General features: G+C 40.4%; 1 protein-coding gene across 1 annotated transcript; it reads right to left on the bottom strand.

The window, feature by feature from the left end:
* Positions 1-26,256: 26,256 nt before the first annotated feature.
* LOC127671048 (uncharacterized) lies at positions 26,257-52,959 on the bottom strand. The gene is made up of 12 exons (XM_052165752.1): positions 52,703-52,959; positions 50,474-50,588; positions 49,557-49,730; positions 48,595-48,687; positions 46,688-46,733; positions 45,982-46,018; positions 44,334-44,395; positions 41,344-41,374; positions 40,814-40,856; positions 39,290-39,418; positions 26,775-27,792; positions 26,257-26,309 (listed from the first exon to the last, which is right to left on the bottom strand). The coding sequence occupies exons 1-12, from the start codon at positions 52,957-52,959 to the stop codon at positions 26,257-26,259; spliced, it is 2,058 nt and encodes a 685-aa protein (XP_052021712.1).
* Between the last annotated feature and the right edge of the window lie 3,886 nt (positions 52,960-56,845).

Raw genomic sequence — 56,845 nt, 5'->3', positions numbered from 1 at the left:
ATTTGAGAGAGGGAGGGAGGGAGGAAGAAAGAGAGATTCACAGACACACAAAGATACACGCACAGGCACACAGGCTCGGGCACAGGCACAGGCATGGGCACGGGCACAGGCATGGGCATAGGCATGGACATGGACACGGACATGGACACGGACACAGACACAGACACACACACAGACACACACACACACACACAGACACAGACACAGAGGGAGAATGTGTGTGTAGCCCTGTCTGTTCTGAACCTAGCTCTGTAGACCGAGATGGCTCTGTAGATCAGGGAACCTGATATAGCTGTATGGTGAGAGGCTCTGTCAGAGCCTGACATAAACAGAGGCAAATGCTTCAGCCAACCATTGGACTGAGCATGGCGTCCCCAATGGAGGAGTTAGAAAAAGGACTGAAGGACCTTAAAGTTTTGCAACCCCCTAGGAAGAATAATAATATCAACCAACCAGACCAACCACAGAGCTCCTGGGACTAAACCACCAACCAAAGAGTATACATGCAGGGACCCACAACTCCAGCTGCATATGTAGAAGAGGATGGCAAAGGATGGGCATGAATAGTATGAGAGGCCCTTGGTCCTGTGAAGGCTCGATACCCCAGTGTAGGGGAATGCAAGGTAGGAGAGGTGGGAGTGGATGGATAGAAAAACACCTTCAAAGAAGTAGGCAGAGGGGGATGGAATAGGTGGTTCCTGGCCTGCTTCAGATTATTATATAATCTGCAATCTGCAATAGGTGAGCCCTTATTAAGCAAGGCTGGAAGGGACTCATTTTAGGAAAGATTCTTGCTATTAATATGCTTATCCTCTTGTTATTCTTAAACATATATAATAATCAATAAGTAATAGCACACTCCTTTGGAGCAGATCGCTGCAGATCCATGAAGATGCACTGTCTTATAGTGATGCTATATAGACAAAGAGATGACTTAACTTTTAAAGATGATCTATAAGAATTCCTAAAATTGGCTTCCGGGCAGCCAGCGGGGAGAAGTCGGTGTGCTCCGGTGTATCCAGCCGGCCCCAGCAGGAGCCTTCAGGTGTCTGCTTCGGGGTCTGAACAGCCTGGACAACAACACCCTGTGTCCAGGCAGTGCAGGAGGTAAGCTGTGCACCAGAGGCCACCTGGGAAGGGGCAGCTTGCACTGGTGAGTCCAGCATTAACAACACCAACTAACACCAGTGAGAACTAGATGGCAAAAGGCAGACTCAGGAACGTCACTAACAGAAATCAAGGCAATATGGCAACATCCGAACCCAATTCTCCGTTACCAGCATGTCCTGGATACCCCATCACACCAGTAAAACAAGATTTGGATTTAAAATCACTGGTCATGATGCTGGTACAGGAACACATGAAGGACATACTTAAAGAAATTCAGGAGAAAATGGATCAAAAGTTAGAAGCCCTTGCAAGGGAAACACAAAAATCATTGAAAGAAATCCAGGAGAATACAAAAGCCAATAACTTTATTTTTGACTTTTTTTGGGAATGCTCTTTTTCTTATTTATTTATTTATTTATTTATTTATTTATTTATTTATTTATTTATGTATGTATGTATGTATGTTTTTTTTTTTTCGAGACAGGGTTTCTCTGTATAGCCCTGGCTGTCCTGGAACTCACTCTGTAGACCAGTCTGGCCTCGAACTCAGAATTCCACCTGCCTCTTGCCTCCCAAGTGCTGGGATTAAAGTTGTTTGCCACCACCACCCTGCCTTTTCTCCATTTATTATAATATTGAGTATAATAAAGCTTGTTTCTCTTATTCCTATTTTATTTATGGCTTTGAAAGGATGTTGAAATTTGTTTAAAGATCTTTCTGCATGTAGTGAGTTCATGAAATGAATCTTGTCTGTGAGCTCATTTCATGTGTTGCATTATTTCATTGACTGTGTAAGCTGAACCATTATTGTTTTCCTGAGACAGACAGGAACCTAAGTGCATTTTATATATGATCCTTTGAGATGTGGAATAGGATTGAAGACCCAGAACACCTATGAACCCACACACCTATGGTCACTTGATCTTCGACAAAGGAGCTGAAAACATCCAGTGGAAAACAGATAGCCTTTTCAACAAATGGTGCTGGTTCAATTGGAGGCCAGCATGCAGCAGAATGCGAATTGATCCATTCTTATCTCCTTGTACTAAGCTCAACTCCAAATGGATCATGGACCTCCACATAAACCCTGACACACTGAAACTAATAGAAAAGAACTGGGGAAAACCCTTGAGGACATGGGCACAGGGGAAAACTTCCTGAACAGAACACCGATAGCTTATGCTCTTAGATCAAGAATTGACAAATGGGACCTCATAAAATTACAAAGTTTCTGTAAAGCAAAGGACACCGTCAAAGGACAAAAGGGTAACCAACAGATTGGGAAAGGATCTTCACCAACCCTAAATCCAACAGAGGGCTGATATCCAATGTATGCAAAAACTCAATAAGTTAGACCCAAGAGAACCAAATAACCCTATTAAAAATGGGGTTCAGAGCTAAACAAAGAATTTTCACCTGAAGAACTTTGGATGAATGAGAAGCAACTTAAGAAATGTTCAACATCATTAATCATTAGTGAAATGCAAATCAAAGCAAACCTGAGATTTCACCTCATACCAGTCAGAATGGCTAAGGTTAAAATCTCAGGAGACAGCAGGTGTTGGTGAGGATGTGGCAAAAGAGGAACACTCCTCCACTCCTGGTGGGATTGCAAGATGGTGCAACCACTTTGGAAATCAGTCTGGTGATTCCTCAGAATACTGGACATGACACTTCCGGAGAACCCTGCTATACCTCTCCAGGGCATATACCTAGAGGATTCCCCAGCATGCAATAAGGACACATGCTCCACAATGCTCATGGCAGCCTTATTTATAATAACCAGAAGCTGGAAAGAACCCAGATGTCCCTCAATGGAGGAATGGATACAGAAAATGTGGTGCAATTACACAATGGAATACCATTCAGTTATTAAAAACGATGGTTTCATGAAATTCTTAGGCAAATAGGTGGAACTAGAAAATATCATCCTGAGTGAGTTCAGTGAACCACTAAAGAACACACATGGTATGCACTCACTGAGAAGTGGATATTAGGGAAAGAGTGTGGAATACACACTGTACAACTCCTGGATCACCTGAAGCTCAAGAGGAAGGAAGACCAAAAAGTGGATGTTTCAGTCCTCCTTAGAAGGGGGAACAATTTAATCGTGGGAAGTAGAGCGTGGGATGTACTTGGAAGGAAGAAAAAGGAGAGGTGGGGAAAAGAGGGGCGGAAGCAGGTATGGGAGGAGATGGAGGAGATGAACAGAGGGTCAGGACATTGAACTGAGGGGGATTGAACAGTTGAACAGTGGGGGATCCCGGGGAACTGGGGTGGCAACCAGAAAGTTCCATATGACAGGAAAGCAAGAGCCTCCCAGGACCCTACAGGGATGATATTAGCTGAACTGTCCCACAAAAGGGGAGGGAGAACCTGAAGAGACCATATCAGAGGTTAGGCACGGCTCTCCGGTTTAGGGATGGGGCCACCCATCTCCAAAATTTTAACCTAGAATTGCTCTTGTCTAAAGGAAACACAGGGGCAAAGAGTGGAGCAGAGTTCGAAGGAAAGGCCATCCAGAGACTGCCCCACCTGGGGATCCATCCCACCTGCAGACACCAAAACCAGGCACTACTGCAGATGCCAAGAAGTGCTTCCTGACAGGAGCCTGGTCCAGCTGTGTCCTGGAGGCTCTGCCAGTTCCTGACCAATATAGATTTGGACGCTCACAGGGAACCATCGGACTGAGCACAGGGTCACCAATGGAGCAGATAGGGGAAGAACTGAAGGAGCTGAAGGGGCCTTATGTGACACCAATGGGAGGGGAGGCCCTTGCTCCTGTGAGGGCTTAATGCCCCACTGCAGAGGAATGCTAGGGCTGTGATCCTGGAGTGGGTGGGGGAGCACCCTCATAGAAACCCGTTAAGGGGGGATGGGACAGGGGCTTTGCAGAGGGGATATGAGGAAAGGGGATAACACTTGAAATATAAACAAATGAAACATCCAATTAAACATTTTTTATGGAATTCTCAAAGCAAAAATAAAACAGTATTTTGAAATGAGTTCCTACACCCTCAACATCATATTTTCCAATACAAATCTCAGATCCCTTAAGAATTTGCAATATACAGACTTGGAGAGGTGACTCAGTGGTTCCAGGCACTGGCTCTTCCAGAGGGTTTGATTCCAGCACATAAGTGGTTTACTCATAGGTACCTAAACTGTAGTTAGGGCATCTATCGCCCTCTCCTGGTCCCTGCAGGCATTGCAGGCACATGTTTTACATACAAATGTTCATGCAGAACAGGATCAATAATACTAAAAGTGATGGAAAATTAAATAATTCATACAATATGATTCTTTCCACTTAAAATAAAAAAATTAAAAGTAAAATCAAAACCTAAAAGTAAAGCCAAAATGAAATGTTCAAAATATTTACCCCTGGAGTAAAGAAAATGTGACTTGTTATTTGAAGTACCCGTTAAAATATTAAGAGTCATTTGCCTGTGGCAGAGGAACTCCTTGTCGGTCATCAGTGGGAGGAGTGGTCCTTGGTCATGTGAAGGCTCAATAGATACAACAATAAAGGGATATCAAGGAGGGTGAGGTGGGAATGGTCGGGTGGAGGGATATATACTTGGAGCAGGGCGTGGGAGGAGGGGTTGGAGTTTTCAGGGGGGGGACTGGGAAAGGTTTCACCATTTGAAATGTAAATGAATATTATAAAAAAGAGTTATTTGCCATGGAGATATACATTACATCATACATACATACATACATACATACATACATATACATATATAATTTCATGTTCTTTATAGCATGTGTTTATCAGGAATATTTAACACAAGAATTAGAGAAATACTTTATTATGATAGGAGGGAAATTCACATAAGGGTCTAGAAGAAACAAAGTATGTTACAGGCCCGTCTAATCCCTTTATGGTGGGCAAAAGCAAAATTGACCCTTTGGCATCATGTCCTCTATGGAGCATGGAGAAATTCAAAGCACACTGTATGGGCAGGAGGCACATGGACCTCCTAAGATTTTCCTACTTCAAATGTTACAGCTCAGAGGGGAACGTTGTCCTGGCATCCAGGAGCCAAGGAATAAAAAAAAAATCACATTGCACTATAAACCTCACACAAGAGACGTTTTGGGAAAGACCCAAGAGAGTATCTGCCTGTGCTTGCATGAGAAGCAGCAGACACCTGAGTGAGGGGGAGGCTTATATATGGTTTCTTGGAGGTCAGATCTGCAGGGTGGGGATTTGTGAGATTTTGAGTCAAGCCCAGGGATTGATGGGTAAGTTTTCAGGCTCAGGGTCTGGTGAGTTTTCAAGATCAGGGATTGAAGTGTTTAGAAAGTTTTCAAACCCAAAGTGGGCACCACACTCTTATAAGTAACGGTTTGCCTGTACTGTGTAAGAAAACCCAAATTGGACTTGGATGAAATTGTATTTTGGGATGTCATTGGTGCCTATCTAGGGAGGGGGTCAAGAATCAGTTGTTTTCATCTTCCAAGGAAACTTAAAACTGTAGGTTTGTTGAATGTAAGTTTGGGGAATGTGCGTGGAGAACCTCTTCACAAGGTCCTTAGGTTCTCTGAGTAGACACTTCCAGATTAGATGCTTCAGATTCAGAGATGTATCCACCTTCAATGCAAATAAGCCACTGGGGATGAGTCTCATGGGAGAGTGAGGGTGCATGCAGGTGGTCTTGGCTGTGTCTTACTCCTGGTGGAAGGGCCTACAGTGCTTCGAAGCCCAGCCATGTTCTGTGGAGAGGCCCTGCAGGGAGGTGTGTGGGTGCAAAGGCAGACTGCACCTCTTTCTTTCTGCTGGCAGCTCATGATACAGCCTATGGGTGACCATGAACTTACTGAGAGACCGTTCCGTTGTAGTAGACTGTGAGCCCACTTTGGGGACACTATTACAGAATACCCCAAGCCACCTCTCACGCTGGTGTGTAGCTCCAGGGAGCCCAGAAGTATTTTCTTCTAACTGTTTGTGAGGCCCCTTAAGTAATCACGACTAGTTACTGTTTATCCCTCCACCTGGTACCCGAGTGCTTTCTTTTCTGGAAGTGTCCTAGACTCCCCTTAGAGACAATGCCACTGCCTCTGCAGGTGACATAGTGTCAGCCACCTGGGGGCTTTACTCCGAGGTCCAGTTCCTGTTTCATTGGTGTCAGACTGCAGCTGTGCACTGTGAATGTAGCTCTGCTCCCTGTGTCCACAGCTGTGCAGGTCAACCTGTGAGCCTCCCTGGGGTTCAAAGTCCATAGTCAAAGGTACAGTGAAGATTCATAAACTCCCGCTTGTGAATATTGCTCAGATCCAGGCTTTGGCCTCTTAGCCTTAGACTGTAGCCAGCTCTCTGCGGAGCTGGTCCCCATAGGCTGCTGAGAGTTGGCTAGGCTGAGGGACAGTGTAGAGACGGGAGGACGGGACAAGGATGGTGGGGTTGAAGTTTGAGTTCCAGGCCAGCCTGGCTTCTAGAAGGGGTAGCAAGAAAAGTAGAGCAGTGTTGAAGGGGAGGGGGAGGGAGAGGGAGGGAAAAAGAGAGAGACTCTGTTATAATTCAGGAGGTAAATTATCTATCCAGAATACTGAAAATCAGACACATCCCTGTTGAGACCAAGCTGGGGAAGGAGGCTGCTCTTCCTTCACTAAGATGACAGATGCTGAAACTTATGAAAGGGTTTGCTTTCAGAATGACAGCCCTTCATGTAGTCCTGTTAGGATTGGACAGATGCATGCAAATTGCTCTAAGATAATCCATAACTCAGAGATCTCCCTGTCTCTGCCTCCAAAGTACTGGGATTATGGGCATGGGACACCTCTGCCCAGGTTCAATATCCTATCCATAGCATCAGATAGTTTTCTCTTTCTAAGCATTCTGTTCTATGTCTTTCCTTTGATGCTTGAGGTCTCTGGTTCTAGTTGTAAAAACAACCAAAATTAAATGTTAAAAGAGGCAAACCCATGTTTTTTTGTTTATTTTGTTTTGAGACAGTTTCACTATGTAACCCTCACTGGCTTGGAACTCACTATGTAGACCTGCCTGGCCTTGAACTTTGGATTCTCCAACTTCAACTTACTGAGGGCTGGAATTAGAGGTATGTGACATCATGTCCAGCTTCTGCTGATTAGGTTGTTCAAAAAAAAATTACTGTCACCCTTTATTTCCAGCACTCAGGAGGTAGAGCCTGACAGACCTCTGAATTTGAGGCTAGCTTGGTCAACAGATTGAATTCTAGGGCAGCCAGAGCTACACAAAGAAACTGTGTCATGAGAAATCAAAGATAAATAAGTAACATAGAATATATTGTTTACTAGCAAAATGTGGTAAGAGATGACTTCAATTCCAGCTCTGCAGAGGCAGAGGCAGAGGCAGAATCAGAGGCAGAGGCAGAGGCAGACATTGGTATCTGTGTGATTTAGAAGCCAGCTTGGTCCACATAGTGAGTTTCAGACCAGCCAAAGTTACATAGTGAGACTCTGCCTCACAAAACTGGAAATAAATTAGTTTCCCCTTATTTAGTATCTATGCTTGTGTGCGGATATGTGGGTGTGGGTGTGACATGGTGTACAGGTGGAGGTCAGAGGACACAGGTGGAAGTCAGTTCTGTCCAGCCACCTCAGTGGGTACTGGGATCAAACTGAACTTTGTTAGGCTTGGGAGTAGACCTGGCAACCGGCTCTTTGTTGACCTCTTGAACCAATCATGTTCCAGAAAGCAGAGTGTGTGGTGAGTGTCCTCCCTGACCATGGGATGTTTATACATGTTTCTTTTCTTTTCTTCTCTCTTTTTTAAAAGAATACATTTATGTATATGAGTATACTGTCTCTATCTTCAGACACACCAGAAGAGAACATCAGTACCTGTGGTTGTGAGCCACCATGTGGTTTCTGAGAGTTGAACTGAGGACCTCTGGAATTGCAGCCAGTGCTCTTAATCACTGAGCCATCACTCCAGCCCTTACACATTTGTCAACACTCTGTACTTGTTTGCATGCTGTCCCTTAGAACTGAAGGCACTAGAGTGACATGTGGGAATTGGAAGGGAGGAGCTCAATGCTTCATCTCTACAAGGTTCCACTGAAGCCTCTGTCCTGTGCCCTCAGTGTCTAGAGAATGTTCCCTCTGTCCTGAGAACGGAACAGGATCTGGGCTTCGCAGTCTGTTTGTAGAAATGGCTATCACACCCTGATCAGTCAGGGCTTGTGGTCTTGTGGGAAGGCCCTTAGTTCAGGGAAGTCTGGAAGAAATAACTCTACATTTAGGATTCCATAAGAATGGGGACTTCCTTGTTCAATAGTTAGGCAAGTGGATGGAACTAGAAAGTGTCATCCTGAGTAAGGTAAACAAATCACAAAATAACACACACAGTATGCACTCACTGATAAGTGGATATTAGCTCAAAAGCTCAGAAAGACTGTCTTACCTGGGGATTCATTCTATAAAGTCACCAAGCACTGACACTATTGTGGATGCCAAAAAGTGCTTGCCGAAAGGAGCCTGATATGGCTGTCTCCTGAGGGGCCCTGCCAGAGCCTTGACGATAGAGGGTGATGCTAGCAGCCGCCCATTGTGCTGAGTACAGAGTCCCAATGGAGGACATTGAGAGAGGACTGGAGGAGCTGAAGGGGTTTGCAGACTCATGGGAAGAATGACAATGACAGCCAACCAAACCCCCATGGGCTCCCAGGGACTAAGCCATCAGCCAAGGGGTACACATGGTTCCAAATACATTTGTGGTGGAGGAATGACTTGTTGGGCATCGATGGGAGGAGAGGTGCTTGGTCTATGAAGACTTAATAGATGCCCCAGTGTGTTGAAATCCCGATGGGGTAGGTAGGAGTGGGTGTGTGTAGGGGCATCTTCATGGAGGCAGTGGGAGGGAGGATGGATTGACGGTTTTCTGGGAGGGGAGAAACAACGAAAGCGTATAACATGTGAAATGTAAATGAAGAATATATTCAATAAAAAAAAAGAAAAGAAAATATCATCCTGACTGAGATAACCGAGATCTAAAAGGACATGCTAGTACTCACTGATAAGTGGATATTAAACAAAATGTAAATACAAACAAGATACAACCCCCAGTCCATAAGAAGTTGAACAATACTAAAGGCCCAAAGGAGCATGCTTCAACCCCACTTAGAAGGGGGAACACAATAATCCCAGGAGGCAGAGGAATGGAGGTACCTGGGTGGAGAGGGGAGGGGGAAGGAAGCAGGAGCAGGTATGAGGGAAGACAGGAGAGAAGGCCAGAGGGCCAGAAAGATGAACAGAAATATGCAGCTGCCGGGGTGGGGTGGGGTGGGGTGGGGTAAGCGGAACCTCTAAAAATTGCCAGAGACCTGGAATGAGAGAGGTTTGTAGGATTCATTGGGGGTGACCTTATTCAAAATGCCCAACAGTGGGGAGATGGAACCTGAAGAGACTACCACAAGTAGAGTGACAGGGCTCCCAGTGCAAGGATGGTGTAACTAACCTAACGTCAATTTTTTTTGATTCAGACTTGTTCCTGTGTAAAAGAAATGTAAGTACAAAAATGGAGCAGAGATGGAAGGAAAAGCCATGCAGTGACCAACCCACCTTGGGATGCATCCCTTGGGTGGGAACCAAACCTTTACCTATTACTGATGCCGTGTTGTATTTGCAGACAGGAGCCTAGCATGCCTGTCCTCTGAGAAGCTCTACCACCAGCTGACTAAGACAGATGCAGATACTTACAGACTGCCATTGGACTGAAGTCAGGGATCCCATGGAAGAGTTAGGGGAAGTAGTGAAGGAACTGAAGGGGATGGCAACCCTGTAGGAAGACTAACAGTATCAACTAACATGGACCCCTGGGAGCTCCCAGAGACTAAGCCACCAACTAAGGAGCATACATGGGCTGGTCAGTGGGCCCAGGCACATATGTAAGAGAGGACTGCCTTGTCTGGCCTCAGTGGGAGAGGATGCACCTAATTCTGTAAAGACTTGATGCCCCAACGAAAAGGGATGTGGAGGGATGGTGGAGAGGAGATGTGGGAGGCAAAGGCAAGGGGGTGGGGTGAAGAACTCTTAGAGGGGGAAAGCGAAGGAGGCAATACTTAGAATGGAAATAAATAAAACAATTTATAGATAATAAACAATCAAACAAACAAACAAATAAATAAATAATTAGGAAAGCTATCCTGGGATTCCCAATAATATCTGCATTATTTATATATATGTAATATGCATGACTCACAATACCTCTGTTCTGCCTTGTAGTCACTCAGAAATTGGGTACCCACATTACCTAGTGTGATCTTGGACCTGAATATTCCTTTCTTTTTCCATTTGTCTGAATTCAAGTACTTTTTGAGAATTAATCATAATGAAGACTGCTATCTTCCTTGTTGCAGTCCCTAAAGTCAGAGTAAAGTTTTGTTTAAATGTAATACGGGATCTCTTGCAAGTATCCTTTGCCCTTAATTTCCTGATACTTATTAGTAGTAGTTGAAAGGATAGTTGAAAGAAGAAAGACTGATGATCTGAGCTGCTTCTGCTCTCTTCATCTTGATCATACCACTCTGGAAATCCCTCAAATTAATCTTCTACAGAACAGTAATTTTGAAACATTTTAGATAATTAGAGAGTACTTTGTTAGACAGGCAACACCAGAGTGATCGGCACTTGGAAAGGGTCCCCACAGCATCAGCCATCTTCGCTCCTGGACTGACCAGACAGGCAACACCAGGTACACAGAGATATCCCGAGTTTAACATTGCTTGGGACACAGCCAGCCAGGCTTCTGCCTGTGCCCAAGGCCTGGACAGCTCTGCAGGTCATCTGTGTGCCAGCCCTGTCCTGGGTCATTTGCCCTGCAGAGTGATTAGCACTTGGAAAGGGTCCCTACAGCATCCACCATCTTCACTCCTGGAAGGACCAGATGGGCAACACCAGGTACACAGAGACAACCTGAATATAATATTGCTTGGGGCAAGGCATACCAGGGCTCCAATGGCACCCAAGAGTAGGGCAGCCCATCAGCAATCAGTGCCAGGAGAAACCCAGTCATCCTGAGGTACGGAAATAGCCTTACAGGCTCACAGGAGGTTCAAGCACCAGCAAGTGACAACAGGACCAACTAACACCAGAGACAACCAGATGGTAAAAGGCAAATGTAGGAATGTTACCAACAGAAATCAAGGCAATATGGCAGCATCTGAACCCAACATCAGCAAGTCCTGGATACCCCGACATACCAGAAAAACATGATTTGGATCTAAAGTCACATCTCATGATGCTATTAGAGGATTACAAGAAGAACATAAATAAATCTCTAAAGAAATACAGGAGAACATGAACAAGGTAGAAGCCCTGGTAGAGGAACCACAAAAATCACTTAAAGAAATTCATGAGAATATGGGTCAAAAGATAATAGCCAATAAAGAGGAAATGCGATAATCACTTAAAGAAATGCAGGAGAAATTGGGTCAACAGGCAGAAGTCATGAAAGAGGAAACACAAAAATCTCTTAAACTATTACAGGAAAACACAAACAAACAAGTGAAGGAACTGAACAAAACCATCCAGGATCTAACAAAAGAAGAAGAAGAAGAAGAAGAAGAAGAAGAAGAAGAAGAAGAAGAAGAAGAAGAAGAAGAAGAAGAAGAAGGAGGAGAAGAAGCAACTAAGAAATCACAAAGAGAGACAATTTTGGAGACAGAAAACCTTGGGAAGAAATCAGGGGTCATAGATGCAAATATAAACAACAGAACATAAGAGATAAAAGAAAGAATCTCAGATGCCGAAGTTACCATAGAAACCATTGACTCAACAGTCAAAGAAAATGCTAAATGCAAAAAGATTGTAATCCAAAACATCAAGGAAATCCAGGACACAATGAGAAGATCAAACCTAAGGATTATATGTGTATAGATGAGAGTGAAGATTTACAACTTCTTAAAGGGCCAGCAAATTTCTTCAACAAAATTATAGAAAAAAACTTCCGTAACCTAAAGAGAGAGATGCCCATGAACATACAAGAAGCCTACAACTCCAAACAGACTGGACCAGAACAGAAATACCTCCCGTCAAAAGCCCAAGTGTAATAAACAAAGAAAATATTAAAGGCAGTAAGAGAAATAGGCCAAGTAACATATAAAGGAAGGCCTATCAGAATTACACCAGACTTCTCACCAGAGACCATGAAAGCTAAAAGATCCTGGGCAAATCTTATACAAACTCTAAGAGAACACAAATGCCAGCCAAGACTACTATACCCAGCAAAACTCTCAATCACCATGGATGGAGAAACCAAGATATTCCATGATAAAACCAAATTTACACAATATTTTTCCACAAACCCAGCCCTACAAAGGATGATAGGTGGAAAACACCAATACAAGGAGGGAAACTACACCCTGGAAAAAGCAAGATAGTAACCTTCTTTCATCAAACCCAAAAGAAGATAATCACAAAAATATAAAAATAATGTCAAAAATAACAGGAAGCAATAATCACTATTCCTTAATATCTCTTAACATGAATGGACTCAGTGCCCCAATAAAAAGACATAGACTAACGGACTGGATAATGAAACAGGACCCTACATTTTGCTGCATACAAGAAACACACGTCAGTGTCAAAGACAAAAACTATCTCAGAGTAAAAGACTGGAAGTTAATTTTACAAGCAAATGGTCTCAGGAAACAAGCTGGAGTAGCCATTCTAATATCAGATAAAATTGACTTTCAACATAAAGTCATCAAAAGAGACACCGAGGGACACTTCTTACTGGTCAAAGGAAAAATCCAACAAGAAGAACTCTCAATTCTGAACATCTATGTGCCAAATGCAAGGGCACCCCTCATTCATAAAAGAAACTTTACTAAAGCTCAAAGCACACATTGCACCTAACACAATAATTGTGGATGACTTCAACACTCCATTCTCCTCAATGTACTGATCAGGAAAACAGAAACTAAACAGGGACACAGTGAAACTAATTGAAGCTTAGGAACAATTGGATTTAACACACACACACACACACACACACACACACACAGAGACACACACACACATATATATGTATGTATGTATATACATATATATACATATATATATATATATATATATATATATATATATATATATATATATAGAGAGAGAGAGAGAGAGAGAGAGAAAGAGTACATTTCATCCTAAAGCAAAAGAATATACCTTTTTCTCAGCACCTCATGGTACCTTCTCCAAAATTCATCATATAATTGGCCACAAGACAGACCTCAACAGATATAAGAAGATCAAACTAATCTCATGCCTCCTATCAGATCATTATGATAGGAGTGGTCTTCAATAGCAACAAAAACAACAGAAAGCCCACATACACATGAAGTCTGAACAATACTCTACTCAATGATACCTTGGAAAAGGAAGAAGTAAAGAAAGAAATCAAAGACTTTTTAGAATTTAATTAAAATGAAGGCACAACATAATCAAATCTATAGGACACAATGAAAGCAGTGCTAAGAGGAAAACTCATAGCCCTGAGTGCTTCCAAAAAGAAACTGGAGAGAGCATAAACTAGCAGCTTAACGGCACACCTGAAAGCCCTGGAACAAAAAGAAGCTATTTCACCCAGGAGGAGCAGAAGACAGGAAATCATCAAACTCAGGGCTGAAATCAATCAAGTAGAAACAAAGGAAACCATACAAAGAATCAACAAAACCAGGGGCTAGTTCCTTGAGAAAATCAACAAAATAGATAAACACTTAGCCAGACTAACTAGAGGGCTCAAAGACAGTATCTAAATTACCAAAATTAGAAATGAAAAGGGAAATATAACAACAGAATCTGAGGAAATTCAAAAAATCATCAGATCCTACTACAAAAGCCTATACTCAACACAACTGGAAAATCTGGAGCAAATAGACAATTTCCCAGACAGATACCAAATACCAAAATTAAATCAGGATCAAATAGATCATCTAAACTCCCATAACCGCTAAAGAAATAGAAGTGGTCATTGAAAGTCTTCCAACAACAAAATAAAAAAAAGCCCAGGACCAGATGATTTTAGTGCAGAATTCTATCAGATCTTCAAAGAAGACATAACACCAATACTCTTCAAATAATTCCACAAACTAGAAACAGAAAGAACACTACCCAACTCATTCTATGAACCCACAATTACGATGATACCAAAACTACAAAAAGATCCAACAAAGAAAGAGAACCTCAGACCAATTTCCCTTGTGAATATCGATGCAAAAATACTCAATAAAATTCTCTTTTTATTCAATATATTCTTTATTTACATTTCAAGTGATTTGCCCTTTCCTGGATCCCCCCTCCCTGAAAGTCCCATAAGCCCTCTTCCCTCCCCCTGTTCCCCAATCTACCCCTTCCCACTTCCCGGTCCTGGTATTCCCCGACACTGCTGCACTGAGCATTTCCAGGACCAAGGGTCACTCCTTCCTTCTTCTTGGAATATCTTCTTCCTTCTTCCTTCTTCTTATGAATATTGATGCAAAAATACTCAAAGAAATTCTTGCCAACCAAACCCAAGATCACATCAAAACAATCATTCACCATGATCAATTAGGCTTCATACAAGGGATACAAGGATGGTTCAATATCCATCAATCCATCAATGCAATCCACTACATAAACAAACTCAAAGAAAAAAACAACATGGACATTTCATTAGATGCTGAAAAAGCATTTGACAAAATTAAGCATCCTTTCATGCTAAAAGCCTTGGAAAGAACAGGAATTCAAGGCCCATACCTAAATATAGTAAAAGTAATATACAGCAAACTGGTAGCTAACATCAAACAAAACGGAGAGAAACTTGAAGCAATCCCACTAAAATCAGGGACTAGACAAGGCTGCCCCCTCTCTCCATATCTTTTCAATATAGTACTTGAAGTTCTAGCTGGAGCAATTAGACAACATAAGGGGGGGTCAAAAGGAAACAAATTGGAAAGGAAGAATTCAAACTATCACTATTTGCAGATGATATGATAGTATGCTTAAGTGACCCCCCCCCCCAAAAAAAAAACTGGCACAGAACTGCTACAGCTGATAAACAACTTCAGCAAAGTGGCTGGTTATAAACTCGACTCAAGCAAATTAGTAGCCTTCTTATACTGAAAGGATAAGCAGGCTGAGAAAAAATTAGGGAAATGATACCCTTCAGAATAACCACAAACAATATAAAGTATCTTGGTGTGACTCTAATGAAACACCTGAAAGATCTGTATGACACAAACTTCAGGTTTCTGCAGATGGTAATCAAAGAAGACCTAAGAAAATGGAAAAATCTTCCATGTTCATGGATTGGCAGGTTTAATATAGTAAAAATGGCCATCTTTCCAAAAGCAATATACAGATTCAATGCAATCCCCATAAAAATCCCAACTCAGTTCTTCATAGAGTTAGAAAGAACAATTCTCAAATTCAGCTGGAATAACAAAAAACCCAGGATAGCTAAAACTATTCTCAACAGTAAGAGAACTTCTGGGGGAATCAGTATCCCAGACATCAAACATTGCTACAGAGCAATAGTGTTAAAACTGCATGGTATTGGTACAGTGACAGGAAGGTATATCAGTGGAATAGAATTGAAGACCCAGAAATGAACCCACACACCTACAGTCACTTGATCTTTGACAAAGAAGCTATAACCATCCAGTGGAAAAGAGATAGCCTTTTCAACAAATGGTGCTGGTTCAACTGGAGGTCAGCATGCAGAAGACTGCAAATTGATCCATTCTTTTTTTTTTATTATTCGATATAATTTATTTACATTTCAAATGATTTCCCCTTTTCTAGCCCCCCCACTCCCCGAAAGTCCCGCAAGCCCCCTTCTCTTCCCCTGTCCTCCCACCCACCCCTTCCCACTTCCCCGTTCTGGTTTTGCTGAATACTGTTTCACTGAGTCTAAATTGATCCATTCTTATCTCCTTGTATTAAGCTCAACTCCAAGTGGATCAAGGACCTCCACATGAAACCAGACACACTGAAACTAATAGAAAAGAAACTGGGGAAAACCCTTGAGGACATGGGCACAGGGGGAAAGTTCCTGAACAGAACACCAATAGCTTATGCTCTAAGATTAAGAAGTGACAAATGGGACCTCATAAACTTACAATGTTTCTGTAAGGCAAAGGACACTATCAAAAGAACAAAATGACAACCATCAAATTGGGAAAAGATCTTCATCAACCCTACATCTGATAGAGGGCTAATATCCAATGTATACAAAGAACTCAAGAAGTTAGACCCCAGGGAACCAAATAACCCTATTTAAAAAATGGGGTACAGAGCTAAACAAAGAATTTTCACCTGAAGAAATTCAGATGGCTGAGAAGCACCTTAGGAAATGCTCAACATCAATAGTCATTAGGGAAATGCAAATCAAAACAACTCTGAGATTTCACCTCACACCAGTCAGAATGGCTAAGGTTAAAAACTCAGGAGACAGCAGGTGTTGGCAAGGATGTGGAGAAAGAGGAACACTCCTCCACTGCTGGTGGGGTTGCAAGCTGGTACAACCACTATGGAAATCAGTCTGGTGGTTCCTCAGAAAACTGGACATGAGACTTCCGGAGGACCCTGTTATACCTCTCCTGGGCATATACCCAAAGGATTCCCTGGAATGCAATAAGGACACATGCTCCATTATATTCATAGCAGCCTGATTTATAATAGCCAGAAGCTGGAAAGAACTCAGATGTCCCTTAGTGGAGGAATGGATACAGAAAATGTGGTACATATACACAATGGAATACTACTCAGCAATTAAAAACAATGAATTCATAAAATTTTTAGGCAAATGGTTGGAAATGGAAAATATCATCCTAAGTGAGGTAACCCAATCACAAAAGAATGCTCATGGAATGCAATCACTGATAACTGGCTATTAATTAGCCCAGAAGCTCTGAATACCCAAGACACAATTAACATAACAAATGACTCCCATGAAGAAGTAAGGAGAGGGTCCTGATCCTGGAAAGGATCGATCTAGCATTGTAGGGTAGTACCAGGACAGAGAAAAAGGAGGGAGGTAATTGGAGAATGGGTGGAGAAAAGAAGGTTTATGGGACATATGGGGAGGGGGGAACTGGGAAAGGGGAAATCATTTGGAATGTAAACAAAGAATATAGAAAAAAATATATAAATATATTATATATATACATATATACATATATATGTATATATATATATAAAATAAATGTTCAACATCATTAGTCATTAGGGAAATGCAAATTGAAACAATCCTGAGATTTCACCTCACACCAGTCAGAATAGCTAAGGTTAAAAACTCAGGAGACAGCGGGTGTTGGTGAGGATGTGGAGAAAGAGGAACACTCCTCCACTGCTGGTGGGATTGCAAGCTGGTACAACCACTCTGGAAATCAGTCTGGTGGTTCCTCAGAAAACTGGGCATGACATTTCCGGAGGACCCTGCTATACCACTCTTGGGCATACCCAGAGGAGTCCCCTGGCATGTAACAAAGACACATGCTCCACTATGTTCATAGCAGCCTTATTTATAATAGCCAGAAGCTGGAAAGAACCCAGATGTCCCTCAGTGGAGGAATGGATTCAGAAAATGTGGTATATTTACACAACGGAATACTGTTCAGCAATTAAAAACAATGATTTCATTAAATTTTTAGGCAAATGGTTGGAACTGGAAAATATCATCCTAAGTGAGGTAACCCAATCACAAAATAATACACATAGAATGTAGTCACTGATAAGTGGATGTTAATTAGCCCAGAAACTCTGAATACTCAAGACACAATTAACATATCAAATGATTCCCAAGAGGGAAGGAGAGTGCCCTCTTCCTGGAAAGGCTTTATGCAACAATGTAGGGGATTGCCAGGACAGAGAAGTGGGAGGGGGTGATTGGGGAATGGGCAGAGGAAAGAAGGCTTATGGTACTTATGGGGAGCAGGAAACCAAGAAAGGGAAAATCATTTGGAATTTAAACAAAGAATATAGAAAATTGAAAAAAAGGAAAAGAAAAAAAGAAAACAGAAAAAAAGATGCTACAATGAAAGAAAAAGTACTTTGTCCTTGCGACTTGTTTCAATGATAAAGACTGAAATATGCAGCATTCTGTCCATTGCTCCATAACAGACCTACCTCTTCCTGACCATTGCTTTCCCATGGCTACAGTTATCTCATGGTGAACCATGGTCAAAGCTGCTGTTATGAATTGGGCATTTAGAGATGTCAGCAGAGCTGTCCCTCAGGTTCTCACAACATTTCCGCCATGATCCTATTCCTTCCTGCTCAGTGTGACTTCCACAAATAGACTTCTCATGAGGCTTTCAGTAACTTTCACATACTCTCTATATGATCTCTTCCTGCAGGAGCTGTGAGGACAAAGCACAATGATCAGTGGCCTTTGAGAGTTTGATGTTTTCCCATATTACTCTGTTCATTAGGACATATGGACAGCCCAAATTGGGAATTTTATTGATGACAGTCATATGCTCGATATTCTAGAAAATAAATGAATAAAACTGGCAGTTAGGTTAATGCATTCATTAGAATATGTGTACTTCTTTGAGAGTATGAGATGATATTGACCACAACTATTTCTTAAATCCTCTGTCACGTGTTATCATAAAAGATTTTTCCTCTGTTAGCTGTGAATATTTAAGAGGCAGAAAGAAGAATTACACACTGGTTCAGTGCTGTCACCAATGTTGCCATTGTGGAAGATGTCTCTGTCTTTTCTTTTTATTAATTGACTGTTTATATCTTTTAAAACCTTTGACTCTTATTCTATACATATTCCATTATTCTTAAATTTATTAATGTATCTATACAAAATATACATCATAAATTCAGTTCTTTCAATTGGTGCCACTATTGATATGTGTATCAATTCTACTGAATTTGGTACGCATTTAAGTATTTCTTGCCTCTTTCTCTTGGTGTATGTAGAGAGAATTTTTATCAATAACAGTTTTATAGGTGACAATAAAAACAAATCCAAAGGGAAATCCACACAGGTAAAAGAACTCATATTGAGTTTCCTGTTTGGATGTTTGGGTAAGTTCTAAATATGCCATATGTACATATAATCCAAAGTGACAAATTGATTTTAGAGTTGGTGTCTGTCAGAAGACAAGAGCATTAGTAGAAACAATTTGAATACTGACCGAAGATTTTGATGAGAATGAGTTGAAGTGTTTTAATGGAAAACTGGTTTGTGTGATCAAAAATACTTTTGGGAATATGGGAAACTGAGGAAGTTTGGGATAGGAGAGTGATTAAATATCTAAAATGGCTATATTGATGTAGTGTGATTTACACTAAAACTTAGCCTGGATCTTAAAAGATGATTCCTACATGAGGAAAACTATGAGAGCCCTCAAAATTTGAACAAGAGAAAAATGCTTGTTTAAAGTACAGTTTCAGCATGCTCTACCAGGATCTGAGGCTTTGAGTTTCTGTTTAAATAAAAAGTGAAGTTGAATTCACCTGCAGGTCTATAATTCTATTTATCTTGGGTTCTCCATTCTCATCATCTCAAGGATTAAATGTTCCTCAGCAAATAGCTCTATTCAGATTTCTGTGCTGGAAGCTTCAGTATCTGAAGTGAACATGGTTGAAATTTATGAGCCTTTCATATCTGAGTAGTCATATGTTGACTCAAAAGTAAATATAGCGACTTCATTGTATGCTTTAATTCCCCTAAATTCAGGGGGATAAAATAAGTATTATGTCATGGAAAATATTTTTGTGGGCAAATTTCTATGTTCAGTGTTTTATGTATGCTTCTAGTACATTGGAAAAATAGAAAGGTTGTTATTAAATAGAAAGAAATATACTTTTATCTTTTTATAGGATATTTTCTTTATTTACATTTCAAATATTGTCCACTTTCCCAGTTCCACCCTCTAAACCCCTATCCCATCCCCCTGTTCCTGCTTCTATGAGTGTGTTCCTCCACTTATCCAAACACTCCCACTTCCCCGCCTTGCCATTCCCCTACACTGGGGCATCAAACCTTCACAAAACCAAAGGCCCCTCCTCCCATTGATGTCCAACAAGTCCATCCTCTGCTGCAAATAAGATGGAGCCATGGGTCACTCCATATATACTCTTTTGTTGGTGGTTTAGTCCCTGCAAGCTCTGGGGGGGGGTCTGGTTGGTTGATATTATTGTTCCTACTATGGGGTTGCAAACACCTTCAGCTCCTACAGACCTTTCTCTACCTCTTCCATTGGGGACCCTGTATTCAATCCAATGGTTGGCTGCAAGCCTCTGTATTTGTCAGATTCTGACAGAGGCTATCAAGAGACAGCTATGTCAGGCTCCTGTCTTAAAGTACTTCTTGGAATTCATAATAGTGGCTGGGCTTGGTAACTGTGTATGGTATAGATTCCCAGGTGGGGCAGTCTCTGGATGGCCTTTTCCTCAGTCTCTGCTCCACACTTTGTTTCTGCATCTCCTCCTGTGGGTATTTTGTTCCTCCTTCTAAGAAGGACAGAAGTATCCATACTTTGGTCTTCCTTCTTCTTGAGCTTCATGTGGTCTATGAATTGTATCTTGGGTATTCCAAGCTTTGGGGCTAATATCCACTTATCAGTGAGTGCATACCATGTGTGTTGTTTGTGACTGGTTTACCTCACTCAGGATGATATTTTCTAGTTCCGTCCATTTGCCTAAGAATTTCAGCAAATCATTGTTTTAATAGCTGAATAATACTTCATTGCCTCAATGTACCACATTTTCTGTAACATGGAGTGTGTTTTAAATATAATCAGGAGATATAATTATATCCATAACTTTTGTTCCACTACTGCACCAGAATAGCTTACAGGCCAGTCACTATTTTAGTTTGCAATGTTTGTAACTTTGGGATAGCCATGTTTACATTTCTGTTCTGGTAGCATGCAGAGTACCTTGCATATCTTGAATGCTACTTAGAAGAGTGAAGCTTAATAGATAATGTTTTACTTGTGTTTATATTTTAAATATACTTTTTTATAAGGTGTTAGTAAGATTTTATATTTTTGGATTTTATATATGTATATGAATATTTATGTATGTTTGTAGTACAGTGGAAAAATAGAAAGGTTGTTATTAAATAGAGAGAAAAATACCCATGATAGAGGCGTCCGTTTCTTTCAAATGATGGTGTTCTTTGATTTATATAAACTTTTGAATTTCATGATGTCTGATTTATGAATTTTTGTTTTTATTCTCTATACTTTTGGAGTACTGCTCAGGAAGTACTATTCTGTATAATGAAGTCAAGTGAATTTTGTACTTCCAGGTAAAAAGTGACCTTCAGAATTCATAAGACAAAACTCGGTTCAATATAAAAAATGGAATGTTCTGAGATCCCTCAGCATCTCCTAAACTTTCTGCAGCCATTTACTTCTGTTAATTGCTTTTAGAAAATGACTTAGTCCCCTTGATTTTCAGTTTTTATGGGAATAGCCCTCTACTTTTTAAAGAGTTTCCACTGTACAGTCAACTTCAACAAGCATGCTGGAATTTAGTTCTATTAGGGAATTTTAGGATGTGGACATCAGTGGGCCTGCTCAGATATCCATCAGAAAGGGATAAAAACATTAAGATTGTAAACAGTCTATTACAAATCCATTGCAATTAAATTTAATTACAGTCATGATAAGTATCCCAGGAAGTTTTATAAAGGAAAGCTGGCCAGGCAGCCTGAAGTCAGTGGCTTTTGGTGTGAGAGGAATAGATAGATCCAGGGAATGCATTTTTGAAGGAGTAACATTTCTAAGGAGAAATTAAAGGAAGCTTGTGTGAATCAGGGAAAAGAGACAGAAGAGTAAGTTACAGGCAAAGAACATCAAAACCTCAGGTAGGAAAATGAATGTAGCCCATTGAAGATAACTTGAAGAAGAAAGTCTGCCTGGCAACGCACCAGTGAAAAGCTGTAGGAGGGACACTGTCTCCTAATGTGATCCTGTTTGTCCCCTGAATGCACTTTGTGAAGCCACATTCAAGTTACACCCATTGTAGTAAAGAGACACTGTTGGACCTAGCTGAGTGTGCTCAGCCTTCTTTGAATTGTCTGTGACTCAAACAAAGCTATAGACAGGCAGAGCCACCCAAACCAAGGTCGGCGCTCATGTCCCACTCTGTGTGGGGTTATATTTATACTCTATCACAGGTCCTTTTGCATATCTGCTATATCAAAACATCCTTCATCTGTGTTTGCTTCAGGTAAACATTCTTTCTGGTGTCTCTTCAGACAAAACATCTTTTCATCTGTGTCTGCTTCAGGTAAATATTCTCTCACATGTTTGCTTTAGCAAGACATCCTTTAATCTGTGTGCAGCAGCAAAACATCATTTGACATAACTGGATGTCAAAGAACTAGAAGTTTCCACTTCGATGTATGTGGTCCACACATAGGTGGGTGTGGGCACATCCTCTGGATGATTGACAGATTGTGGTTGTTTAATATGGATGACTGACAGGCTTGATCCTTGTCCTGTGGACAAATCACAGGCTGTGGCCTTCTCCTCTGGAAGACAAACACAGCTGTAGCCATGCCCTTGAAATCTGATCATCTGTAGGTGTGTCCTATGGAGGACTGACAGACTGAGGGCATTTCCTATAGATGATTAATAGCCTGTGTTCTACTACCATGTATGAGTGACAGATTGTGGGTGGTTACTATGGGTGATTGACAGGGTGTGGGTGTTTCCTTCCTATAGGTAATAGAATGAGGTTGTTTTCTGAGCATGATACTTTGTAGATATTTCCTATAGATGACTGACTGAATGAATGAATTTTGTCTCCAAGATAGGCCTGCTCTTGGTGTTTACTTTGGATCATTGCCTGTCTGTGTGAGTTTTCTCTTGACAACTGACAGACTGAGGCAGATTCCTACACATTATTGATAGGCTGAGGTCATTTCCTATACATACATGACAAGTTCTTAGCTCTTCCTGGGAATGACTGACAAGCAATGTCTTTGTCCTGGGAATGACAGACTGTTTCCTGACTGAAAGGTTGTTGGTGTCCCTGTGGATGATTGACAAGCTATATTTTTTATTTGTTATTCTTTTCTTTGTAATTGCCCTTTTTTCTTTTTTATTTGATATTTTCTTATTTACACATCAGATGCTTTCACCTTTCCAGTTCTCCCCTAAGGAAACCTCCTATCCCATCCCCCTCCTGCTGATTCTATGACAGTGCTCCCCCATCCACCCACACACTCCCTTCTTCCTGCCCTGGTATTCCCCTACAGGGAGATAAGAAAGGAACAATTTGCATTCTTCTACATGTTGACTAACAGTTGAATGACCACAATTTGTTGAAAATGCTACCTTTCTACTGGTTGGTTTTAGCTCCTTTATGAAAAATCAAGTGACCATGGTTGTGTGGGTTCATTTCTGGATCTCCTGCCTGACACTATACCAATGCCATGCAGTTTTTATCACTATTGCTCTGCACTACAGCTTGAAATCAGGGATGGTGACTCCCCAGAAATTCTTTTATTGTTGAAAATTGTTTTCAGTATCCTGGATTTTTTTCTTAATTCAAATGATTTTGAGAATTGTTCATTCTAACACTATGAAAAATTGAGTGGAAATTTTGATGGGGATTCCGTTGAATCTGGAGACTGCTTTTGGCAGAATGGTCATTTTTACTATAATAATCATGCCAATACACAATCATGGGAGAACTTCCTTATTCTGAGGGCTTCTTCGATTTCTTTCTAGAAAAAATTAAAGTTTGTGTCATACTGATCTGATACTGAAAAGGAGAAATCATTTGAAATGTAAATAAAAAATATACTGAATAAAAAAAGAAAACTAGACTGGGCAGAAGAACATAAATGTGTAAGAACAGAAAGAGCTGGAGAGAAATAGAATATATATTCTACATAGTGGATATCTAAGTTATGTGTGGGGAATACATGGACTGACAGAAAAAATTACAGTTGGACAATTCACCGATTTTAAAGAAAACATTCAATAAACAAAAGAATATCTTGGAACTATCCTTTATAGTCTATTCTTCTATTATTTATATGAACCTACAACATAAAAAAAATGATTAGCTGTTTAGAACTACAAAATGTTCCAGAAGCATGTGGCAAACAGAAAATCTACTGTTGTGTCTTTGTTTCCCCTCTGTAACCTAGCAGAGAATAATAGCAAATAAGAATGAGGCACTGGGGTGGTTGAGTGCAGATATGTGGATAAGAGGATCCCCAAAGCTTACTTGCCTACAAGTCTGAGTGTCAGTGTACTCCAAGAGAGTAAATCAATCACATCTGGGACTTGGGTGAGTGAACATAAAAATTTCCATATTATATACAACATAGTATAAATAATATAAATATTATGGAGAGATGGGTTGGCAGTTAAAAGTTCTGGTTTTGTTTGTAGAGTACTAAGTTTTGATTGCTATCACCCACATGGCAGGTCACAACTGTCCGTATCTCCAGTTCAGGGGACTCAGCACTCAATTCTAGCACATGGTGCATAAAAATACACAGCAGCAAAATCCTCCTAGATATAATTAGATCTATAAAATTTAACCATATACAAAGAAGTAAAAGGCATGTAGTTTCTTTAAAAAATCACATTAACATATCCAATACAATGACTTAAAAGAGAAATGGGAAAGTATTTATAAACTAACTGAATTTTTTGTTTTGCTTTCCTTATAAAAGGCCTAAGAGCTGCTGTCTTAAAGTAGGTCCATCTCATATACCTAGGAGCCTAGAGCAGGTATATAATCCAGTGGGGGTCAGTGTGAAAGAGCCTAAAAATGACCTCTCCCCTCTCAGGATGCATCCCATGAAATATAGGATGCTCATGCTACACACCAGAGACCCAGGAAGGCTGGAAAAGAAGGGCACAAGAAAGGTTGTTTCATTCTATGGAATGGTCCTGGAAGGCAGATGGATTTAAGGAACTGGGTGGAAAAAGATGCAGTAAGGGAGAGGTGGGTTCAGGGTCCATGATAATGAATGGAAATCTGCAACTGACAGGGGTGGTAAGGAGGGGCAACTTCAGGAAGAGACAGAGACCTGGGCAAGGGGAGACACACAAGTATCAATGTGGGTGTGCTTAGTTGTGACTCACAGCACTGGGGATATGGAGCCTGGGGAGGCTGCCTCTTCTAGCTAGGCAGGAATCCCAATGGATCAATAGTGACATCAACCCACCCACAAAACTTTCAACCCAAAACCTTTCCTGTCTACAAGAGATGCAGGAAAAGGGGATGGAATAGAGACTGAGGGAATGGCCAACCAATAACTGGCCCAGCTTGAGACCCATCCCATGGACAAGAAACAATCCCTGACACTATTAATGATACTCTGTTATGCTTGCAGACAGGAGACTTGCACATAGCATTGTATGAAAGGATCCACTGAGCAGCTGACTTAGATAGATGTAGACAGCTACAGCTAAACATTTGTTGGAACATGCAGGCTGTTACTGAAGAAGAAGAAGAAGAAGAAGAAGAAGAAGAAGAAGAAGAAGAAGAAGAAGAAGAAGAAGAAGAAGAAGAAGAAGAAGAAGAAGAAGGAGGAGGAGGAGGAGGAGGAGGAGGAGGAGGAGGAGGAGGAGGAGGAGGAGGAGGGATGGCAGTCCATATGAAGATAGGAATTTCACAGGAAGAACAACAGAATCAGCTAACATGGACTCTTTGGGCTCTCAGAGCCTGAAACACCAACCAAAGAACATACACAGTCTGGCCCTAAGCCTCCATGCACATAGATAGCAGATGTGCATCTTGGTCTTCATGTGGGCTCCAAACAACTAGAGGGGGGTATGTCAAAGGCTGTTGCATGTATGTGAGATACGATCTTCTAGCTTGACTGCCTTGAATGGATTCAGGGGAAGTGAAAGCACATAGCCTCACAGAGACTCCATGTTCCAGGGTTGGGATATAACCAGGCAACCACCACCCTCTCAGGGGACGAGGGGAGAGTAAGAAAGGGCAAAGATTGCAGGATATGCAGACTGGGAGGGGGCAGTTATCAGGATGTAAAGTAAAAAAGTAAAAAATAAAAATAAAAGAAATTTTTTTCCAGAAAACATCACATGGCTCAAGTGAGACTCCAATAAAACAATAAATTTTGACTTCAGTCTACTTTAAGTTAAATCATTTTAATTCAATATTTCAATATATACATATATTATACAATTTTTCTTTACACACTGCATCTTGATGTTTTTAGTGTGTTGTATCCCCTGTTTCAAGGGTCAGATGATCAGCTGCAGCAGCAACTAGAAGGAAAGCAAGAAGCATCAATAGTATCATCAGGCACATCATTGGTGGTATTGTCACCATCAGCATCAGTAACATCAGTGTCAATATCATCAGAATCAACTTAATGAGAAACTGTGAGAAGGTGCAGGCTTATTTTGATAATTTTATTCTCAGATTTTGCTTCTTCTGGAATGCTTGTTCCCAGACTGATGCTATCCTCACAAGTCAGAGTTCAGAAAACAGAGATAAATAGATACTAATGTTTAAGAGGAAGATTTCTCTGCTTAGCCATTCAGAAAACACAAGGTTTTCCCTGGGAGTGAAAAAAATGTTCTCATTCCAGAATGGGAGACAACCAAGTACCAATCAACTTTCCATGGTCAGTTGTGTTGGTCTCAACTGGTTTTGTTACACTATGTGAAGAATGTTCAGTAAATTGGGAAAAGGAAATCTATTTTAGCAACTACTATGCTCTAACTTACCTGACCCTTCTTTTCTGTTAGTGGGAGGTCCTTGGCCATTTTCTTCATGCCACACTTGTTGAAAGAGATTACTTATCCCTGCAATTATTGATAAGAGGTATGCCAGGAGCCACAGGAAGGGCATTAACATCATCAGTAGGTTCTCTTGTTCCGGGAGATACCCAGGCTCCCTGACAGTGGTCTTGCTATGGCCAGTGTGGTCAACTGACAGTAAATTATCATAAAAAACGTTAGCATCCTGAGTAGGGGCCAGATGTTCATCTAGGTCAGAAACAGGAGTAGGTTCCTCATCTAAAGAAAAGCTATCATACTTGTCTTGTGCTTTGAGCAAGGTCAAATTGTTCAGGTCAGCTCTTTCAGTGGAGTCTATGGAATAACAAGTGTGGGGACCAGGAGTAGGCTCTGGGTCAGCCCAGGGCGTGTCCCTTGCATGCTCCATGTAAACGGCTAAATCACTTATGGAATCTAACTCAATGTCACTAGCTGTTTCTGAGTCATGTGTCTCATCTGACTCAGCAATGTCAGTAGGACCTGGGGCAAAAGTTGCTTCAACTTCAGCAATAGCCCCACTGTCAGCAGCACATTGGGAAGGAGTTATTTCAATGTCAGCAGGAGCTCTGCTGCTGGCAGCACTGGTAGGAGGAATTGGCTCAGTATCAGCAGGAACATCCCTGTCAGCATTACTTTGGGAAGAAGTTGCCTCAATTTCCATGTTCAACTGCATGATTCCTCTGTCTAGCCATTCAAGAAACTCAAGGTTTTCTCTGGGAGTGACAGAAAATCTCCTCCTGCCAGAAAACTCGCTGTCAGTAGCACTGGGGGAAGGAGTTGACTCAATGCCAACTGTTGCCCCAATGACAGCAGCACTGGTGGAAGGTGTTAGCTCAATATCCATAGTTGCCCCAATATCAGCAGCACTGGTGGAAGGCGTTGGTTCAACAGCAACAGGAGCCTCGGGCACAGAAATTCTATGCTCTTGATGTATTTGATGGCAATTTTCTGGTTTATATCCTTCAACCTATTAGGAAAATTGGCAATGTTACTTTTGATTTAAAATTTTTACTGATTTTATTTATTTGAGCATCAGTCTGCTAATGTCAGAATCATGACTTATAGTCCCCAAAATGTTTCTGTATTCACACCAACTTCATCACTAACTACACTCACTGATATTCAGCAACCTCTGCTTCCTTTATGCTTGGGTAAAAGGCCCAGAGTTTCTAGAAATCTTTGTAAGGGATCTGCTCAGATTTATGCTTTCCTTTCTCCTGCTTTTTGCTACATAACATCATTCTCTGTAAAATGGAAAGATATAAAAAGAAAGGGCAAAAGGTATCATCTCCTCTCTTTAGGTCCTGAATTTTGAATTCCTACCAGATTAAGAGAATGGGACAGTGAGGTGCTTTGGGAACAAAATGAACCTCTCTCTTCTGCACCATATTAACCCTTCCCCAATGTACAGCCTTTCTGTTGTCCATTAGGATCCTGGGATACCAGAACAAAGGAAATGAATTTTGAAATGCATGAACAAAGTATGTCACCACCTACACCAGAAGGCAATTGCTGAGTTCCAGGTGTGGATTCTATAACTTTTATTCACTAGGTGAAATTGTAATCTCTGAGGTTTACTGCCTCCAAGTCCTAACCTAGACCAAATCCTGGAAGGTTATAGCTTCTGTAAAATTTAGCATAGGCTAGAATATTTTTATTCTCTCATACTTACTGCTGAATTAATACGCCATTGTTTCTGGTTCTTCATCTCTTTCTAACAGATTCAACTCAGCTGTTCTAGCTCAAAGCTCCTCTCTATGGTAACTGATTCAGTTTGATTCTCTCTGGGCCTGTGATATTTTGCTCTGCTTGGCCTCAAACTAGCAATTTTTCTAATCTTCTGACTTTTTCATAATCCCGGGCTCATTGTGCCTTCACTTGGGCCTTGTTGTTTCTCTCTTCAAGATGTCTCTCTAAAAGGCTCCAGGTAAAAAATGCCTCCTCTCAGTGTCCCCTGGTTCTGGAAAGGCTCAGTGCAGCAGTATTGGGCAATACCAGAACAGGGAAATGGGAGGGGGGATGGGGGAGCAGGGGGAGAGAAGAGGGCTTATGGGATTTTCAGGGAGTGGGGAGCCAGGAAAGGGGAAATCATTTGAAATGTAAATAAAAGATATATAAAATAAAAAAATGCCTCTTCTCTCCCTCTCCTCCTCTCTCCTCTCCTCTCATTTGGGCTCCTCTCCCCTTCTCTCTCTCTCTCTCTCTCTCTCTCTCTCTCTCTGTCTCTCTCCCTCCTTCTCTTTATTCCCTCTCTATCTCTACACTACCCTTCAAGTAGCTTCCACTTCCTCTTTCTTCTTGAGAGACTTGGGAATGCCTTGTTCTGTCAAATCCTTCTCTGAGTCATCATTTTCTCTGCCATGCAATTACATATCTTTCTCAAACAAGGCACTTAATTCCACAAACTAATTTGACCTTGATTGTTCAGGATTAAGGTGTTTACTAAGGAAGTGTCTGTATTCTGGCTAGAGAGATTAAAGTTCTGTGCAAAAGCTGAGCCACACAATAACTAGAAATGGGTTTATTGAGTAAACAACACAATAACGCACAAGTACAGCATGATCAAATATCCTGCAACACCATGGACTTTAGTACACCAAGAGGATGTACATAATGACCTGATCCCCACCGCTGTGGCTGCTTGGATGTCAATAGTCCCATGGGATCATATAATGCTTGCTCTCTCCAGATGGCTGAACTCTTTTGGAAATGATTATGAGTTCTGGATTTTTATAGGATTTATGTCACTGGAATGGCATTTAAGATTTCAGTAGACTGGTGCCATTTCCACAAAGTTCTCTCTTTCCTGTGTAGGTCAAGATGTGATCTCTCATCTGCTCCTTCAGTACCATGCCTGTCTGCCTGAACTGTGATGGTGATGTGTGTATCCAACTGGAACCAGGAACCGTACTTGAAATGCACCCTTTCTTCTAGAAGTTGTCTTTCCCATGGTATTTTGTCGCAGCAATAGGTAGTAACTAACATAACCATCATGTAGTTGCAGTAGGAGTGACTTGAAAAGTCTGAAGGATTCATTCCAAGCTGTGAAGGGATTTTACCCAGTGGATTGGGGGACTGGGACACAATACAAGGGATTAAATTCCCTAACGCTAGCTTAGTTAGGATACTCAGAAAACCCATTGATTCAACCAGATAAATTTAGAAAATGTGAGTGTTGAAAATGGATTTGATTCTGCATGGCAAATGGGAAGCCTCATGGACTTTTATAAGATAACAAATAAGGTCTCCATACATTTGTTATTGCTTACATCTCCATGAAACTCAAAGCTTAGCAGTCTACTTTAGCCTTTCAGTACGAGGCTTGGTATATGCTACTTACATGAAAAACTCATACTCAAAAATATATTCTGAATTGTCAAGGAATATAACACAGAGAAGATTCAACAAAACAAGGTAAGAAACACTGTTGATCATGGTAAAACCACTCTGGAAATCAGTTTGGCAGTTCCTCAGAAAACTGGACATAGTACTGCCTGAAGATCTAGCTATACCACTCCTGGGCATATACCCAAAAGATGCTCCAACACGCAATAAGGACACGTGTTCCACTATGTTCAGATAAGCCTTATTTCTAATAACCGGAAGCAGGAAAGAACCCAGATGTTCTTCAATAGACGAATGGACACAGAAAATGTGGTACATTTACACAATGGAGGTCTACTCAGCTATTAAAAGCAATAAATGTATGAAATTTTTAGGCAAACGAATGGAACTAGAAAGTATCATCCTGAGTGAGGTAACCCAATCACAAAAGAACAAGGTATGCACTTGCTGATAAGTGGATTTTAGCCCAAAAGTTTGAATACCCAAGATACAACTCACAACCCACATGAAACTCAAGAAGAAATAAAGCCACAGTGTGCATACTTTGATCATTCTTAGAAGGTGGATCAAAATACCCATGGCTCACAGGCCACCAATAGACTGAACATAGAGTCCCCAGTGGAGGAGCTAGAATAAGGCTCCAAGGAACTGAAGAATTTTGCAGCCCCATAGGAGGAACAATAATATGAACCAACCAGTACTCCCAGAACTGACAGGTACAAAACCACCAACCAGAGAGTACACATGGAGGGACCCATGCCTCCAGCTTCATATGTAGCAGAGGCTGGCCTTTTCAGTCATCAATGAGAGGAGAGGCCATTGGTCCTGTGAAGGCTCGATCCCACAGTGTAGGGGAATGCCAGGTCAGGAAAGTGGAGGTAGGGTTTGGTAAGCAGGGGGAGGGGGATGGGATAGGGGCTTTTGGAAGGGTAACAAGGAAATGGGATACCATTTGAAATGTAAATAAAGCAAATATCTAATGAAATAAAAAAAGAAGCACTGTTGATCAAAGAAAGAGAATGAGGAAGCAGATATGTTACATGTGTGTTCACACTGTTCAAATGGATCATGTGAGAAATTCAGTTCACTGGAATCCCTGAGAACGATGGACATGAACACAGCAGAGCATGTGGTATTTTTTGGACAGAGGCACGTTTTCATATGACCTGTGTTACCTGACTCATTACTTCCTCCTCATTCTGTAAATATGCTTGAGCCAGTTTTGAATAAAAGAATGGTGTGTGTTTTTTTTCCTTTGCCTTTTTTCTGGGTAATGTAGCTCAGGCTCACATTCTTTTGTTTTGTTTTTTTATTTGTTTTTGGTTTTTTGAGACAGGGTTTCTCTGTGAATTCCTGGCTGTCCTGGAATTCACTTTATAGACCAGGCTGGCCACGAACCCAGAAAATTTATCATAAGATAAATCATCAACTTTAATGCAAAAAAATCAATACTCAATAGAATTCTTGCCAACTGAATCCAAGAACACATCAAAAAAACGATCATCTACCATGATCAAGTAGGCTTTATCCCAGGGATGCAGGGTTGGTTCAATATACGGAAATCCCTCAATGCAATCCACTACATAAGCAAACTAAAGGAAAAAAAAAACACATGGTCATTTCATTGGATGCTGAAAAAGCATTTGACAAAATTTAGCATCCTTTCCTGCTTAAAGTCTTGGAAAGAACAGGAATCCAAGGCCCATACCTAAACATAGTTAAAGCAATATACAGCAAACCGGTAGCCAGCATCAAACTAAATGGAGAGAAACTTGAAGCAATCCCACTAAAATCAGGGACTAGACAGGGCTGCTCCCTGTCTCTTTATCTTTTCAATATTGTATTTGAGGTACTAGCTCAGGCAATTAGACAACATAAGGAGGTCAAAGGGATACAAATTGGAAAGGAAGAAGTAAAACTATCATTATTTGCAGATGATATGATAGTCTACCTAAGTGACCCCAAAACTCCACTAGAGAAATCCTACAGCTGATAAACAGCTTCAGCAAAGTGGCAGGTTATAAAATCAACTCAAGCAAATCAGTAGCCTTCCTATACTCAAAGGATAAGCAGGCTGAGAAAGAAATTAGGGAAATGACACCCTTTATAATAGCAACAAACAGTATAAAGTACCTGGGGGTGACTCTTACTAAACATGTGAAATATCTGTATGACAAGAACTTCAACACTCTGAGGAATGAAATGGAAGACCTCAAAAAGTGGAAAAATCTCTCATGCTCATGAATCGGAAGGATTAATATAGTTAAAATGGCCATTTTGCCAAAAGCGATATACAGATTCAATGCAATCCCCATCAAAATCCCAAGTCAGTTCTTCACAGAGCTAGAAAGAGCAATTCTCAAATTCATCTGGAATAACAAAAAACCCAGGATAGCTAAAACTATACTCAACAACAAAAGAAATTCTGGGGGAATCAGTATCCCTGACCTCAAGCAATCCTACAGAGCAATAGCGTTAAAAACTGCATGGTATTGGTACAGTGACAGGCAGGTGGACCAGTGGAACAGGATTGAAGGTCCAGAAATGAACCCACACACCTATGGCCACTTAATCCTCGACAAAGGAGCTGAAAACATCCAATGGAAAAAAGATAGCCTTTTCAACAAATGGTGCTGGTTCAACTGGAGGTCAGCATGCAAAAGAATGCGAATTGATCCATCCTTATCTCCTTGTACTAAGCTCAACTCCAAATGGATCAAGGACCTCCACATAAAGCCAGACACTCTGAAGCTAGTAGAAAAGAAACTGGGGAAGACCCTTGAGGACATCGGTACAGTGGGAAAGTTCCTGAACAGAACACCAATGGCTTATGCTCTTAGATCAAGAATTGACAAATGGTACCTCATAAAATTACAAAGTTTCTGTAGGGAAAGGACACCATCAAAAGGACAAATTGGCAACCAACAAATTGGGAAAAGATCTTCACCAACCCTACATCAGAAAGAGGGCCAATATCCAATATATACAATGAACTCAAGAAGTTAGACCCCAGAAAACCAAATAACCCTATTAAAAATGGGGTACAGAGCTAAACAAAGAATTTTCACCTGAAGAACTTCGAATGATGGAGAAGCATCTTAAAAAATGCTCAACTTCATTAGTCATTAGGGAAATGCACATCAAAACAACCCTGAGATTTCACCTTACACCACTCAGTATGGTTAAGATTAAAAATTCAGGAGACAGCAGGTGTTGGTGAGGATATGGAGAAAGAGGAACACTCCTCCACTGCTGGTGGGGTTGCAAATTGATGCAATCACTCTGAAAAACAGTCTGGCGGTTCCTCAGAAAATTGGGCACGTCAATTCCGGAGGATGTTGCTACACCAACTCCTGGGCATATACCCAGAGGATTCCCCTGGGTATATGTAATAAGGATATGTGCTCCAGTATGTTCATAGCAGCCCTATTTATAATAGCCAGAAGCCAGAAAGAACCCAGGTATACCTCAACAGAAGAATGGATGCAAAAAAATGTGGTATATATACACAATGGAGTACTATTCAGCCATTAGAAACGATCAATTCATAAAATTCTTAGACAAATGGATGGAGCTGGAGAACATCATACTAAGTGAGGTAACCCAGTGTCAAAAGATCAATCATGGTATGCACTCACTAATAAGTGGATATTAGCCTTGAAAATTGGAATACCGAAAACCTAATCCACACATCCAATGAGGTACAAGAAGAACAGAGGAGTGGCCCCTTGTTCTGGAAAGGCTCAGTGTAGCAGTATAGGGCAAACCCAGAACAGGGAAGTGGGAATGGTTGGGTGGGAAAACAGGGTGAGGGAAGGGGACTTATGGGACTTTGGGGGAGTGGGGGGCCAGAAAAGGGGAAATCACTTGAAGTGTAAATCTTCATAGAGCTAGAAAGAGCAATTCTTAAATTCATCTGGAATAACAAAAAACCCAGGATAGCTAAAACTATTCTCAACAGTAAAAGAACTTCAGGGGGATTCAGTATCCCAGCCTTTAAACTTTACTACAGAGCAATAGTAATAAAAACTGCATGATATTGGTACAATATCAGGCAAGCGGATCAATGGAATAGGATTGAAGACCCAGAAATGAACCAACACACCTATGGTCACTTGATCTTCGACAAAGGAACTGAAAGCATCCAGTGGAAAAAAGATAGTCTTTTCAACAAATGGTGCTGGTTCAATTCGAGTTCAGCATGCAGAAGAATGTGAATCAAATCCACTCTTATCTCCTTGTACTAAGCTCAACTCCAAATGGATCAAGGACCTCCACATAAAACCTGACACACTGAAACTAATTGAAAAGAAGCTGGGGAAGACCCTGGAGGGCACAGGGGAAAAGTTCCTGAATAGAACACCAATAGCTTATGCTCTAAGATCAAGAATTGACAAATGGGACCTCATAAAACTACAAAGTTTCTGTAAGGCAAAGGACACTGTCAAAAGGGCAAAACGTCAACAAAGAGATTGGGAAAGGTTCTTCACCAACCCTAAATCCAACAGAGGGTTAATATCTAATATATACAAAGAACTCAAGAAAGTAGAACCTAGAGAACCAAATAACCCAAAACCAGAACGGGGAAGTGGGAAGGGGTGGGTGGGAGGACAGGGGGAGAGAAGGGGGCTTATGGGACTTTTGGGGAGTGGGGGACTAGAAAAGGGGAAATCATTTGAAATGTAAATAAAAAATATATCGAATAAAAAAATTTAAAAAAGTGGGGTACGGAGCTAAACAAAGAATTTTCACATGAAGAACTTTTGAGTTTGGTTTGTGACAATAGTAAATTTACAGTTTCTAATGATTTCATTAGGTGGAATAATTTTGTCTACTCTGCCACTTTTAAAATGGTGACTTCAGAGGGTTCAGATTAAGGTGCTGAGCTAGTTGTTAACAGTATGTAATGGAGTAAGTGGTGCAAGTAAGATCTGCAAACAGACCCTTCTTCTGCCTTTGTGCCTTCTGAATGGGGATTAAAACAGAATGGAGGGCTATTACTTTTTACTTGCTTCTGTAGTTGCTGTGACAAAATATCTGATGGAGAACATCAGTCAATTACTTCAAGGAAGGCAACAGGGTGCCCTGGTTTGTGGAAGTAATCTGTTGTTTCTCACATGCTGGTAGACCAGGAAGCAGATAACATAGAGCCGGTACCACAAGTAGTCATAACCATTGAAATCTACCACTGACAACCTTGTGCTACCTAGGCCATAACCTGAAAGGTAAACCTCCAAAGAGTGGCCACGTGTTCTAACACAGGAGAATCCATGTCTCTCTGTCTGATCCTTCCATGTACCAGGTAGGAAGCATGTTAATGTTAAATAACACACACACTTTTTATAATACAGGGTATGTGTGTGTGTGTGTGTGTGTGTGTGTGTGTGTATGTGTGTGTGTTAATACTAAAGCATTTTCAGTCAAAGTGTAAATCAGAGTGCCAGTGAGATGGCTAAGTAGATAAAGGTATTTGCCAGCATTACTGACAACTGGAATTTCATACCTGAGACTAAAATAGTGGGAGAAGACTGACTCCTATTAGTTTTCATTTGATACTCTAAATTCACCTTGCCTTCCCCTACTCCCCAAAGATATTAAGAACACATTGTCTTTAAAGTGAAAGAGAATATCCTGTCTGCTTTATGAGTTCATATATTAAAGTTGTGCACCCATGCACACAGTATCCTATTGTGTACACCCTGCCTATGAGTCCTTAGGACTTCAATGGGTAAAATATGAAGGCTGAAACCAGGGGTCCAGGAAATTAACAAATATTCTTTTTCTTTTAGCAAGAACAGTAGGCAATTTTTATTTCTAGACACCTGCCCAGGAGCCTAGTGACTCCAGTATTTCTCAAAATTGTTAAATGAAACTCAGACATGCATATGCTGGACATGATGTCAGGAACACGGTGACTTTAAACCACAGCATCCAGAATATGCTGCAAATAGCAATGGAGAAACTTAATGCTCCACATGCAATTATTATCAATACCATCAAATGGACATTATAAAACCATATTTATTTATATAACACTCCAAATTACAGACCTGAGGGTCATGAGCCAACCAGTTTGGGGGATGGTCACAGTACAGGGCCTCAATGTGAAATGAGCTGTGAGAGTCATGCCTTTTTATTTGACAAAACATTTTATAAATTATCAAAACTGTAGGTAAAAGATTTTTTCAATTTTCTTTGTTGTTTGGTAGAACTCCTCTACAGACCTAATAATCATAAGGTCGTTTACATTTTCTTACCAAACCCAAGCCCCTAAAGTCCTTAGCCTAGGTGAGGTTATGACTCAAACCTCAGAGGAGTAATTAATGCTGATCATTTCTAACAGCCTTACGAAGGGCAGTTAACAAGTCATGTACTACCTTAGCTACAGACTATAGAAGACAACTGAAATTCCTGTTCAACAAGTTTATACACACATGTATATGTAGACATGGAATAGAAGTGATAGCGTTCATCATGATGATAAGTTTCCCTTATACAAAGAACAAGTCAGATTCCAGAGTTGTTTACTTGATGCACTATCAGCAGAAAACAATCTCAACCTATATCTTCCTTTTCCATAGTTGGACCATCTAGGCAGATGAACTGATAATTATGAAAGACATATTTTTTTCTTTTTTTCTATATTCTTTGTTTACATTCCAAATGCTTTCCCCTTTCCCAGTTCCCCCCTCCCCATATGTCCCATAAGCCCTCTTCTTTCTGCCCATTCCCCAATCACCCCCTCCCATTTCTCTGTCCTGGTATTCCCCTAATATGCTGGATCAAGCCTTTCCAAGACCAGGGCCCTCTCCTTCCTTCCTTCTTGGGAATCATTAGATATGCTAATTGTGTATTGAGTATTCAGAGCTTATCACTTATCAGTGATTGCATTCCATGTGTATTCTTTTGTGATTGGGTTACCTCACTTAGGATGGTATTTTCCAGTTCCAACCATTTGCCTAAAAATTGCATGAAATCATTGTTTTTAATTGCTGAGTAGTATTCCATTGTATAGATATACCACATTTTCTGTATCCATTCCTCCATTGAGGGACATCTGGGTTCTTTCCAGTTTCTGGCTATTATAAAGAAGGTTGCTAAACTCTCAATAACCATAGATGGAGAAACCAAGATATTCCATGACAAAGCCAAATTTACACAATATCTTTCCACAAACACAGCCCTACAAAGAATAATAGGGGAAAAACACACATACAAAGAGGGAAACTACACCCTGGAAAAAGCAAGATAGTAACCTTCTTTCATCAAACCCAAAAGAAGATAACCAATCAAATTTAAAAAATAACATCAAAAATGACAGGAAGTAATAATCACTATTCCTTAATATCTCTTAACATGAATGGACTCAATTCCCCAATAAAAACACATAGACAGACTGGATACACAAACAGGACCCTACATTTTGCTGCATACAGGAAACACACCTCAGTGTCAAAGACAAATACTACCTTAGAGTAAAAGTCCAGAAGACAATTTTACAAGCAAGTGGTCTCAGGAAACAAGCTGGAATAGCTATTCTAATATCAGATAAAATTGACTTTCAACCTAAAGTCATCAAAAGAGACACGGAAGAACACTTCTTACGGGTCAAAGGAAAAATACACCAAGAAGAACTCTCAATCCTGAACATCTATGCTCCAAATGCAAGTGCACCCTCATTCATAAAAGAAACTTTACTAAAGCTCAAAGAACACATTGCACCTAACACAATAATTGTGGGTGACTTCAACACTCCACTCTCCTCAATGGACTGATCAGGAAAACAGAAACTAAACAGTGACCCAGTGAAACTAATTGAAGCTTTGAACAACTTGGATTTAATGGATATATATATATAGGACATTTCATCCTAAAGCAAAAGAATAAACCTTTCTCCCAGCACATCATGGTACCTTCTCCAAAATCGATCACATAATTGGTCACAAGACAGAACTCAACAAATATAAGAAGATCGAACTAATCCCATGCCTCCTATCAGATCACAATAGAGAAAAGTCATCTTCAGTAGCAACAAAAAACAACAGAAAGCCCACATACACATGGAAACTGAACAATACTCTACTCAATGATACCTTGGTCAAGGAAGAAATAAAGAAATCAAAGACATTTTTAGAATATAATGAAAATGAAGACACAACATACCCAAATCTATGGGACACAATGAAAGCAGTGCTAAGAGGAAAACTCATAGCCCCGACTGCCTCCAAAAAGAAACTGGTTTAACAAATATTCTAAGACTGACTACTTGTTTCCCTTGATGATACTTTAAATCATTTGCATATCAAACATATTCACTCTGTGTGCTGGAAATGTCTTGCTGTATAGCTCTAGCCCAGCATCTTAGTTTGATTTGTAATACACAAATGTTGGTTAACAAAATTTTGGAATACCAAGCCCAGGGGATGAAATGACCTCTCCTGATGTCTGTGAGAAGCACACACACATGCTACACAGACAGAATACACATGCCAAACATTCACAAACTTAAAGTCAGTCGATCTAAGAAAGGAAACACAAGTACATTGGTTGCTTTCATGTTGACTCTACCTACTACCAGGAGCCTGTATTGCCTATTTTCTGCAATTATATGAGTTCTCCTCACTGTGTTACAAACATGCTCATTTTCTGTTTTTTTCTTTTGCTTCCATAGTCTAAGTTCCTATCACTTACACTTTAGAACATTGGTTCTCAACCTGTCTGTCATAAACAACCGGAGGAGGGGCATAGAACAGACTCTCACAAGTTACCTTAAGACCTTCTGCAAACACAAATATGACATTACAACTGATAACATTATCAAACCTACAGTTAGGAGTAGCAACAAAAACAATTTTATGGTTGGGAGTCACCACAACAGGAGGAACTCTATGCCAGGGTCACAGCATTAATGAAATTGAGAAGCCCTGCCTAACACAGTGACTGGCAAGGAGTGAGGATATGAAGGACTTGAAAGGAACGTTCAACGTTCTCTGATACTACTGGTAGTACTCAAGGCACAGGCACACACACACACACACACACACACACACACACACACACACACATCCTTCCCCTTCCCAACAAGCAAATCTATTACTTATAGAATTAGAGAGAATTACCATTACGGATGCTTTTTCTTCATAACTGTCAGGTATTGGCTCTCCCTGAGAACATACATAAACTTCAGATTTTGTAAAAACCTTCTGCATCCGCTTCTGGGGTCTAGGTACAGGTTTGCTAGATGCTTCCTGCAGGGCAAAAGAAGAAAGTTAACTTTTTGTTTGGTTCTTGAATTAACACTTGGTTTTGTATGCATGCTTTCAAATCAAGTTTATTCCTTAGTAATCACAGGGTATTGACACATGAAAAGTAAAAACCATTAAATGTGAAATGTCTCCTAATATGCTGATCTTTTTACAAATTGCTAGGATATCCTCAAGATGTAAAAATATTTATGCTAGTGAAGAGAAAATCATGACATGAGAAACAGGAACTTGTTCTTCTGGTGAACTAGGCTCACTTCATCATGTGTCAAATTTTCTACATCTTGTATAAGATGATCATTAATATTAATAAAACCTCTTTTGACAGTTAATTAAATTAATAAAACCTTTTCTTCCATTTTTGGAGGGCACAAAATGCACATTGTCCATTTATAAATAAATGCCAATTAAATTGCCAGTGCTATCCATATCCTAGTACCTGTGGAACTGCTTGACAGAAACCCATTGGTCCACTGAGTTACATTCAAATGTCATTCAAATGTCATGTATCATTCATACAGCCCCTCCCTCTAGGGTTACAGGTAATACAGAACCAGGTTTCCCAACCTCCAGCAACTAATAGTGATGAAGAGGCTTCAAACTGAATATGGAAATATCTCAGTAAAACACTACAACATTTTGTGCATTTGAATGTGACACAAAGAATATAAGTGTATATTATTTTCAAACACAAAAAGAAGAACTTAAATGGAACTATATAGTGCTTGACTCTCTGCTTCTAGAAATGCTGGCTAATTGGGGAAAGACACTTATTGTTTAACTATATGAAGACCTTTCGACATACCCTTATAAGAATCAAATAGAAAATGCTCTAATCTCTTCATAAGGAAAACTTCATGAACATATTACACATTGCTAAATATCTACAATTACTTCTCAGTCTAAATATAGATGAAAGGGAGAAACTAGAGATGCTCTCACATATGATCCTGAAATAGGAGTGTCCAAGGACAGATAAAACTTATAGGCATTTTGCTGAGGATAAAAGCACTTTGGAGATTCCTGGATTATTTAAATATCTGGAGTTCTTAAAAATGTATTCTGGACTATTATCACAGTCACATATTTAAATCAGTCTAAGGTGTATTTCTTTCTGCAAACCATACTTTGTCAAACATCAAACATCTTCTACTACGTGAAAACTGCACTCAGTCTTCTACTCACTGTCTTTTGAGTCCATTCTCACATTGGGCCACCATTGCCCATAAGGACTTACTGCTCACTTGAAATTTATAGAGTTCCACATCCTCAATATGGTTTCCTCTGAAGCACCTTTCCATATAAAACTGAGATAGTTAGACTACTGCTGAATGAAGACACAAATCATAGGAAAATTAATTTCACAAAGAAGCATTTTACCTCGTTCGAGGAAGTATACCTGACCTTGTCTCCTTTTATACACCTAGGAACAACAATGGGAGGTTTGTCAGGAAGCCTTTAGAACAAAAACATGCAACCTTCTTTCAACCTTAGTTTTGTGGCTGGATCTCTTGTTCTTTAATGGAAACCCTAGGGTAACTATCAAGTAAATTTTAGGGGATTCTCTGTCATCACCTCCTGTCTCACCATAAGGGCCCCAGGATACAGTAGCTCATGAGACTATCAGAACTCATGTAGATTCTGGTATCCAAACTCTCATTCTAACACATGCATGGCAAACACTTTAACTACTGGATCTTCTCCCTAGCTATGAGTTCTTGTCAGCATTTTATGCTGTGTGAGAGATATAATCAGTAATTTCAACATGCTTTGCTCTAAATAGTTATTCAGCATGTGATTTCAGAAGAAATAAAGATGCTGAAACTGTCTTACACAGAGACAAAGACATTCAGGTTCTGAATGTTGTGTTTTCAACAGATTAATATATTGTAAAATGCCTATATTCTTACCACAGTGATTTTCTTGTCACTTCATCACTGGCTACAAAAGAAAGAGGCAAAATTTGTCATTAAACAACTGTAGGAAACATGACTATCATGTGCCAAGGCTATTTTTTGATACCCTATATGCTTTGAAACCATTTAAGAAAAGCCTTTAAAGTGAATATTTATTTGTAAGCACTAAATATATGGGGAAATCTACCTTTCCTCTTCCTTCTATTTTTAAAATACAAAGAGAAAACCTTATCAACAGTTACTACTTATGATAAATTGTTGTGCAAACTACTTAAGATGGTGAGCACTATCAGACAGAAGAAGTGTCACCTTAGTCTGTATTGTTATCCCATAGTGAACTGTGAAAAGGATAGCTTCGTGTTGCCTTTGCTGCTTTTTGTCTCTGGCCTAGGGATGCTGGTAGAATTCTTAGTGAGCATACCCATCTTGTGCAGAAGTGAAAGGGGCATCTCCAAGTATTGACTTGAACTTCCTTCACTGGGGAGGACTATTCACTCCTAAGTACAGGGAATCTCAGTCTATGGTGACTGTCATTGCAACATAGTTAAACACAGGAGACCCAAGACCTTTACAAAGCAATTCCAGCTGCGAGTGTGACACAGCTCCAGAGAGATCAGTGCATTACTCTTTGCAAATTCTTCTGAGGAACATGCTAGAGGCCCTCAGTTCTAGCATTGGTCCCACCTCATGTGCAGTGCATAAAAGTTCAGCATCAACTTCCATTGCCTCCCATGGGAAGACCACCTTAGTAGTTATGTGAACTGAACTATTACTCCACAGGAAGACACATGGAAGAAACCTGGGCACAAAGAAGCAATTCAAAGGGATTAATGCCTCACATGAAACATTTTTGAATTTATTTCCACATATAAAACACTGGTGGACTCAAGTATCACTCTATGTAAAAAGCCTGCCCTCCAAACAAGCTAACACATGAACAATTCTTGTTTACTTCCTTTATAGTATGTAAGACTCCACTCTACCTTCCTATGCATTACCCATGGCCAGAGCAGAGCATTTGTCCCACCAAGAAATGGGCTGAGAAAGTGGCTCTCTGGTAGACCTTATGCTAGGCATGTGAGGGGTCTCTGTCAATCCTTATCACCACAAAGAACGCTCCATTGCTGAAATAACTTAAAAGAAACTCACCCACATTACACTAATGCTATTTCACATCGTGCTTATGCGAAGAGGGTCATTTAGATTCCTCTACACTATTCTCTGGCTGGTGCTTGCCAAAGGCAAATGTAGGTGTGAGAGATGCTGTGGTGACAGCTGCTGAAAGCATAAACTCTGTGGTGTTTCTCTCATTGTGAGAATCATATTTACACTCCTGGGCATATACCCAGAGGATTCCCAAGCAGGTAATAAGGATATGTGCTCCACTATGTTCATAGCAGCCCCATTTATAATAGCCAGATGCTGGAAAGAACCCAGGTGTCCCTCAACAGAAGAATGGATGCAAAAAAATGTGGTATATATACACAATGGAGTACTATTCAGCCATTAGAGACAATGAATTCATGAAATTCTTAGGCAAATGGATGGAGCTAGAGAACATCATACTAAGTGAGGTAACCCAGACTCAAAAGGTGAATCATGGTATGCACTCACTAACAAGTGGATATTAACCTAGAAAACTGGAATACCCAAAACATAATCCACCCATCAAATGAAGTATAAGAAGAAAGGAGGAGTGGCCCCTTGTTCTGGAAAGACTCGGTGAAGCAGTATTCAGCAAAACCAGAACGGGGAAGTGGGAAGGGGTGGGTGGGAGGACAGGTGGAGGGAAGGGGGCATATGGGACTTTTGGGGAGTGGGGGGCTAGAAAAGGGGAAATCATTTGAAATATAAATAAAAAATATATCGAATAAAAAAATAAAAATAAAAGTTCAATCACCTTAAAAAAATGCTCAACTTAATTAGTCATTAGGGAAATGCAAATAAAAACAACCCTGAGATTTTACCTTACACCAGTCAGAATGGCTAAGAATAAAAATTCAGGAGACAGCAGATGTTGGCGAGGATGTGGAGAAAGAGGAACACTCCTCCACTGCTGGTGGGGTTGCAAATTGGTACAACCACTCTGGAAATCAGTCTGGCGGTTCCTCAAAAAACTGGGCACCTCACTTCCAGAAGATCCTGCTATACCACTCCTGGGTATATACCCAGAGGATTCCCCAGCATGTAATAAGGATACATGTTCCACTATGCTCATAGCAGCCCTATTTATAATTGCCAGAAGCTGGAAAGAACCCAGGTATCCCTCAACAGAAGAGTGGATGCAAAAAATGTGGTATATATACACAATGGAGTACTATTCAGCCATTAAAAACAAGGAATTCATGAAATTCTTAGGCAAATGGATGGCGCTAGAGAACATCATACTAAGTGAGGTAACCCAGACTCAAAAGGTGAATCATGGTATGCACTCACTAATAAGTGGTTATTAACCTAGAAAACTGGAATACCCAAAACATAATCCACACATCAAATGAGATACAAGAAGAAAGGAGGAGTGGCCCCTGGTTCTGGAAAGACTCAGTGAAACAGTATTCGGCAAAACCAGAACGGGGAAGTGGGAAGGGGTGGGAGGGAGGACAGGGGAAGAGAAGGGGGCTTATGGGACTTTCGGGGAGTGGGGGGGCTAGAAAAGGGGAAATCATTTGAAATGTAAATAAATTATATCGAATAAAAAGAATTAAAAAAAAAAAGAAAGTGCATGAAATTTGTAGATGGATATTAAGAATTCTAAAATGTAATCGGGATTTTAAATATCCACCAAAAACATGGTGCATATTATTGTTTGTTTAGATTATTATAATTGAAATATACTTTTATAACATGTTTAAAAAAAGTGTTTGGCAGCAAATAAAGAAAGGATCTAACTACTGGAATTCTTGATTACCTTACTATTCTAGCAGGAACAAAACTCTTTTTATAATTAGAATAGAATCATTATTAATACTTACCAATATTCTTACCTATATTATCCTGGGAAGAGTTTTTCAAGATGGATTTCAGCTGTCCTCGCGGTCTTACTCCACTGAGGTATATTTTAAGAGTGTTATTTTAATAGTCATATAAAACATTAATGAAAGGTTTTGAATTCTTTGTTGTTTGATTTCCTAATTTATATTACATTACAAATTAAAAAACTATTAATTTGTTCTTCAACCAGTTGATTACATTTGGAGACATTTTCTTTACAACTTTTCCTAATGTGGAATATAGGGGAGAATTTAGCCCACAAAAATTAGCCCAAAAAAAACCATACACAGATACAGAAAAATGCACACACACTCATGAACACACACACACACACACACACACACACACACACACACACACACACACAATTACTAGTACCTCTTCAGCCTTTGTTTTGATAGTTGTACTGACTGGTATTTTTACTCTACAGACTCAATGTCAGTCTTTGGCCCTGGAGCAGCACAGCACCTTCTCTCATGGTACCTTGTGCATATTTCACTGACTATGATGTTACCACCCCAAAGGTTGATTTGTGGACCATCAAATAGATTTCTAGAACTCTTAAAATCCCACCACAGCTTTCACATTATTCAAGCCATTCCTTCATAACTCATGCATGGATGAATCCTGAAATCACAATCTGCCTGTTTCTGTGACAAACAAGCATTTCTATGATTTAATAAGATAATGACAAGAGCAAAGGACAATAAAACCTAGTGGGCACTTGTGGTTTTACTGTGGAACTGTTCAGAATTCCAAATAGAAGTTAACATGTGTAATTTGAAAGGAGTCTGAATAGTTTTAAGTACTGAAAAGTTTTGAATATTCACTTTCAACATTAGCTTTGATGATTTGGGAAATTTTCAAACATTTTCAATATTATTGTCCTCTCTTGTGGAAGTAATTAATCGTAATGAGCACAGAATTGGCTTGAAATACAACTTTAAATTTTCTACCAAGCCATTTTCTAAACAGGAATGGATAGGCCTTGACCTCTATGCTCATGTCCAAATGAGGTGGAAGACAAAAGCCCCCTTTGTAGAGAGGTAAATATTAGTTACACCATCATTCAGATAATCGATTGAGAGTGAAAGGATTCATTTCTGTGGAACACAGATGTGAACAGATCATTGATGGATGGAGCATTCTGGAAGACATGGGTGCCTTCCAACAACTACGAAAGACGCTACACCTGACAAAATGGTCCTTTGCATGTAAAGCTGGTTGTCAGAGGAGGAAAGAAATGCATTGGCATCCTGTAGTAATGACTGAAAATGGAGAACCACCCCAATTTATGTAAACGTACTGACAAGATAAATGCCTGAAATGACAGCTACTAGTGTGGGTCTTAGTTCACAAATTGAATTCAGTAAGGCTTGGAAAGCCAAGGAAGCTTAGATGGACAGCCATGTCCCTAGCTAATCCCAGCAGGCTCTTTTTCCAAACTGCAGAGTTGGTTCTTGGAAATGGTGGGGGAATGTGATGGGCATGTTCATAGGAACCACACTGAACGTTTTCAAGTGAATAAGCATGCATTATACTGTGAAACTTGTAAGACAAAGGTCTCAAAGTACTCCCAACAAGAATTTGCTTCCTCTCTTTGAATTTATCTACTATTACTGTATAGTTAATAAACCTTACCAGGACAAAGGTCTTTCATCTTCAAAACAAAAGACTTCTGAAAATAAAAACAAAATATATTTTATTACAACTAGAGAAAAACCTTACCTATAAAAATGATCAGATTCAATGTTAGTATCAATTTCTATGAGACAATTCTGGAGACTATTCTAGAAGAAATATTCATTTGTAGCAAATGACTTCATGGAGAACTGTTATATTTTAAATCAAAGATGACAATAGTTTATCAAACATTAATGCCTAAATATAAATTCACACACACAATTGTGTGTAAAATGAACTCTCTCATACTGATAGAGAGCACAAAACTGATCAGAAAAAAATCAATTGTTTTGAAAATGAATTCTTATGATTCTTTTTAAACCTAGGCTGATGGTTCTGGAAAGAATTATAGATTGAGTCTGGCCGCATATCATATGAATATCAATACTTAGGAGGCAAAAGCAGATGGATTGCTGTGATTTCCTAGACAAACAGAGCTACATTTAGTGAGACCATGTCTCAACCCCACTGTTAAAAGAGTTAAACCCAGAGCTGAGCTGCAAGCTGTCCCTTGAGTGCCATTCTCTGGCCACAATTTAACCCAACATAAGCAGAGCTGCCTTGTCTGGTCTCAGTGGGAGAAGGAGCTAAAATCTCTACTCTTATTTAAGGTAATAGGACCAGCTACTATATGCTATATTAATAATCATTATAAAAACCTTACTTTCATTGAAGCTGACATGCTTCACTCCGGTTTCCTGGGCTGGTGTCTCTGTCCTGTGACATAGGTTTAAAAGTTATAATTATTGTGCTATTCATAAGAAAAACATTTGGCAAGTGTATTAAGTACTTTATATTTGAGTCCCTACTCTATCTTACTCTAGAGGGTTACAAACAGTATTTTTTGGAAGGAGATCTCACTATGTAGGCATGAAATCTGCTCTATGGACCATGATGGCCTTAACTCACAGAGATCTGTGTATCTTCTACTTCCACAGTTCGGGATAAAATGCATGGGCCAACAGGAATAGACAAACACTGTTGAATTTGCTTTTCAGCAATTGACTGTGATTGCTGACTGCTATCCTTTCCAGCTTTTCTCAAGAGAAAACATGAGGAATACTAAGCTCTTAATCAAACACAAACAAAAGTGCTCAGACAAACCCCCACCACACACAAATACACTTTTCAAAAGCATTAAAGACAAAATTAGACGTGCTTGATATAATATGTCTGTTGACACTTATGGAAGACTAGGAGGAAGGAATCCAGGCCTGAGGGAGATAGGAACCCCAGAGGTCCAACAGAATCAGATAAACTGGACACTTAGGGTTCTCAGAGACTGAACCACCTATCCTAGAACAAACATGCACTGGACGGACACCTCCTGACACATGTAGCAGATGTACAGCTAAGTCTTCACACAGATACCAATCAACTGGGAATAGGTCTATCGATAAGGCTGTTGCCTGTACATGGGGTATATCCTTCTAGCTGAGCTGTTTTGTCTGGACTCAGAGAGAGAGGAAGTGCCTACCCTTGCAGATATAAACTGCCATGGTAGGGACATACAGGGGATCCCCAACTGATCAGAGGTGATGTGGAAGAGGAACAGAGAAAGAAATATGCGATGGATCAGAGAAAGAAATGTAGGAACAGGAAATGTAGGATGGATGACCAGGAGGGAGTCAGTTAAGCTAGATGTAATGTGAATAAAATAAAATAGAATAAAATAAAATAAAATAAGTTTTTACAAAAGGCATTAAAGATTTGAAAGGAGAGTGAGCTACCTCTACCAAGGCTCATCGTAAAACACAGAGCTATTATGTGGGAATAATGGCTCAAAATAAACAGGTATACATAAGTCTAAACAGAAAATTCAAGCATACATAAGTGTATTTCATATGGAAAGGGCATATACATTGTAACAACAAGCTGTTTCAGAGCTAAACATTCACAGAATTCAGGACAAGATTGAAAATGCTAAAGTACCAGACTCTGTGGAAAGAAATGAACTACTTATATATCCACTTTGAAAGCTCCATCTGAAATGGGGAAGAAAAATGTCTTGACCTGTGGAATTACCAAACTAGCTGGGTACTTGTACTATGTCTCTTAAAGTACATCTTCCAGCGAAAGTTCATTTTCTGCTGAGTTGGACATTTCAAACTTAAACAGATCATTAGGAAACACTATTTGTTACCTGTGATTATGATGTCATCTTCAGGGTCATAGACTATAAAATTTCAGGCTTAGGGACTATCGGTGCTTATCCATGATAAAACATTTGCCAATGACACCTATGACCCTTAATTCAGTGACAAATACTGTCAAAAACAAAAATATGATGGTCGAGCAACAATTGTTCTACCTTATCCTTTGGTTTGGTTGAAGGCTCATGAGTTGAACTCCTGAACTAGGTAGTGATCCCTGGTGTGTGCTGTTCTTGTGTTGTGTTGAAACAGTCTCTTTTCCAGCTCCCACTTCATGTGTGCTAAGGTTTCTAACTATGTGCCTCTGAGTTTCTCAAAATCTTCCTGTCATTTTAATATTCCTGACCTAAGCAATTGTCACTCTCAATAACAGCACTAAGAATGAAGAAAAGAAGAAACTGTACCCATTTATCTCTACCGGTGCATGTGCGGTAGCACACATTGCTTCTAAAAATTCTACCATTTCAGGTTTCTGTTCAAATGTAGCAAGCTGTAAGGGGGTCAAGCCATACTGTAAAGGAAAGAATATTGCATTTTACAAAATGAATTGTTTCTCAATGAAAATTCATCACAGATTTTGTAAGCATAAATATACTGTAAAGTGTTACAAGGGTTCATTTATCCTACAACACCAGTTGCCCTTTCCCACACACAGCTTTTTCCCTATGACACACCTTTTCCCTGTCCAACATTATCTATGAACAACACTCCCTTCCAGAACTCTCCCCAAACACTCAGTGTTTCCAGTCTACTTAGCTCCATGGAGTAGGCCCTCTATTGACACAGCCCTGATACATAAAGTTTGGTATGTCCCTGTCGAAGAACTGGACTCCAGAAAGATCTGGAGCAGAGTTTCACAATCTGTGTTTGAAATACATTTATTTGCTAAACTAAGAATTACCTTGCTAGCTCAACAGCATCTCCTATGTATATCAAAGTTTTTAAAAATTAAATAATTTTTTAAAAAATTTTCTCCAATGATCAAATTTCCTAATTTTTCTGTCACCTCTCTCACTTTCCAGTGCACTCTCATACTTGAGTCAAACCCACATCAGTACCTTCTTTGCAACAACACATTTCTATCTATTCTATAATCATATAACGTGAAATGAATTTATTTTTATTGTCTGTGTATATGTGATGTGTATGTGTAGTCCTAAATCCTTTATTTTTGAATGTTAAAATCAAGGCCAATTCTGAGACAAAATATGCTATGCCGTGTTTTTCTGAACTAGCTACCAAAAATATGAAAAACATGTTTGGAGAAAGCAGCGTTCCTGTGAACAGATTCATTGAGAATGCTTGAACTTCTGCACATAGCATATAGATGTGAGTGTCACTGCTAGAAGTGCACTGGGAATGAAGTTGAGTGATCTTTACCTTTGTTTTGGCTTCAATATCTACATTGTGCTTTAGAAGCATTTTTACGATGGGTAGGTTACCCCTGGATACAGCATGGTGGAAGGCTGTATTCCCAATAATATCCATCACATTTGGATCAGCATTGTAGTCGAGCAATACAGAAACACAATGTATATTGCCTTGCTGGGCAGCCTGTAGAAATTGGACAAAAAAAGAATATATATCTTCAATTCAAGGAATCCAAGAGAGACATTTCTACCATCACACTGAATAGTTCCCCTTAAAGCAAACACAGATTTTCAGTTATGCATATTATCTATTTTGACATAAAGTCTGAAGTACTCCAGACTCACCTGATTTTAGAATCTCCCCACAACATCGTTTTACAAGCAGCAGAATTTAAAGGTTCTGCCAATGCACCCAGATTTTCTAAGAATTCTGGTCTGTGCTGGTTGGCTGTTGCAGTGCAGAGATTAGTTGTTTGGTTAGTTTTTGTTCTCTTTGCCAGTTTGACACAGGCTAACACACCTGGAAAGATCGTCACTTGAGGAACTTCCCCTATCAGAGTTCCCTCTGGGCAACTATGTGGAATATATTTTTGATTTTGATGGAAGTAGGAAAGCCCAGGGTCTTAGGGTTGTGGGCACAGCTGGGAGAAAGTCCTCAGATGTATGAAAATAATCTGTGCAAGCCCTGGTAAAAGTCATGGAAAAGCTGCATTCGCCCATGATCTCTAGTTTAGCTCTTCCCTCTGGTTCCTGATTTTGAGCTCCTGCCCTGGTTCCCCTTGAGAATGAACTGTGACCTGTAAATATAAACCAAATAACCACTTCCTTTCCTGACTTGTTTTTGGTCAATGTTTTATTACAGCCACAGAAACCAAACAAGGACAACCTCTAATCCATTTCAGACCACAACAGATGTCCAATAGCTACCTTAATCAAGGGTGTGCAGCCTTCATCATCCCGGATGTTAACGCTGGAGTTATTTTCTAATAATAGTAATACCACGTCTGGATGGTTGTGGGCACATGCATAATGCAGTGATGTCCTGCAAAAGGAAAGGACATTTAGGAACATTTCTGAATGCTAAATAAGAGCCCCATCACCTTTAAGTGCTACATAGTATGGAGGTAATTTCCTTCTGATGTAAGCAAGGAACTGGAGTTTCCTTACTTGGTTATGTCTACCCAGATGTTCATTTGCTGTGCTAGGGATATAATGCACGGCTGATCTGCATAAGGCAGGAGTTCTATCAAGGCTCTCATCCTGCACAAAGCAGCCTGTCTGGATCATAGAAAAGCTCCCACTAAATTATCTCAGCCTGAATTTAAATCCTACTCTACTATCTGGTACTTAATAGTTCCTACTTGGGATTTCTATGAAGCCCATGACTCCATTTCATAACAACTGACTCCCATGAAGAAGTATGGAGAGGGTCCTGATCCTAAAAAGGACTGATCTAGCATTGGTGGGGAATATAAGGACAGAGAAAAAAAGGAGGGAGGTGATTGGAGAATGGATGGAGAGGAGAAGGTTTATGGTACATATTGGGAGGGGAGATATGGGAAAGGGGAAATCATTTGGAATGTAAACAAAGAATATAGAAAACAAAAATATTAAAAAAAACTAGGGTTTCAAAGAGTATGGTTCATTTCATTTCATATTTAAATTTTAGAATATAATGAAATTTTGGGCAGAAAAACATAATTGTCTAAAAATGGGAAGATCTGTTAAGAGAGTAGAATGTGTATTTTATACAGTAGATATCTAATAATATGTGTGGGGAATAAATGGACCAACTGAAAATCTACAGTTGGACAATTCAGTCTTTTTAAAAGAAAACAATCAGTAAGCAAGAGAATATCTTGAAACTATAATTTATAATTTATTCTTCATGAACCTTGAACTTGAAGACTTATTAACCCCTTAGAACTACAAAATGATCAAGAATCATGTGGACGACAGAAAATCTACTGTTGTGTCATTGGATCCCCTTCATAAACTATAACGGAGTAAAAATAGAAAATAAGAATGAGGGGCTGGGGTGATTGGAAGAACTCAATTGGTAAATCACTTTCCCTGAAAATCTGAGTGCAGATATGGGGATAAGGGGATCCCCAAAGCTACTTACTTACTTACGCAAAGTCTGAGAGTCAATGTGTTCCAAGAGAGTAAATTAAACATTCCAGGGATTTGGCTGAATGAACATGTCTCTCTAAAACTGAGGGACCACGTGCTGGAACCCATAGGGAGGCCTGATGGCCTGAGGTCAGTCCCCAGAACCCACAGTGCGGCAGAAGACAAGTGTCCAGTGGCAAGTCCTCGGACCATCACACACTTAGCTCCACATGTGTGGGACAAGGGAAAGTGAGAGGAAGACAATGCCCATCTCTTTCCTTCACATGTGTATCAATGCATGCACAACATGTACCTAGGGTGAGTATGGGGGTACAGGGTCAGAGATCAAAATGTCTTTGTATGATCCATTCGCAAACACAGGTCATATTGACCTAAGATTTCTCAGTGATTTTTTGCATTAAAGTGGATGATTTATCTTATGATAAATTTTCCATTGTTGAATAATAGTATTTATTAATGGCCTATATATTAAGTAAGACAAATCTAGACGGGTGGCTTGCTAGGTAACAGCTCTAGTTTTGTTTTCTCGGATACTCAGTTTTTGTTGCTAGCACACACATTGCACCACTGTGTGTAGCTCCAGTTCCAGGGGATCAAGCACTTGATTCTATCACACATGTTGCTTCAAAAATGCACATAGGCACAACACCTGTGTGTGTTTGTTTCTCTGTGTGTGTATGTATGTATGTGTGTGTGTGTGTGTGTGTGTGAAAGAGAGAGAGGGGGTGTGTTTTGCTGTGTGTGTTTGTCTACAAAATTTAAGTGTAAACATAAAAATAAAATGATGCAGTTTGGTTAAGGCCTAGGAGCTTCTGTTCCAGGGTGTGCAGGTCTCCTATGCCTCAGAGCACTAAACAAGTGACCATGCAGGGACCCAATGGAAATGAACCTAAGCACACCATCTCTCCTCCATTAGGATGGAGCCCTGGAAGCTGATTTTCTCCCTGCTTGGCTCTGAGTATGCCTGACAGGTCCTACTCTACTGTCCACCCCCTCCCCCTCCCCAACTCCAATGCCCATTACCTGTTCCTCCTATCAGATTCATCCACATGATGTCGACTGGAGTGAATCAATCGTTCCGTTTTGTCCAGGTTACCCACACTGGCTGCTCGCTGCAAAGGACCCGTAGGGTCATACCCGATATAAAAGAGGGTAAATTTGCGCCTTCTCTGACGATTTATGCATGTACAGCCCAAACATGAATGCCACAGACGGGTGTACCAGCGTCTCCTTTGGGGGACGTTTCTTGTCTGGACATCATATCTAAGATCTTCCTCCATTATTGAGGCCTAGGGCCTCAGGGCCCCCTGAGGGCCACCCAAGATCTACTTTCCCTCTCTTTCCTTCCCTTTAGCTGATCACTGCTTCCCAAATTCTATAATAAAACAAAACAGATTTAAAACTCTTGCAAACAAAACACTAAACAGTCCAGCACGTTCAGTATCAACTGAACTATACTTCAGTATACAGCAGTACTGCTATGCTAGAACCACCACTGTTACATGCTGTGAGGTCACAATGGTGCTATGTTAATGTTCTATGCACACATGCCCCATTCTTCAGTGGTTGGAGGCCAGGTATCTAATACACTTATGTACTAAGCTCATTCTTTGAAAGTACACAATCTAGTAGTGCTTTCTTAGTATGTCATTAAAATTATGCACCCATCACCCTATTTGTTTTAAAAACATTTTTGTCTTTGAGAAGAAATCCTGTGGCCATTAGAAGTTACTCTTTATTCCTCCAGAGCCTACCACCTATCAGATTGTTAGGTACCAGCTCAACACATCCCTCTTTGATGACAGAAGTGTTACCTCCTAAAATAGGAACTTTAATTCTGGTTGTATAGAGCATCAATACAATAGCCTTCCCAATAACCCATGATATGTGGGGGTTTCTGTGGGTCCCACTCCAACTTCTGCTTTACAGTTCTCATTCTGTTGGGTATTGTTGTGTTAGTGGCTACTGCTGCTGTTGTTTCATTTTTAGTTTTGGGGATTTGGGTATTTTTGTTTGATTTATTGATTAATTTGAGAGGGAGGGAGGGAGGAAGAAAGAGAGAGAAAGAGAGATTCACAGACACACAAAGATACACGCACAGGCACACAGGCTCGGGCACAGGCACAGGCATGGGCACGGGCACAGGCATGGGCATAGGCATGGACATGGACACGGACATGGACACGGACACAGACACAGACACAGACACACACACAGACACAGACACACACACAGACACAGACACAGAGGGAGAATGTGTGTGTAGCCCTGTCTGTTCTGAACCTAGCTCTGTAGACCGAGATGGCTCTGTAGATCAGGGAACCTGATATAGCTGTATGGTGAGAGGCTCTGTCAGAGCCTGACATAAAGAGAGGCAAATGCTTCAGCCAACCATTGGACTGAGCATGGCGTCCCCAATGGGGAGGAGTTAGAAAAAGGACTGAAGGACCTTAAAGTTTTGCAACCCCCTAGGAAGAATAATAATATCAACCAACCAGACCAACCACAGAGCTCCCAGGGACTAAACCACCAACCAAAGAGTATACATGCAGGGACCCACAACTCCAGCTGCATATGTAGAAGAGGATGGCAAAGGATGGGCATGAATAGTATGAGAGGGCCTTGGTCCTGTGAAGGCTCGATACCCCAGTGTAGGGGAATGCAAGGTAGGAGAGGTGGGAGTGGAGGGATAGAAAAACACCTTCAAAGAAGTAGGCGGAGGGGGATGGAAGAGGTGGTTCCTGGCCTGCTTCAGATTATTATATAATCTGCAATCTGCAATAGGTGAGCCCTTATGAAGCAAGGCTGGAAGGGACTCATTTTAGGAATGATTCCTGCTATTAATATGCTTATCCTCTTGTTATTCTTAAACATATATAATAATCAATAAGTAATAGCACACTCCTTTGGAGCAGATCGCTGCAGATCCATGAAGATGCACTGTCTTATAGTGATGCTATATAGACAAAGAGATGACTTAACTTTTAAAGATGATCTATAAGAATTCCTAAAATTGGCTTCCGGGCGGCCAGCGGGGAGAAGTCGGTGTGCTCCGGTGAATCCAGCGGGCCCCAGCAGGAGCCTTCAGGCGCCTGCTTTGGGTTCTGAACAGCCTGGGCCACAGCACTAGGTCTCCAGGAAGTGCGGGAGACCTGGTGTGCACCCAGAGGCAGTCTGGGAGCTCACAGCACAGCTCATTCCTGTAGCACAGAGCTTAGGCTTCAGTCCTGAGGCTTCTGGCGGTGGCCCTCAGACCTCTCCCCTTCCGGATCCAGATCAGCCTGAGCAGCAACACCACATCTCCAGGTCCTGAAAGAGGCAAGTGGGGCTTCCGGGCGGCCAGCGGGGAGAAGTAGGTGTGCTCAGGTGTATCCAACGGGCCCCAGCAGGAGCCTTCAGGTGTCTGCTTCGGGGTCTGAACAGCCTGGACAACAACACCCTGTCTCCAGGCAGTGCAGGAGGTAAGCTGTGCACCAGAGGCCACCTGGGAAGGGGCAGCTTGCACTGGTGAGTCCAGCATTAACAACACCAACTAACACCAGTGAGAACTAGATGGCAAAAGGCAGACTCAGGAACGTCACTAACAGAAATCAAGGCAATATGGCAACATCTGAACCCAATTCTCCATTACCAGCATGTCCTGGATACCCCATCACACCAGTAAAACAAGATTTGGATTTAAAATCACTGGTCATGATGCAGGTACAGGAACACATGAAGGACATACTTAAAGAAATTCAGGAGAAAATGAATCAAAAGTTAGAAGCCCTTGCAAGGGAAACACAAAAATCATTAAAAGAAATCCAGGAGAATACAAAAGCCAATAACTTTATTTTTGATTTTATAGGGAATGCTCTTTTTCTTATTTATTTATTTATTTATTTATTTATTTATTTATTTATGTTTTTTTTTTTTTTCGAGACAGGGTTTCTCTGTATAGCCCTGGCCGTCCTGGAACTCACTCTGTAGACCAGTCTGGCCTCGAACTCAGAATTCCACCTGCCTCTTGCCTCCCAAGTGCTGGGATTAAAGTTGTTTGCCACCACCACCCTGCCTTTTCTCCATTTATTATAATATTGAGTATAATAAAGCTTGTTTCTCTTATTCCTATTTTATTTATGGCTTTGAAAGGATGTTGAAATTTGTTTAAAGATCTTTCTGCATGTAGTGAGTTCATGAAATGAATCTTGTCTGTGAGCTCATTTCATGTGTTGCATTATTTCATTGACTGTGTAAGCTGAACCATTATTGTTTTCCTGAGACAGACAGGAACCTAAGTGCGTTTTATATATGATCCTTTAAGATGTGGAATAGGATTGAAGACCCAGAAATGAACCCACACACCTATGGTCACTTGATCTTCGACAAAGGAGCTGAAAACATCCAGTGGAAAACAGATAGCCTTTTCAACAAATGGTGCTGGTTCAATTGGAGGCCAGCATGCAGCAGAATGCGAATTGATCCATTCTTATCTCCTTGTACTAAGCTCAACTCCAAATGGATCATGGACCTCCACATAAACCCTGACACACTGAAACTAATAGAAAAGAACTAGGGAAAACCCTTGAGGACATGGGCACAGGGGAAAAGTTCCTGAACAGAACACCAATAGCTTATGCTCTTAGATCAAGAATTGACAAATGGGACCTCATAAAATTACAAAGTTTCTGTAAAGCAAAGGACACCGTCAAAGGACAAAAGGGTAACCAACAGATTGGGAAAGGATCTTCACCAACCCTAAATCCAACAGAGGGCTGATATCCAATGTATGCAAAAACTCAATAAGTTAGACCCAAGAGAACCAAATAACCCTATTAAAAATGGGGTTCAGAGCTAAACAAAGAATTTTCACCTGAAGAACTTTGGATGAATGAGAAGCACCTTAAGAAATGTTCAACATCATTAATCATTAGTGAAATGCAAATCAAAGCAAACCTGAGATTTCACCTCATACCAGTCAGAATGGCTAAGGTTAAAATCTCAGGAGACAGCAGGTGTTGGTGAGGATGTGGAGAAAGAGGAACACTCCTCCACTCCTGGTGGGATTGCAAGATGGTGCAACCACTTTGGAAATCAGTCTGGTGTTTTCTCAGAAAACTGGACATGACACTTCTGGAGAACCCTGCTATACCTCTCCAGGGCATATACCTAGAGGATTCCCCAGCA

This window comes from Apodemus sylvaticus, chromosome 1, assembly GCF_947179515.1.
Source record: "Apodemus sylvaticus chromosome 1, mApoSyl1.1, whole genome shotgun sequence".
Taxonomy (NCBI): Eukaryota; Metazoa; Chordata; class Mammalia; order Rodentia; family Muridae; genus Apodemus; species Apodemus sylvaticus.
The sequence above is the reverse complement of the archived record's forward strand: the minus strand, read 5'-3'. Positions and strand labels throughout refer to the sequence as shown.

Excerpts from the sequence above, each read along its gene's own strand:
- LOC127671048 (XM_052165752.1), bottom strand. The coding sequence starts at position 52,959 with ATGGAGGAAGATCTTAGATATGATGTCCAGACAAGAAACGTCCCCCAA. Across the intron at positions 50,589-52,702 it reads GAATCTGATAGGAGGAACAG|GACATCACTGCATTATGCAT; the intron begins GTAATGGGCATT and ends TTCCTTTTGCAG. Across the intron at positions 46,734-48,594 it reads GTGCTACCGCACATGCACCG|ACACCAGCCCAGGAAACCGG; the intron begins GTAGAGATAAAT and ends CACAGGACAGAG.